The 69,002-nt window shown below is 37.0% G+C and overlaps 4 protein-coding genes and 4 non-coding genes across 9 annotated transcripts in view; 4 read left to right on the forward strand and 4 right to left on the reverse strand.

The window, feature by feature from the left end:
• Positions 1 to 7,088, reverse strand: part of svep1 (sushi, von Willebrand factor type A, EGF and pentraxin domain containing 1) — a 126,305-nt gene extending 119,217 nt beyond the window's left edge. For both annotated transcript variants that reach the window (XM_028473814.1, XM_028473813.1), the window contains exon 1: positions 6,096 to 7,088. In XM_028473814.1, the coding sequence (XP_028329615.1) occupies positions 6,096 to 6,641 (546 nt within the window). In that variant the 5' untranslated portion in view covers positions 6,642 to 7,088. The remainder of the gene's footprint in view (positions 1 to 6,095) is intronic.
• A 7,919-nt stretch (positions 7,089 to 15,007) lies between these two features.
• Positions 15,008 to 26,706, reverse strand: gmpr2 (guanosine monophosphate reductase 2). Its single transcript, XM_028475068.1, has 10 exons — positions 26,414 to 26,706; positions 25,923 to 26,043; positions 23,885 to 24,004; positions 20,101 to 20,184; positions 19,848 to 20,021; positions 19,416 to 19,497; positions 18,890 to 18,996; positions 17,457 to 17,499; positions 15,649 to 15,808; positions 15,008 to 15,569 (listed from the first exon to the last, which is right to left on the reverse strand). Exons 2-10 carry the CDS (start codon positions 26,007 to 26,009, stop codon positions 15,380 to 15,382), a joined length of 1,047 nt encoding a protein of 348 aa, XP_028330869.1. The 5' UTR covers positions 26,010 to 26,043; positions 26,414 to 26,706; the 3' UTR covers positions 15,008 to 15,379.
• trnar-ccu (transfer RNA arginine (anticodon CCU)) lies at positions 19,033 to 19,105 on the forward strand. The gene has a single exon. It is a non-coding gene; the product is annotated as a tRNA-Arg (tRNA).
• On the forward strand, positions 20,384 to 20,456 carry trnar-ccu (transfer RNA arginine (anticodon CCU)). The gene has a single exon. It is a non-coding gene; the product is annotated as a tRNA-Arg (tRNA).
• trnar-ccu (transfer RNA arginine (anticodon CCU)) lies at positions 24,326 to 24,398 on the reverse strand. The gene has a single exon. It is a non-coding gene; the product is annotated as a tRNA-Arg (tRNA).
• Positions 24,490 to 24,562, forward strand: trnar-ccu (transfer RNA arginine (anticodon CCU)). Its single transcript has one exon. It is a non-coding gene; the product is annotated as a tRNA-Arg (tRNA).
• A 67-nt stretch (positions 26,707 to 26,773) lies between the features above and the next one.
• nedd8 (NEDD8 ubiquitin like modifier) lies at positions 26,774 to 31,055 on the forward strand. The gene is made up of 4 exons (XM_028475069.1): positions 26,774 to 26,969; positions 28,908 to 28,955; positions 29,044 to 29,126; positions 30,531 to 31,055. The coding sequence occupies exons 1-4, from the start codon at positions 26,952 to 26,954 to the stop codon at positions 30,646 to 30,648; spliced, it is 267 nt and encodes an 88-aa protein (XP_028330870.1). The 5' UTR covers positions 26,774 to 26,951; the 3' UTR covers positions 30,649 to 31,055.
• Positions 31,056 to 32,601: 1,546 nt separating this feature from the next.
• On the reverse strand, positions 32,602 to 59,464 carry slc7a8a (solute carrier family 7 member 8a). The gene is made up of 11 exons (XM_028474032.1): positions 59,323 to 59,464; positions 50,224 to 50,428; positions 46,256 to 46,407; positions 39,939 to 40,064; positions 37,988 to 38,141; positions 37,789 to 37,912; positions 37,506 to 37,609; positions 36,100 to 36,196; positions 35,854 to 36,003; positions 34,588 to 34,765; positions 32,602 to 34,231 (listed from the first exon to the last, which is right to left on the reverse strand). The coding sequence occupies exons 1-11, from the start codon at positions 59,462 to 59,464 to the stop codon at positions 34,074 to 34,076; spliced, it is 1,590 nt and encodes a 529-aa protein (XP_028329833.1). The 3' UTR covers positions 32,602 to 34,073.
• Positions 59,465 to 69,002: the final 9,538 nt, after the last annotated feature.

Genomic DNA, 69,002 nt, shown 5'->3' on the forward strand with positions numbered 1-69,002 from the left:
ATTCCACCTTTTCCATCATCTTTGGTCAATTTTAACCCATTTTATTTCTGATTAAAACAAGGATTTGCATCTTTAAGATGACTCTATACTAGGCCTCAAATAATGACAAACTTCTTGCCACTTCTCTATCAATTTTCAATGCCTTTTCTTTTTTACACTTTCAAGACTTTTTTTGACACTTGTAAGTTTTCGCATCACTTTTCTGACTTAATGTTGCATATGTTGATCCGTTATTGTCACTTTTAACCATATTTTATGTTTATTTTTGCCAATTTAACCACATTCACCTTTTGTAATGCTCATATTTTGCTTGTTTAAACTAATTTTTTCTTTATTTTTAAATTCCATTGCCCACAATTTGCAACTTTAAAAACCAATTTCTGTGTTTTCTTTTTAATCCCATTTCACCACCTTTTCACCATTTTTGGTCACTTTCAAACTAATTTTATTTCTGATTAAAACAAGGATTTACAACTTTAAGATGACTATATACTATGGGCCAATTAATAGCAAACTTTCTGTATAACAGTGGATAATATTCCGATAAATAAATAAATGTGGTTATCACAGATTCATAGAACAATGGAATTCAACAAAAAATTCATTTCTATCATTTACTTCTGTTCATTTATTTTCTTCCAAACAGAAGAAAAACATATAAAACAATAGGGCTTTGAAGTGATTTTCAGTTGGTGAATAGTTAACTGTTCATAGTGCAGAATTCCCATGGAAACCGCCCTCTTTCAGTCAGCGTGAAGGGCAAAATAACACAGTTAGGCCAATTCTGCCACAGACGGAGCCAAACGTCTTACAACCTCAGTCTGAAGTGAAATCATTTAGTGTGTAATGCGTGAGGCAGAGACAGACAGACAGACAGACAGACAGACAGACAGACAGACGCAGATGAAGAGTGCTGGAGGAGAGCCCTGTCCCTACATGCTTGGCTGGTGGAAAAATGTCTCTCCTAATGGATCCCAGCTTTCTACAGCTGCTAGAAACAGCACAGACTCACCGGGAGAATAAAAAAATCCAGCATTAAGATAATTATCGTACTGCAATTACCAATTATCTTCTCCTCAATGCACACATAAAAATACATACTGTAGATCTACACGTATGTGCACAGCTTTACAGGGAGGCACTAGCTTGAGCAAAATCAAGTAACATCCATTTGTAAGAACAAGTTAAAGTCCCCCACATAACCCCTTCGATAACGGTTAGCAGACTTTCTATTTAATACACAATAATGAAAATAAAAAACATCCTCAGTCTCATTAGATACTTCAAGTACATGCACAGATTTGCAACACTTTCTAATCCCAAGACCAAATGACGCAAATTAATCTCAGCATTTAGAATAATGACTGATCTGAGCATTGATAATGACCTCCGTGATCGTTAAAAACTGGTGGAAATTAAGAAATTCATTTTCAGAAATGACAAATAATTGTATAATCAGGCAGAAATTCCACAATGACAAATTCAATTTTTCAATGTAAATGGGTGGACAAAGAGATGGAAATTTTAAATCTTGCACTAAAATGTAACTACGAAATCCCGCGATGTGGAAGACTTGAAGGTTAAAAAATGACACGGACTAAACTCTCAACTACTACATGTTCTGGGTCAAAATTAAGAATTCAAACAATATTTCTCGCTGTTAAATGGGTAGCCAAAAGTCTAGCAAGCATAAAGCATGCAGTTTTTTGTTGTGTAGGGTATGTTGTGTTGTATTTTGTTTTATTTTTCTGAGTAATGTTGTATTTACTGTTTTTGTTTGTTTTTACATGTTTTTGTTGTTTTGTTTTTTTTCAGTGATTTTGCTCTAATTATTGTATTTTTTGAGTTTTCATGTATTGTGTATTTTTTCATTTAGCATTATTCTGTAATTTGGGATATTTTTGTTGTGGTTTTGTGTATCTCTTGTTGTTGTCTGTGAAATTTAGTTGTCATTTTGTCTGTTTTTCTTGTTGTTTTGTGAGTTTTAGGGTTCGGGCTTAGAATCGTTTTGTGCACTTGTTTGTAATTTTGTGTATTTTCCTTCTGTTTACAGGCATTTTTGTTGTGGTTGCGTGTTTTTGTTATTGTAGTTGTCCTTTGTGAGTTTTTGGAGTCATTTTCTGTATTTGCGATGTGTAATTTTGTGCATTTGTTTGGGGGCCACACTATAAAAGTGGCTGAGGGGCTACCAGTGGCTCATGTCTGATCCAATGGGATGAAACCAGACACTTTTGTGCTGTTTGAAGTCAGATCCAGGCGACAGATAAGCAGACAGGGATAAATGTGCTGGAGTTCAGGTGATAAATGACGCTCGGCCTTTGTTTTTCCTTCAATGTGTGCAGGACACGTGGGGCACATCACTTTGAATCTGTCAGGTGTGGAACGTTACTGGTCCACCGCTTGGTGTGTGTGTGTGTGTGTGTGTGTGTGTGTGTGTGTGTGTGTGTGTGTGTGTGTGTGTGTGCGTGTGTGTGTGTGTGTGTGTGTGTGTGTGTGTGTGTGTGTGTGTGTGTGTGTGTGTGTGTGTGTGTGTGTGTGTGTGTCTGCTAGACTAATCTACAGACATAGCTCAGCACGAGCCAGGATGTCAGATTACCAGCACTCACACAGCAATGGTGATACTGGGTGGGAAGTACCTGGAATGGGCCACAGAACTATTTGTTACAGCTTTGATGGAGGTTCAACCCGTGATTTTTTTAACTGGAGGAACACAGATGTTACATGTTCACATTGCTTGGGGAATTTGGAAACATTTATCACATAAGTTCTTTGAAGATAAGCTTCATTTTCTAGGTTTATGAGCTTTTTTCTAATAAGGAATCCACATTTTCCACTTCTGAGATGACAACGTGTAAAAATGAGTAAAAAAGCTAAAGTCCAAAGTCTAACAAGGCCATAAACATCAGAACTGTATGAATACATGGATTAAATCACTAGTTATTGCTTCACAAGCAATAAAAACACCCAAAAACACTAAGAAGGTCAACTCAGTATAACTAAAAGACTCCAGGGGTTCCATAAGACCACAAAATGGTTTGGAACCAATGATTTAAAGCAGTGTTTCTCAGATGGGGGTACAAACAAAACAAAGCATTAAAAATATGGGGTTTTATTATGTTATTTTTTAGGCAAAAACGATAATCAGACTAAATATTACCAGCAACTCACAAAACAACAAAAACACACAAAATTAGAGAAAAAACATACTGAATAGTAATAAGAACAAAACAATAAAATACACAAAATGACACCAAAAACACACAAAATGATGATAGAAAATGATCTTGATTAGAACATGAACTGAAAATATAAAGGTACCGTAAATGTTAAAAACTATAGAAATAAATCTGTTCAGGAGGCACTAAATACTTTTTCTTTCCACTCATTTACAAAATAAGATTCTTTACAATGTTATCACTCATTCATTCCATCATTACGCTCAATAGCGTTTTTTTTTTCAGAATTCTGAGTAAACTGTAGCCAGGCATGAGGGGGTACTTGGATTAGAAAACAAGAGAAAGGGAGTACTTGAGCCAAAAAAGTTTGAGAACCACTGATTTAAAGCACCACAACACTTCATAAATCACTTCAAACATTTAAAGTGTTCCTGAGCAATAACAAGGACCAACAATCTGCCTGGAAAGCCTTTTTTCTCCGTGACGTGGTGGTCTCTAGGGGCTGGGACGCAGCCAGGAGCCGGTCTTATCAGCACTTAGAGCTGAGAACCTGTCCTGAGGCCTGAGCTAGAGTTGGAGAAAGGACGTTCCGAAGGCTTTTAGCTTCAAAGGGGACGAAGTGAATCGGTAAACCTGACAGATTACCTTTTGTTTTGGTCTGTAGGGCCAAATCTGAGCCACAGAATTGGTTTAAAAGCAAATCAAAGTAAAGGTTTGAATTCACCTCAGCTTTCATTTTTTCCAACTTCAGCACCTGTATCTAAAAGTGACAGACGTCCTTACAGGGAACTAGGTGTTTACACAGGACCAACACTGATCGCGGCTCTTAGAGCTGGATGTTTGGACTGTGCCATATGTCTTCACTGTGTGTGTCTGTTTGTGTGTGGCAGCTCCAATCAACAAGCCATAAACAAACCAACATTTTGACCCCTCATGACCCCACGTGACTCCCCCTACACAAGGTCTCTGTATCTGTGTGTACAATGGACTGAGTTATGTGACCGAATGGACGTTTCCTAACCAATCAGACGTCTTCATTGGAATCATAAACACTCGGTTTACATCTGTTGAAAACAAGACTTTCATTGCGTTAAAAGTCTTTGTGGTAGATGATCCTGACTCAAATGCAAACCCACACGTTGACACGGTTCAAGGGAATGGTGCTTGAGCCCAAAATTGCATTTTCTAAATAACTGTTTTTGTTTATCTTTGTAATGTCTGGGTCAAAAGATCTGCAGAATATTTAAGAGTAATACAAGTTGGACTAAAAGGACATTGAAAGAGTCATTTTGGCGGCTTACTTTACAGTGTCTTCACTAAACGACCTTCCCCAGACAACAATACCGATATTGCACCCTCAGTTGTTGACCAATTCCGATACAGATCCCATATCAACACGATCGAATACTTTTGTTACTTAATTTTTGGTGTGGAATCATAGAAAAGGCCTGATCAAATAGAAAGACAAACAGAGATCAATAGTCAGCAATAGTAGGTCGGATCTTGAATGTAGGCTGATATAATCCGATACTCTTTTTTTTTTCCTGATATCGGTTCGGGACACCTTTACTTCCTGATAGCAGTTTAAAAGTAGTTGAACCTGATTTGAAGGTGTTACTGCTCCACCACAAAGGAGCCATCAATAGTTGGGAAAAATCAAGATATTCCATATCCTTCATTTTCCTCAAGATGATTGGAATTGAAGGTTAAGAACAGTCATAAAACCATCTTGCTGTTCAATGTGTAGGTCTCAGCCTGGCCTGATGAAAAGACTTTGATGTGTGAGAAAGCAGCTGTGGGAAATAAGTGAAATCAAGAGAATCAAGAGAAAACCATGTCTGTGAAGGTTCTCACTCTAAAGACTCTTCTTGAATCTGGTAGCTTAGTCCAGGCGACAGGACTTAAAGTTTAGCTTGAAGACTTTTCACCTCTGATCCAAGAGACTTCCTCAGTTATAAACTGACTAGTTGGGCATCTGGGATTCATTTCATACTGAGGAGTTGATGAATCAAGCTAAAAGAAAATCAAGACAAAGCATACATCTAAAGACATACTTTTTTCAGTTACAAAGACTGAGTCTTGCGAGTCACTATTTCCAAAACTTGGACAAAAAATATTTAGCATTTCTTTCCAATTAAATATCAATTAATTTCAGTCCATGTTTGTGTTTTGTTTATCTGCCAGGTTTTCAGTTTTTCTCGCATTAATCTATTGGTTCTTGATTGCGACACGTCATGCAATGAAATCCTTGTAATAACATCAAACACATTTGATATTATCTTAAGGCCATGACTAGGAAAAGACAGCCCCAAAGTGTCTCAGATTACCCATTTACACTAAACATTAGCTTGAAGCTTAGCATTACCCAAAATCAAGGAAAAAAAACAGTCTCATTTTTCTTTTGTACATGCTTATCCTAGCTCACTTCAGGCTCTAAGTGAGAAACACTGTGAAAAGCACACCAAGTCCATTGGAAGGTGACATGATTATCTCATTGGATCTCAGTTATTGCCCCTCATCCTCTTCCACTGCATTCATCAAACCACCTGTTTTAGAAAAGTGTGTCATTAATAACTTTGAGTGTCTAACACTTCTGTGTTAAATACAGTCAGTATTACAAACTCTCATGTTAAAGGGTTTGTAATTTATTCGTTTTAAGGTCACACCGTCTGGTTTTTACATTTTCTCGATGGAGTTTTTCTTTCAAATCTGCACTGTTTGGGTTAATTCATCAGTGGAAACCCTGAACTATTACCCAGCGAGCAGCTAACCCTGACTGCCTGCTGCTGCTCTGCAATTTAGAGGAAGCAGCAGCAGCGTGACGCGACTCATTAACTTCAACCCGACTGTGCAACCATCGCTCCTGCAGTCTGACACAGGGCGCACACTTTTCCACTTCTAGCACTAGACCAGACTCACCGCGGCTCTCTGGAAGGCTCCTTTGGTGTAGGTGCCCCCTCCTCTGTAGTTGATGGCTGGGATCTCCTTGTTGAAAAGCGAGCACTTGTGGTGGTGAGACTTCGGCGACGAAATGTGGTCCACCCTCGTCACCACGTGGGTCTTCGATGAGAAGGTCACCAAGGCAACTCGCGTGTTCTCCGGCGCTACGGGGAAGTCGGAGAGCATCTTGCGGATGAAGCGCAGCTCGCTCAGGAAGTTGTTGGCGCCGACGCTGGACGACTCATCCACCAGGAAGACCAGGTCCAGGCAGGCGCTTTTCTCACGCAGCTCGCGGACGTTTCTCTTGAACGCCTGGCCGAGGCGTTCCACCTTCCTCTCCGCACTTTCCGACAGGTTTCCGGCTGACGAAGACGACGACTGGGACAACATCTGCCTGGACCGGCGAGACTGCGACTGATGTTGTGACTGTTGCTCCACTGTTTTGGTGACCCATACCTCCAGGATTAGGAGGAGCAGAAGACCAGCAGTCCATGACGAGGTTGAAGAGCACCTTAAACAAATCATAGCGAGAGTCTGTCACAGCACCTTTGATAGACGAGGACTTTAAAGTCAATGAGGTTCTTCTTCGGATAAAACAAGTTCTACACGCGCATCTGTGCAGAGTTCCTTAAACACATCGCTCCACGTGGGTAAAAATCCAACACCTTCAATACCGTCTAGTGTCAACACTGTGGTTTAAACTCCTAAAGTGTGTGTAGAGATATGCTGCACATCCTTTATCTCAATCTCCTCCATTAGGATAAAAAAGCCCAGTCCTACGAAGTAAGTCCCCGCTGCGCTGATCCTCAGGCTCTGGTTTTTCTAGTGAGACGCTACTGCTTTCACCGTCAGCTGAGCCACAGAACGCTCGCTCAGATCTTCTCCCCAAAGGAACGGAGGAGGACGAGGAGGAGGGAAAAGTTAAGATAGAGAGAGGTGGAGAGGGAAAAGGAGGCAGTCCAGTCCAGTCCAGTCGTGGCGTCAAGTCATTTAATCTCTCCTCCTCTTTTTTTCTCACCTCCCCCTTGTCTCTTCTGTCTCCCACCCTCCTTCCTTTCCTCTCCCTCTCTCCGTCTCTCAATCCTTCCAGGTGCCCAGCACAGAGAAGTTCGCTGTCAGTGCTTCGTCGCCTGTCAAGCTGTCAGAGTCGCTGACGAAATGTCGGCAACAGGAGCCGTGATGGACTCCATATGTCTGACATCAGTAGGAGAAGAAGAAATGAAGTGTGAAGACAGGGAGAGACGTGAGGAAAGGACGACAAGATTAGATAAGGACCTGACAAGAGATTCAGGGAATAAATCGGAGGAGTTTGGAAGACCGACTGTGATGGACTGCTGCTTGTTTAGGGTGTCTCTGCCTCACAAACTGAACTTTTGATTCCTGTTTTATTTCTTTGAGGTCTTTAATGGATGCTCTGTTGTTGTTTTGTGGTGGTTTGTGGTCAATTCATCAAGATTGTGTGATAATTAGATATGTTTGAGAGAGTTTTGTACACTAATGCTGCCATAATATAACAGTGAAGTTGGAGTTAGAGCTAAGGTCCAAATATCATAAATGTATTGTGTCATTTAATGCAGCAGTCCACAACCATCACAACTATCGGTCCTTGGACAACTTGGTAATGGGTCGCAGAGAAAGATTAAAGTTTGAAAATGATCTGTATTTTATTAAAAAATTCAAACTTCAGATTTAATGTGCATGCTCATTTAATTTGGTTGCTATTCGGAAGAATGATCTACCAATAAGTGCTCTATCTAAGGAGACTAGACCACTCTGTAGCACTATTTTTGAAGAACACCACATTTTTAGGGTCTCCCATGACAACCAAATTTCAACAAAGTGGTGAAAAATGTAACCTTTATTGGAAAAGGTCAAAATTGTGACTATTCTTCAAACATATTTTAGAAATATAAATAAATAATGAAGTTCTTTAAAGTCTAAAAAAAAAAAAAAAAAACATTCAAGCTCAATATTCGGCAAGGCCATTCTTGCACCCCTCCCCATTATGACATCACGCAGGATATGATACAGACAAAGAAGTCTTTTTTATTTGTTTTAACTAAAACCATTACATTCTTAAAAACATCCAGAGTGCTGTACATCAGAGCTAGCCAAACACTGGGTTTAATGTAGACATTTCTGTTGAAAATCTTCAATCTTCATCAAACTTTACTCGGGTAAATCACATTCATTAAATGTCACTGTTGATAAATACTGGAAAATGAAATAAAATGAGAATTTCATATTTCAAACAGTATACCCGTCTCTGTTTGGAATCTGCTTTCCCTGATTCAATGTTAAACACCCTGAAAATGTGTCCAACACGCTGAATGCTGTTAATGGAGTCACTTCTTTTTATTTTTTTAGATTTTAAGCCTCTGATGTGGAGATGGAACGTTGGAATGAAACGACCCAAGCTGACGCAAGGCACAAGATATGAATTTTGCGTTTGTTTGCGACACTTTAGCCACTCAAAATATTATGAGAAAAACATTTTAAATACAAAAAAATACTGTATTGTGAGATTTTGTGTAAGATTGGAAATTTCCATCGCTTTGTTACAAATTCAACCACTGTTTGTGAGGAAAATAATGTGTAACGGCTCAATATCGTCGCAAAACATGCATGTGAGGGTATATTCTGGGTCCTATTGCCATTTCAGCCTGAATTTGCTTGTGTATTTTATTAAAAATAGATAAAAACAAATATTGTCATTTTAAGTTGCTTTCAGTAGAGCTAAAGTACGGAAATGGATTAGGGACAATTTTGATGGAGGAAATAATTTTGGGCAAATCAAGAATAAAGTTGAAATGTTCGAAAATAAAGTTGAAATATAATGTAGATATTGCATTTTGAGTTAATTTTTTTAAATTTTGACTTTATTCTCGACATTTTCAACTTTAATCTCGAAATTTCAACTTTATACTTGATTTACCCAAAATTATTTTCTCCATCAAAATTGGCCCTAATCTGCTTCCGTACTTACGTTAGGATTCAATGTGAACATTTTTCATTTCAAAATAAAAGCTCTCCTATTTTTTCCCTGACTGGTTTCGACTAAAAGGGAGATTTTTAATCCCTTTATTGTTCGTTTGAGGTTTTTGCTGTTGATTTCAAACTCTGTTTAATAAACTAGTATTTTTGGAGCAGTTTTGCACTTTTCAATCATGTAAAGCACAAATTTTCTTGCCTATGAAATGTGAAATTTTCCTTACCTTGTTCTATTCCAGGAAGTTAATTCCATGATCAGGGAAAATAGGAGGCCCTATTTATGCCTGTAGACAAAAAAAAAAAAGAGTTATTCAGACATTTTCTGCATCAAAACTAAGAAAATTCTAATATATTTATTTGTTTTTAACAATGAAATCATGATCCGAGGTGACAAAAAAGTGAGTATTTTCTGTCTCACTTTTGTTTATGTTGACACTGGGGCTTCAGGTGTGTGTTAATGTGTGTTAATGTGTGTGTGTACTCCTTTTATCTGCCCTGGTCTCAGCAGCCTAAACACAGACAGGCTGAGGCGGAAAAACACACACACACGCACGCACGCACGCACGCACACACACACACACACACACACACACACACACACACACACACACACACACACACACACACACACACACACACACACACACACACACACACACACACACACACACACACACACACACACACACGGTGAAAAAAGGGGGTGTGGGGGGCTGGGGAGGGTGGTCCACACAGCTGGGACTTCCTGCTTCTCCACACTGGGGACCCCACTGTGTGTGTGTGTGTGTGTGTGTGTGTGTGTGTGTGTCAGTAGCTTCTGCAGTTGCTGCATGCGTGGAAACTTAATGACTTTTCTGACACTGGATTCTTTCTTAAAGGGCCCTCAAATGTAGAGTGGGAGAAGTGGGAGAAGTGGGAGAAGTGGGTGAAGTGGGGCGTGCAGACAGCGTTTGAGCAAAGCCAATAAAAGCCTAAAACAAGCAGTGGAAATTGTGATTATTATGAGATTTAAAGTAAGTATAAAAAGAGGCAGCGCGTGCAGAGGCATGCAGCTCATTCAGCTGCCACACATTACATTTAATACCAGCCTTCCTTAAATTCCACACATTTGAAAAAACTAAATAAAAACCTTTTTTTTTTAGGGTGGCAGTGATATTTCTGACATGACAAATCCAGATTGATACATGAAAAAAGCTTGTAAAAGTTGTTAACAGTGTATTGTGTGTTTATCTTGTAGTTTGCTCTACTTTATGGCACTTTTTTGTCTTTTTTGCTGGTAGTTTGGTGTTTTTGTGCATTTTGTTTTCATTCATGGCACTTTTTGGACTTTGTGTGTTTTGATCTGCTTTATGGCACGAATTTGGTTGTTTTTCATGTTTTTCTTGTAGTTGTGTCTACATTGTGGCACTTTGTGGACTTTAATGTGTTTTGATCTGCTTTATGGCACTATTTTGGTTTTTCTTTTGGTTGTTTTGCCTGTTTTTCTTATAGTTTTGTCTACTTTGTGGACTTTAATGTGTGTTTTTCTAGTCCTCTCTGCTTTATGGCACTGTTTTGTCTTTTCTTTTGTTTTACTGTGTGTTTTTCTTGTAGTTTGCAGCAGTTTATGGAACTTTTTTGAATCTTTTTGGTTGTATTGTGGTGGTTTTTGGGCAGTTTGTTTTACGTTATGACACTTTTTGAACTCAATTGTGCATTTTGATCTGCTTTATGGCACTTTTTTAGTTTTTTTTTTGCTTATATTGTGTGTTTATCTTGTAGTTTGCTCTACTTTATGGCACTGTTTTGTCTTTTTTTGCTAGTAGTGTGGTGTTTTATGTGCATTTTGTTTTAATTTATGGCACTTTTTGGACTTTATTGTGTGTTTTGATCTGCTTTATGGCACTATTTTGGTTTTTCCTTGTTTGTTTTGCCAATTTTTCTTGTAGTTTTGTCTACTTTATGGACTTTATTGTGTGTTTTTCTTGTCTTTATTGCACTTTTTTGTGTTTTATTGTGTGTTATTCTTGTAGTATGCGGCAGTTTATGGAACTAATTTTCATCTTTATGTGGTGTTTTTTGTCTGGTTGTTTTACTTTGCGACACTTGTTGGACTTGGTGTGTTTTGCTCTGCCTTATGGCACTGTTTTGGTTTTTCTTCAGTTATATTGTGCATTTTTCTTGTAATTTGCAGCAGTTTATGGCACGTTGTTGTCTTTTTGAGTCATCTTGTGTTTGGTGCAGGTCTTTTTTCCTTGACGGCACTTTTTGTAATTTACTGTGCATTTTTCTCTGTTTCATGACTTTTTTGGTTTTTCTTTGGGTTAATTGTGTGTTTTTCTTGTATTTTGAGGCAGTTTATGACCATTTCTGCTATATTTCCATTCTTGTGTTTATATTTCCTCATTCTGTTCTGACTATATTTCATTGTTGATTTCCTCCTGTAGTAGATTTGATGCTTTGCTTTGTACTAGTTTAAATTGTGTCAGTTTTGCTGTGTTTCTATAACCACATTTCCTTTGATTCTTAGTAGTCTTTTTTATTGTAAGTTTGTATGTATTATACCAGATTATTCTTTATATAAAATATTTTGTGATTTGCTATTCTAAGAATTTTTATTTTTTTATTTTAAATTTATTTTTTCTATTTATATATATTATCAGGAGCAGTTTTAAACTAGAACAGAGTACGAACATAATTCAACGCAAAATTTAAAGCTGAACTATTTTATTAGATTTTTAGATTTTAGTGTAACTGTATTTTACTTGCAAAATATATTATGGCTGTTTTGTGCCTTTTAAATGACATTTTTGCTTTCTCTTAGTGTGATTATGGACTCAATAAACGCATTTTGTATCAGTTTGTACAAGATTTTCCTGACGCTAGTTTAGCTTAAAAACTGACTTTAAAAGCATTTAAATTCAATAAAACCTGACTTTACTATTTATTAAATGTCTTCAACGTTAACAATCACACATAACTAACCAACCAGAGGCAGTTCATATGGAAAAACCGACACTTTTTAGGCTTTTTTTTTTTTTTTTACCGTAAAAACAAAACATAAATGACTCACCTGAAAACACTACTGCTGATTGGATCTAGTGCTGCACTGCCCCCTGTAGGACAGACACAGGTACTACCGTCCCTTTAAGGATTTTATTTCTTTTTATTAAATCTGTTTTAATGTTTTAGATTCTTGTATTATTTTATTTTACTTCATGAACTTTTTCCAAAATGTTGTATTTTTCATTTATGTGAAACACATTTAGTTTCTCTGTGTTAATAAATATAAATAAAAATAAATGTGCCTTTGCTTTCCAGACAAAGTGTATTTACACATGTCAGCCACTAGATGATGGAATAGAGCAATAAAAACCAGATTATCTGTTTTTGACCGTTTCTTCTTCTTTTTTTTTTTTTAAATTATTTTTAGAAAACAAAAAATAAATGAAAATATTTAACCTAAAAATAAATTTATCATAAAATATTAAGTAAAAAATAAACACTAAATATGAATTTATATATATTTAAAGGCTTTGCAATGTTGTATAATTAAATTAATGTAAGATTAACAAATATTACCAACTGTGTGAACAGGCTCATTTAAACCATTACTAGTGTGGCCGTGGGGTGGTCGCCGGGGGCCCTTAGGCTGCCCGCTCTCGCTGCTGGCCTGACTGCTTCTTCGGGCCCGGGGGCGGCTCGTGGGTTTTGCAGTGGCGGTTCTTGGAAATACATTTGTCATGTATGCACTGGCCTTGGGCTGTGGGATAACACTCATACTGGGCTCAACCTTAGACACCTTGTTCCCAAATACCTGTTTTATGGAATTTCCACTCACCTCTTCCTCTGTTCACAGCCACCACTATTATTCCTAAACCGCACACTGGTCACCAAACTGCACAATATACACAACCACAATTTCACATCGCATCACTTGGAACCTAACAACTATTCCCCACTCATTCCATATCCTATCTTGTATCCCTCTTCCCTGTTAACTTCCCCACCCCCCTCCAACCCCTCACCTTGGTGTAAACACTGCCCTCTCTTTTTTTACATCCTCCCTTTAATAAAGTATTTCTTACCCTTCCCTAGGGAGGGCTGGTGATGGTCACAATTATGCAATGAAATAAATAAATTTATTTAATTGCAATAATAAAATATGCATTGCTGTTAAAAGATTGCACTTCTTGTAGTGTTAACCTTCGACAGCATGTGCAGACAAGGTAAAAAAAAAAAAAAAAAAAAAAAAAAAAAAAAAAAAAAAAAAAAAAAAAAAAGAAATGATTGTTTCAGGAACACAGAAGAACAAAACTATATATAAGCTAAGAATATCTAAATATCTTTGTGTTGAAAACAAAAGGACGTTGACATGACGACAACATCAAAGCTAATTGAAGTCCTTCCGAAATGTAACATAACAAACGTTGGTACTGTTGCATCCGTCATTAAAACAAAAATAAAGTGCTTACTATGGAATGATGATGAACATTTCTAACACTCTACAGCAGTTGCATGTAATAACTTTCATATATCATTTATCTTTTTAATCATATGTCATTAGGAGGCGTGCAGTGTGGTACGACACGAGTCTTTCAGTTGCGATTTAAGGAAATATTTCTCGTGAAAAACTTAAACTTTTTTCACTTAAGTCACTCTTTTTTTGTGTGCAAAAAAATCCATTTGTGAAATGTGACAAATTTGAAGCCGTTAATGGGTTTTTTCTCTCACTTCTGTGGAGAACTAGTGCCCTCTAGTGGCCACCGATGAAATGGGATGAACAATGAAGACCAAAATGAGCGAAGATTTCCTTCTCGATGTCATAATTTTTACCACCAGTGCCTGTTGTTTTACTGCATATTTGGACTTTATACTGTCATCATTTTACACTCTGAGCTCGTTTTTTCTTCTTCTTGTCAGTAGCATAAAAGTGTTTAACTTGGTTTATTACAGGGTCTTTATTTACCCTCTATTATGTCAGTAGGCACATTGGGCTTTAAAAGACTATATTTAATGTGTGTAATGTGCTGCTGTTGGGTTGGGAACTAAAAAAAAAGGTCATTTTTAGGGAAAAAAAAAAGAAAAATAAACCCTGTTTTGTTTGTTTTTCTAGCATTAAAACTGGAATGTTAACAGTTTGTTTGCAGAAACACACAAAGACAACATTTAACTATGTTTCCAAACATGTGCTCTACATTTGCATCCAATAAAGTGAGTTTGAATGAAAAGGGACAGAAAGGAATGAATGGCAGCTTTAGGGAGCGTCTGCTAACGTTACACACGTATAGAGGTAGATTTGTGTCTTTATTATTCAATCAGTAATTTAAAAAAATTGTACTTCAATCAAGAAAATGGTTTCAAAGCTTAAAGTGTTCAAATGCAAAAAAATTTAAATATTTGAGACAAAAAATAGCATTAGAAAACTTATTTTTCTTTGATTTAAGTAATCTTTTTTTTTTTAATTTGGGCCATATTATCAATAGTACATTTGTTTTCTTTATTCAATTTTTTTTTTTTTTTTTTTTAAAAGGAAAAAAACACAGCTACAAAACTTTTTTCACTCAAAATTATATTTGAACGCTTTTTCTTTGATTAAAAACTTTTTTTTATTTTATTGAATTAATCATTTTAGTATTTGGGCCATATATCAAAAAAGAAAAGTAAAAAGGGCTTCAAAACTTTGTTCATTTCAATCAAAGTAAAAAATGTTTTTGCAATTTTCTGGATATGATTTTTTTTTTAATTGAATTTATCTTTTTTTTAATTGAATTTCTTTTTTATTATTATTGGAGTATGTTTTATTTATGTACCCTTGACTTCAATAAAAAATAATTTAATTTGATTTAATTTAATTTAATTTAATTTAATACAAAAATAAAACTTTTTGGGTGTGAAATAAAAATAATGGGGGGGTTGGAGTAATTTATTTATTTATTGTACTACCCATGACTCAGTTAAAAAAGTTTTTTTTTTAAATTGTGCTCACATTTTTGCACTTAATTTGGTTCTGAAATTAAAAAAAAACTTTTGAAATTGAAATTTTTTTAGTGATTTATTGAATAATAAAGACACAAATGTACTACCCATGACTTATTTTTTTTACTTTTCAATCAAAGGAAAAAAAAGTGTTCAAAAGCTATCTTTTGGGCTCTCAAAAAAGTTTTTTCATTTGAACACTTTATTCTCTAAAATATGGTTTTGATTGAATAACAGACACTAATCTCCTCCATACACAGGCAGGGTGGTGTCAGACAGGCAGTGACGTACGTTGATGACTGACAGCGCCTCGTTCAGCTGCCGCTACCAAACACGGTGTTGAGCTGCTGAGTCACCCTGATGAAGGTGGTACGGCGACTCAGCTCCTTTAGTTTTCCGGCACCCACGTAGGTGCAGGTGGAGCGAACCCCCCCCAGGATGTCCCGGACGGTTTCATCCACCGGACCTCTGAAGGGCACCTCCACCGTCTTCCCCTCCGACGCTCTGAAACAAACCAACAAGTCGTTAACCAAGTGAGAGGGGCTAGTGATGAACGTCAGATGTCACGTGATTGGATGCCCACCTGTACTCGGCCACACCCCCAGCGTGTTTCTTCATAGCCATGTCGGAGCTCATGCCGTAAAACATCTTGAATTTCTTGCCGTTTTTCTCGATAGTTTCCCCTCCGCTCTCTGAGTGTCCGGCCAACATCCCCCCCAGCATCACAAAGTCTGCACCCGCCCCTAAAAGTGCATCAGCCAATCAGTGACAAGCACACTTCAGCAGATTTTATCATTAGTCTCTCTAACAGGGTTGGAGTTAATTCCATTTTGAAATGACAATTACACTTTCAATTATCAATGTTCAATGACAACGCAATTACAATTACGTTGACCAGCAATTTTTCTAATTAGGGCCCGAGCACAAGACCCTATTGTAATGCACCTCCTTTTTATTATTATTATTATTATTATTATAATTAGAGCCCAAGCACAACAATGCGTAGGACCCTATTGTAATGCACCTTGTTTTTATTATTATTAATATTATTATTATTAATATTATTATTATTATTATTATTAGGGTCCGAGCACAACGGTGCGTAGGACCCTATTGTAATGCAGCGTGTTTTCTAAACACGTTCAAAAACTCATGAAAATCACAACGCATATTAGGACTGGCGAGAAATTTCATATTTTGGCGGAATTGCACATGTGAATGGGAAAATGACTCAATAGTGCCCCCTTGAAAATTGTATTGACTCCCAGCTTGGACTGATGACATCATCACTGTGGAACTTCTATGAAATTCTGTAGAATTCAGTACACGGAGGATTTTCCTGATCTGGGTAAATACTGTTATTTCTTTCTACCACAACATGGTTCTCACCAGGAATTGTTCACAGCATAGGGGGAGCGTGTGGCGCATGAGCGAGCACAAAGTTTATGGCATTTATTAAGAGTTTGCCAAAAAAATTAGTTATGGTTTAACCCAACCGTCATTCATAGTCATAGCGCCACCTATTGGTAAAAGGAAATCATAGGCATTATATTTGCACAGAACATTGCAGGAAAGTTTGTGATATAATCCTTAAAAATGGTAACACACCTCAAAGTGTGCCACGTCCCGACATGTGTGTGGTTGCGAGGGCCTGTTTATCACTGCTTGCAGCTTTAATTACAATTAAAACGACAATTATTACTTTTCCCCTGAAATCAATTACAATTACGCTCTCGATTAATAAAGTTAAATTACAAATAATCACAATTGTTGAGCCATTAATAAATAAGCCCCTTCCTCTTGTGTTAGCATTTCTTATGATAATGGGTCAGTTATTAAAAAACAGAAGAAAACAATATCTATCATCTAATTTGTTTTTAATCTCTTTCTTACCTTGTTAGGCTTCCTAATCAATGACAATATTAAGAATTGATCTTTTTGGTGTGGCCTTTTTTCTGTCAGTACACCCCTAGATTAAAATTTGAAATGACAAGTAAACTTAATATGAAACATATTTTAATAATTGTTAACTACATAAAGTTAGTAAGTCATAGAACTGTAACATGGTTTGTGTTTAATTCATGGTTCCCACACTTTCTTCACAATGATATTTCAAAACTTTTTCAAACAATTTTCCAAAATATTTTACCAAATTCCCATGACGTAGTTCTGAACCACTAAGATATTTTATGACCGTGGGGATCCTGTTAATTAATTTGTAATTTACAGTTTTTATAGAATTTCCACTTACAAAGTCAATTATCTGAACTCAATTACGATTTAATTGATGATTATAACAGCAACAACGATTACAATTATATTTATGCCATATTTGTAATTAATGACCAATTATGTGATTGCAATTATAAATGTCCTGGGTCAAATCCTTACCAAAGGCCTTGGAAACGTCTCCAGGACACGTGCAGCCTCCGTCCTGTGGGAACGAGACAAGGTTAGTTTGAACCAACAGCAGATAACAAACTGAAGGTTTCTACGTCCTTCACCAAAACACAGAGTAAGAGTAGTTTACGCTGTACAAACAGTGTCATCTGACAAGTATTCAGAACCATCGACTGACATTGCGAAATATGTTAAGGTTTTCCTTTATTCAGACAACTTTTTTCAGGAAATGTACTTTGATCTCCTGACATGTTTAGACTTTTCAATTTCCAGTCTTCCTCAGAGGCCTCTGCTGCTCGCTTTGATGTGTCCTTATGAGTTTCTTTTTTCAGACCACTGCAAAGGCGTGGACGTCCTGACAGAACTGTCAAGTTGGCCATACCCAGAAAGAACTCCTAAGGACACATCAAAGCGATCAGCAAACGCCTCTGAAGAAGACTGGCAGTCTGAAATCAAAACATGTCAGGTGATCAAAGTACATTTCTTGAAAAAAACTGTCTGAATAAAGGAAAAACCTTAGCATATTATTCAAAAAAGAAGACAAAATGAACTTGCTGGAATTATGACATCCTGAAACTTTGCTGGCATGTGTTATGGCTCGACTAGTGAACATGTTATCTTGTGATCGTTTCTAGCTGCGCTGCAGATTTTATCATCAGATTTCCTAAAGATCAAAGAAGTTATTTAAATTATAACAATTATTTAATTATTTAAAATGCATTTTTATTTTTATGTGACAGGAGTAGTTCAGATTAACTCATTGAGTGCCATTCACATCTATAGACATTATTTGGTTTAGTAACGTGGAGTGCCATTCACGTCTAAAGACGTGAACTGTGTTTTTCGGCTGGGGTTGCTAGGAGACAGTGTGACGAAGCTCTCCCTTGTACAATGATGTAGTGACCAACTGGTGACAAGTAGGATGAGAGATCACCCATGATGGGTAGCGCTCAGAGGGAAAGGAAAGGAGTTTACAAGACAGAAAATGGCGCTACAAGAGTTGATGCTGAAGTTCACAGCAGCTCACACTCAACCAGAGCATGTGTAGAACTAAGTGGACTATTGTTAGAGAAAACGATCAAAAAATGGGGCAAGTGGTGACACTCAAGGAAGTTGTGTGTGTGGAGACTGACGGGGGGAGAGACTTGGAGGACGGCCAAAATACAGTAAGAAAACCATTAAACTCTGACCCAGATAGCAAAATAATAATAATAATGTTGCCATCAAACGCCCGGTTTCAGTGTTGTTTTTGTAGTAATCACACAATTAAAACACATGACGATTCACAAGTTATAATGGTCACCAGTTGTGCTGATACACCCTACAGAGTAGCTGCTTTGTTGTTGTAGCATGGGGGGCTAGTGTGGTATGTGTGAGGTGTGCCACATCCATGGTCATCCTGTCAGACATAGTTAATCACTCACAGAGATGATGTGACCTCCCAGACCATGAGCAGCGTCTGCACACTCTATCACAGCGCTGAGCTGAGGGTAACCCACGCCTGTCTTCTTACGGGTGGTGCACACAGAGCCTGAACAAAAACACAACACCACATAGTGAAAAATGTGCCCCAGTGGCCTAATGGATAAGGCACTGGCCTCCTAAGCCAGGGATTGTGGGTTCGAGTCCCATCTGGGGTGAATACTTTTGACAAAGTAAATCTTTGTAATGATCACAAGGTATATATACACATCTTTAAACTAAGAAACTGTTAAATGTTACAAAGTGACTATTTTGGAAAATGTATTTAGATTTTATTTTCTTATTTTCTATTTTCTCTTTTTTGCCTTTGATCGCTAAAATGTAAAGTAACAATGATTAATCTTCTTGCTGTAAAATGGTATATTTTAAAGCATTTTATTTAACTTTGTGAACCTACATGAATTGACTTTTTCTTTTCAAAATAAAACAATTTTCTCTGTCTTGTACTGTGTGTGTGTGTGTGATCACCTGGTCCGATGCCTACTTTGATGATGTCAGCACCAGCCAGGATCAGTTCCTCCACCATCTCCCCCGTCACCACGTTTCCTGCCTTTAGACAAACACAACCAATCAGAAACTCTCCTTTAACAACGTGGATCTGCCTCTTAACTTCTCAGCATTATAGTGTGTGTGTGCGTGTGCACGTGTGTGCGTGTGTAGAACCGGACGAGGGGGGTAAAGCTACTGAGTATCCAGGGCCCAATCATATTGTGTATTTGTGTGTGTGTCATTTTGCATTTTTGGGAGTATTTACTTTGGGGGCCACATAAAATTAGACCAAGGGCCGCATGTGGCCCCCGGGCTGCCAGTTGCCTATGTTTGCATGCAATGTTTTCTCACCATTATAGTGTGTGTGGGGACCTTCTCACTATTATTGTGTGTGCATGTGTAACTTCTCACCATTATAGTGTGTGTGGGGAACTTCTCCCTCACGTCTCGGACAAAGTGCACAAAGTGCTCGGAGTAGCCGTTAGCCACGTCCACACAGATGTATTTGACCTGTGGGACGGCGGCTAAGATGGAGGAGAGTTTATCAAAGTCACTGTCTCCGGTGCCGGTGCTGACGGCCACGCTCTGAAGAAAGGACAATGGGACATTAGTAATGTGATGTTAAAACAGGAAGTGGCTGAAGGAGAATGAAAAGAGTGAGTACCTCCACACATTCAGGATGCTTCGCTGCAAACTCCGCCCACTCGTCTGCAGTGTAATGTTTGTGGACTGTAGTGAAGACAGAGAACTGCAACATAAGACAAAGAGACCTTATTATGAAATTAAGTGTCAAAAATAGGAACCAAAAGTCAAACTGCAGGACAATATACAAAATCACAACCAAGAAGATACAAATGTAACCCGAAAAGACACAAGATAACCACAAAAACATGACAGAAAACTATACAAAATGAAAGAAAACAAAAACACAAATGCAGAAAATATGTGCCCCAGTGGCCTAATGGATAAGGCACTGGCCTCCTAAGCCAGGGATTGTGGGTTCGAGTCCCATCTGGGGTGAATACTTGCGACAACTGATGCTGGAGCTACCAGTTCATGATTCAGCTAGACTGAAACTCCCTAATGGTCTATGCTACTGTTCTGCTAAACATTCTGTTCTGAATGAGTTCCTTCTTCCCACTGTTGCTAAATGCTTGTTCTTGTTGGTTTCTTACTTTGAATTCTATGTTGTTAAGCGCTTTGAGATGACTTTGTTGTGTTTTGCGCTGTATAAATAAAGTTGAATTGAATTGAATTATAATACACAATGGGGATGAAAGAAATAGAATAAATCTTGTCATTCTTTAAAAAAAAAAAAAAAAAAAATGGTTCAGCATCAAAAGATACACATTAGAAAGAATATGATTATTATAAGAATACACCAACTAAGTATATATACAAGCTTTTATTCTTTTTGAAGAAAGTGGTTAAATGTAGAAAAGTTACCGGTTTGAAAAAATGTTTACGTTTTACAGGGGGGAAAAAAAAATCATTTTTTAATTGACGATGTAAATTAATTTTCATTGTATTTTTTAAGAAAACATGTCGTGAAAATTCCAAAACAGCATTGGGAAATGATAGAAACAAAATTTGAACTGAAATAATTTCACTAAAATCTTAATAATTCTTACAAAGATTTACTCTGTCATAAGAGCTCACCCCAGATGGGCCTCAAACCCACAATCCCTGGCTTAGGAATCCAGTGCCTTATCCATTAGGCCACTGGGGCACACATAGCCCATTTTGTCAAGCGCTCTTCACGTCACTGAAGAGATAAAGTGATGAAGTTACCAAAAAGCACAACTAATCACGGGTGATTTAATCCACTATAGTCACTGAAGTAGCGTTCAGTGTGCACACACCTTTAGAACAGGCTCATATTCCTCAAACACCGACTTATTTCACCCATCAGGGTGAATAAATCACTCTCTTCCGGGTGGTTACCATGGTAGTTTGTGTAATTGTCGATTCATTGATGATGGCTTTTAATTGCGCGCGTGCACGTAAATAACCCAAGGTTTCCATACTCAGGGTTGATTGACCCACTTCATACCAGCTGTAATAGAATCAAATACCCAGAGTTTCCCATCGCGGGGTATGTTGACCCAGAGTTTATGGATAGACTCAGAGTTTGTTAACCCTCCTTTATGAAATACCCCTCTGGGCTCCAAACTAAAATATAATATTCGAAGCAAATCAAATGAATTTCATCTGCATGTGAAAGGTTTTTAGAGTTTGAATAGGATTTGTGAAATGAGCTTCTGATTTGGGACTGTTTGCACTGAGACCTGTGCAAACACAGAAAACTGATGTCTTCTTACATTCTGGGTTTCACGCCAAAGCTTCAGTGGACTCTGAATATTTGTTGTACTACAGGATGCTTTTTGGACTTTGAACAGGACTTGTTTGTATCCAAGTTTGTTAAAGAAGAGGTTTCCAACACTTTTTAATACTAAACGTGTACTTCAGTCAGGATTACTTTAGTCAAAATGCTTTATTTAGCATACATTTTAGATTTGGCGGTGAAGCTCTATTCTGGGATCTCTGCCCTTTCCAGCAGCTGCGTGGAAAACTCGAAGCAAAGGAGCTCCCATTTGCTTTTCCATGAGATACATGGAGAGGGATAAGCAGAGAGAGCGGTCAGAGTTTTATTAGACAGAAGAAGAGGAACTGGGGTGGGGGAGGTTGCAAGGCGTTTGCAGACAAAGCGTGGGAAAGTAGGCGTGTTGCCGTGGTTTAAATGCAGCGCTGAGACCAACTCTAACCAATGGGAAACATAGAAAATGATCAGGTGGATGATTAACTGATTAAGGGATGGATACTGTCAGTTGTTAACAGATGAAAGGGTGGGACTAGCTTGACTTCAGTGCCTGACTCAATTTTCTCTTTTGCCTGTGTTGCCAGATTGGGCATTTTCGTGCTTTTTATGGTGGTTAAAACTCTAATATAGCAGCAAAAAGTTAACTTCAGAAGTAAATATCTGATATATTTATCTATAGATAACTGAAGAAGGTCCTCCAATTTTCATTGATTGTGGAAAACGAAAAGAAAAAAAATGCAATTCACAGTCTGACCTTTGTTTTTTTTTTTCTCTATTCAAAGTCAGGCCCCAACATGACACAGAAATGCCTCACATGTTTCGGGACTAGGGATGTAACGATTCACTCAACTCCCGATACGATTCGATTCACGATACTGGGTTCACGATACGATTCTCTCAAGATTTATTTTACAAAATGGGACTGTAGACAAATTTTTTTTTTGGGAAAAAAACTAGAAAATACTGTATTATTTTCCTTTTATTTTTCATTGTCAAAAGAATTCCTTGATAAACTATTCAAAACAATGCAATTTAACAAAAAATAAATCTTGAATGAAATAAATAAAGGAATAATACAAATGAAAATGAAGCCTATTAATTTAAATTCTGGTTCTAAAATGAACAATGCAAAACTGCATAATAGTTATTTTTCTTTTAAAAGTGCAACTGAAAATGTATTTTGTGCCTTAACAATTGGACTTTAAAAAAAAAAAAACGTGATTGCACTAATTTACGTCATATTTGTTTGGACCAGCAGAGGGCGCTGGTAACACAGTGGTCGGTTGGCATGCAGATATCTTACAGTGAAGAAGAGAAGCTATGCTAGCAGACAGAGCTAATAGAAAAACGTGACTTTTACAGATATTCAAGTAATATTACAGATATTCTTTCGGTGCTAAAGGGGTAAGGAATCATTTATTAACACATTTAAGAGTAGAAGGCGGCCAGAAAGAAAGTATTAGCAGACTCCGCCCGCCGCCTACACTTGTGGATAGCGCCCTCTGCTGGTTAAAAAAAAGTACTGCGATTCAATTTTCAGAAAATCGATATCAACCGTGATACCATTTAACTGCCTTACGATTAATCGTTACATCCCTATTCAGGACAATGACAGAAAATGACTGAAAAACACAATGTTCACAAAAATAAACCAGACAGAAAAACATACTAATAAAAAAAAGAAAAACACACACAAGGACAACAATAATACACAAAACAAGAACAAAAATATTTTTAAACGACAAGAAAATATATATATAATATATAATGTGACTCCAAAAACACTTAAAATGACAACAAAAACACACAAAATAACAGACAAATATGCCAAACAACTACAAAAACACACAAAAATGACAACAAAAACCCACAAAACAACAAACAAAAACAAATTAAAATGACAGGAAAACATACAAAATCACTCTAAAAACACACAAACCCCTTGCTGTTTCCTGCATTAACGCTCAGAATGGTCAATATTCTAAGTGCTGACATGAATGTTGATCATGTGACCCTCGGATCAGAAAAAAACCTTTTTGTGGCCCCTGCTGTGATAACAGTCAGCGATGTGTGCTCGACATGTTGAGTGTGTGTGTGCGTGCGTGCGTGTGTGTGTCGCAGAGCATACGTTATGCAGAGCCACAGCCATCTCAAAGGTTCCCACTGTGTCCATGTTGGCAGCAATGATGGGAATTCCTCTGTAGCTGCCTTTAGAGTTCCTGAAGGTGAAACTCCTCATCAGATCCACCTGGTTGGAACCAGAACATTATCATTACATTCATTCACTTTAAAAAGGAGCAGGCAGAACATTTACATATTTTATACAAACATTGAACAAAAGAATGGAAACAACTCTTTTTTTTTTTTACAAAAAAAACAATCATTTTAAAATGCATTTTTAAAGATTTTAAACAAACTGAATAAGAAAAATATCCTCATCAAAAATAAATGGTTAGGTTTAAAAAATATACATATAAAAAATTAATACATATTTAAAAATACACAAAAAAAGAAGAAAAAAAGGAGGAAAAAATTAAGAGAAAAAAGCTTACAAAATAAAAAAATCAATCACCCCAGATGGGATTCGAACCCACAATCCCTGGCTTAGGAGGCCAGTGCCTTATCCATTAGGCCACTGGGGCACCTACAATAATCACATTATTAATTATGAATGCTGTTTATGGGCCTCGCAAAAAAAGGGTGCTCTTCAGGATAATGGAACAGGTAGTCAGTGACCCAGTGGCCTAATGGATAAGGCACTGGCCTCCTAAGCCAGGGATTGTGGGTTCAAGTCCCATCTGGGGTGAGTACTTCTGACAAACACGACCTTTGGAATAATAAAAATGTAAAGAAACACATTTAACTAACTTGTTTCAGTGTGTTACTGTAAAGGTCTTTTCAGCAACTAGTCTGTTGAAAAGTGGATTCATTTAAATTGTCATCTCCTCATTTATATTATCTACAGGTTTGTATTCAGTGAACTTTACTACAGACGTCAGTACAGTAGATGTTTTAATGCAGATCAACCTCTCAGTGTCTTTCACTTAATGATCTGTATCCACAATGTTATAAAGAAAATTACCGTTTGCACACAAAAAAAAAAAAAAATGTAAAGCAACACAACATTAGTAATGATGTGAACACGCCTGTGGTGTGTGATGTTACTAATGTGTTTCAGAGAAAAGTGTCAAGGTTCATTAAAGTGTTCAGAAACGGTGTTCAGGTGGGCGGAGCCAGGTAGAAACCCAGGGTTTCTTCGATAAAACCTGCCAGCGACAATCACGGACAATGTTGCCATGGTAACATACTCAGAGAAGAACATACCTCGCGTATAGGAATGAGATACTCAAGGTTTCCGTCGTTTGAGCCTGAACATACTCAGAGTTTGAACATAACCTGCTTTATTGAATAACCCTCTGCTATGTCTGCTTGGAGCCATTTTCTAGTCGAGGTTTTTTTTTCCTGTCATTTCTGATATTAAAATAATTCTCATTAAGACAGTGGAGCCCAGAGTTCACAGTAAACATGGTGATGCTGCTTTTAGTTGTTATGCTGCAAAGAAATGGAACAAACAATGGAACAAGCAGAGCTGAAGTCAGCAACTAATGTGAACATTTTTAAATCAAAGTTAAAGGCACTTTTTTTCTCTACTGCATGAGAGGGAGATTTTTGGTCATGTTGTTGATGTCATGTGTTTGTTGATGATTTTAATTGATTTTAAATGTTCTTATTGATTTTAAGCTGTTGAATGTTTTATCATGTAAAGCACATTGAGTTGCCTTGTGTATGAAATGCGCTATACAAATAAATTTGCCTTGCCTAAATATTTATCTATTTATAGTAGTTGTATTTGGGATTTCTAGGCTTAGGTACAAATAAAAAAAATCAAAGGGAATTCAGGTACAAAGAACCATTTCCAAACATTTGTGAACTTCTTGCCAAAATGGGGTAACTTTAGGACAAGTCCAAAATAGATGGTAATGATTAGCTTACAGAGTACCACAGTCTCCAGCAACTAGTTCCTGGGTAATAAAAAAGTGTACTGCATTACATTTTCCCAACCAAATTCTCGCCAATTAGATGAACAGGTTGTTCAATCTCCACCATCCATTGACACCATTCTTTTAAATAATAATCAGCATGAGTATGAGATGATGGTCACCCACTTCACTCCTGGACTTCAGGGTGCTCCTCTTAGGTCTCAGCAGAACATCCTTAAAGTCCAGCTTGATGTCATTCTCGATGCGAGGCATTGTGGAAAAATAAAGGAATGTTTCAGAGACAAAACTGTGGGTGGAAAAAGACAGAAAAAGGTCAAATTAAACCAGATAAAGGACCATTTCTGCTCCTTTTGTTCAGTCACTCATTAACCCGTGGAAGATAAATGACAGTCTGCACAAACAGGGTGTAGAAGTACGATAGTAGCGCATAAAGCAGTGTAATAACACGTGTTTATTAGTGTAATAATCTCGTTACAGTCAATTTATTCACGCGCACACGTCAGCTAACTGCCAAAGGAAATTCAAGGTTACGCCGGAAAAAAGTGCAAACCTTTACAAAAAGCTAATAAAACATGCCTACAGAGCACCAAATTTAAGCCACACATTCTGTTGTCTTTTCACTTATCGAATTATTGTTTAAAAACACACATATTTACCGTCAGAAAGCTGTTTTTTCTTCCCCCGGTAATTCGCCCCAGTGGTTTTCCGATGCTTTCCGTGTGCACGTGAAGCTTTACGGTGACGCACAACCGTTGAACACCGCCTTGTAGTTTTCTCGGCTTTTGCAATCAGTGACGACAGCTGAGCAAAGAACTACAAATGCACAACCCGCTTTACGTTCCGTTAACCTGCTGTCGCAACAACATAATTTGACGCTTAAACGGCGATATTCAGCTGATTTTAATTGAGATGACATTTAATGTTAGCATACTAACATCTGCACAAAAACACAGCATGTGTTTTGAGAGCTATTGCGTGAAATTAAATATAAACCAAGGCGGAACGTTTTATAGTGTAGCAAGGAGGAAGGGGAGGAGCGTTTAGTGGGTACAACAGGAAGTACTTGGCCGGGCACTTCTGAAATAGACTGAATCATTATTCTTCACCTTTGAAAGTGTTAAAATAACAATCCTACCATCGTTCTTTTGGAAAATTAAAGCAAATATATCGACTTTTTAAAGAGGTGAAGAAAAAATGCTGATTAAAGTGAAGGTATGTTGATTAAAACACTGTAGACGTGTTGCCGGGTGAACCAATGGTTGTTGTTGTTGTTGTTGGGTGATAAATGTATAATTCTATATACTCACTGTGGACACTAGTGTTTATATATTATTTACTAACTCATCATCACTTATTTGTTTTTGGTTTAATATATGTACAGTAGTAGAGCTTTGCACCAACTATTCTGTCATTTAAACATTGCATGGATTGTATCAGAAACGTAAGACATTACAATCTGTTTAACCAAATTCTTGTTATTTTATTAAAGCAATCCTAAAATCAATAAGGATTATTAAGTCAATAGGAAAATTTGATCTATATTATTATGAAATTTAGTCTTGATGTTAAACTAGGGCTGTCGAGGTAAAACTTATCGATGCCTATACCAAGCCGATATATCTGCACAAATTATACATACTTTTTTTTTTTTCAAAAAAAACTTAATATCTGTTGGAAAACTCTTAAATAAGTGATTTTACTCAGATAACAATAGTCAACAACATGAGGTATGAGAGAAACTGACCTATTTATTTAATTAGGTTTTACAGACATTTTACCTAAAACATAAAAAGTATTCTACACTTGATTACAATAAATTAGAAGACCCAGTGAAAAGCATCATGAATTAGGGGATGTAACGATTCACTCAACTCCCGATACGATTCGATTCCCGATACTGGGTTCACGATTCGATTCTCTCACGATTTATTTTAAAAAATGGGATTGTAGACAAATGATGACTGAAAAATATTCCTTTATTTTTTTCGGGAAAAAACTAGAAAATGCTGTACTATTTTCCTTCTATTTTTCATTGTGAAAATAATCCCTTGATAAACTATTCAAAACAATGCAATTTAACTAAAAATAAATTTTGAATGAAATAAATAAAGGAATAATGCAAATGAAGAAGAAGCCTATTAATTTAAATTCTGGTTCTATAGTAAACAATGCAAAACTGCATAATAGTTTTTTTTTCTTTTTAAAAGTGCAACTGAAAATGTATTTTGTGCCTTGACAATTGGACTTTAAAAAAACAAAAAAAAACAGTCATTGCACTGTATTTACATCAGATATTTGTTTGGACCTGCAGAGGGCGCTGGTAACACAGTGGTCGGTTGGCATGCAGATATTCCAGCAGTGAAGAAGAGATGCTACACGCAAGCAGACAGAGCTAATAGCAAAATGTGACTTTTACAGTTATTCACGTAATATTACAGATATTCTCTCGGTGATAAAGGGGTAAGGAATCATTTATGAACATGTTTAAGAGTAGAAGGCGGCCAGAAAGAAAGTAGTAGAAGATTCCGCCCGTCGCCTTTGCTTCTGGACAAGAGAAGGACAAAAAAAAAATAGCGCCCTCTGCTGTTTCAAAAAAAGTACTGCGATTCAATTTTCAGAGTATCGAAATGAATCGTGATACCTATTAATCGATTTTTAACTGCCTTACGATTAATCGTTACATCCCTATCATGAATAGATCAAATATTAACAACAAATTATACTTTACATTTGACTAGAATAAATAAAATACGGTAAATTTGACGATCCTGAAAAATAACCTCAAAACTAATGAAAACAAGTGAAACAACAGAAACAAATCATACTTTTAACGTGCAAAATAAACAATTCAGGTTCACTTCAGAGTCTGGAATAGAGATTTTAGTAGATGCAGGCTGATATAATCCCATCCAATTTAAAAATATATATTTTATGTGCTGATATCGAATCAATATCGAAAAAAAAAAAAAAGTATATATATATATTTGTTTTTTTTACTTTTTCAAATATGCATGTTTACGTCCCTTTATCACTCAGATTAATGCTTATGCTCATGTTTGCATTAGTGTCGGCATGCTTGTTTCATTGTTGATTTTTGAACAAATGAAACAAATATAAACTCTTTATAAACACAAAGACTCACTGTTACAGACGCTCACTGGCAAGGAGATAGAAATCGACATCGAGCCCACAGATAAGGTCAGTGATCGTCTCTTATTAAAATACACTGAATCATTGACACGTGAGAAAAGTGTTTTATGCTTCTTCTTCTCTTTCCTTTTTCTAGGTGGAGCGGATTAAAGAGAGGGTGGAGGAGAAGGAGGGAATCCCCCCCCAACAGCAGAGGCTGATTTACAGCGGGAAACAGATGTAGGTCAGAGAATGTGGGGGTACACGTTGGATACATCACTAGATTAACATTTATGGAAAGAAACACAGCAAAGAGTTACAAACATTGCTAAAATTGTATTTTACTTATATTTATTGTATTTTATTATATATATTTAGAATATTTTATTTGAAGCTGCATTAATGCAATGTTGTGCTTTTAAAGGCATTACATTACATTAAATCCAAGAAAACGTGTCTCATCATAAACTCACTTTTTGATTTGATTTGACAACAGAGATTAAAAAAAACCTTTACTCACATCCAGTTTTAATATTGACTGGAAATTTAAGCTTCTGACCAAAAATAAAATGTGGTTTTAGTGTTTTTTTAATTGGTTACTTTGAACCAGAGATCGGGACCCAAAAGTAGGTTTAATATTTGTCAGAGTGAAGATAAAACCATTACTGCCAACTAGTGCTGATACAGTCATTATAACAAATGTTTATGTCAAATGCTTATTATTATTTTATTGTATTTATATTTATTTTATTTTATTTATTTACATTTATTTATATATATTTAGAACATTTATTTGCTTTGACTGTATTTACTTATTTTAATAAATTATTTCATTTTAATTTATTTTAATTACATGTATTTTTATTTCATTTCATTTTATTTTATTTATATTTATAATATTTTATTTACCTTTACCTATATTTTATTTATTTTATTTATATATATTTAGAATATTTTATTTTCTTGTATTTGCTTTGACTGTATTTCCTTAATATTAATATTTATTTTATTTGTATATTTTCTTCTTTATCTATCTATATATATATATATATATATATGTAGAATTTATAATTTGCTCATATTTGCTTTAACTGTATTTCCTTATTATTAATATTTAATTTATTTATATTTACTTTATTTACAATAATTATTTTTAACTATATATATTTAGAATATTTAGTTTGCCTTAACTGTATTGCCTTATTATGGATATTTATTTTAATGAAATGTATTATATTGATATTGTTTTATTTTATTTTCATTTGTTTATTTTTATTATTTATATATTTAGAATATTTAATTTTCTTGTATTTGTTTTGACTGTATTTCCTTATTAGTATTTATTTATTTTATTGATATTTATATTATTTTATTTAACTTTATATATATATATATATTAATTTGCAATTTACATTATTTATTTACAATTATATATTTTAATTTGATTTATATATTTAGAACATTTTATTTATACAGCCAAGGATGTTTTTTTCTTTTAAACTCTACAAACTAATTTTTTTTCTTATAGTAGTTTTTGTGGGGTTTTTTTGCATCTTTTAATCACCTGTGTTCCCTTTATTTTAAGCATCTGTCAGATGTAAATACTGATGTGAACTCATGCTGTGTGTGCGTGTGTGTTTTCAGGAACGATGAGAAAACTGCTGCCGACTATAAAATCCAGGGTGGTTCAGTCCTCCACCTGGTGCTGGCCCTCAGAGGAGGATGTTTGCTCGTCTCTCAGAGTCTGAGCTGGAGCCGCTAACACAAGCTAACAAGCTAACACTAGCTAACCTGCTTTAGTAGCTGCAACGCCTGCACATGCTCAGAAGACACAAAGGCCTTTAAGGAATCAGAGTCCAGGGAAAGAAATGGTTTTCTCTTGTTATGTTGCACATTAAGACTCGTGATGACTAACTATTATAAACAGTCTATTGTTTTGGGGAAAATGCTTTTTTTTTCCCTTTTGAAAAAGTTGTTGTCACTCCCATTATTTCCCACTAAGGTGGAATTGGTAAATTTGACGTACGTAGTTTAGTAGTGATCGGTCAGAAGTTCACCACTGCACTGATTCTGAAGGTGATGCAAATGTTACTTCTGGTTGTAATGAATTCAGTTCTTTGCATCACTTAACATGTTACTTGTAAAATAAACGGTTCAAAATGAAATAAATAAGTTTTTTTTCTCCTTCATCTTTGACTTTAAGTGTAAACAAAATGCCTTCACACAAATAAAGTAATAATCAATAACCTAAAAAATGTAGCAGACATTAAAAGAGCATTAGGTTATTAGACTGCATTAGATATGCAATCGAGAAACAAAATGTAACGTGGAATTAAATTGCAAAAATAATGATTGAGTTTGGCATTTGAAGTGGAACGGAACAATAAATTAAACAAACTTCCAATAGCTGGCTTAAGAAAATAATTTCCTTTTTTGTTTTTTTTTTACACTTTTTGACACAGATTGCAAACCAATGTTTTGTTGTTTCCTGTATTTTTGCCTACTGCACTTTTACATTTGTTTTTTATGCAGGTATTTGGTTTAATTTAGTCTTCAAGTTTTGATTTATTTCTGAAATATGTGACTAGGTTTAGGATTTATGGCATTATGAAACATAATATCATTTCCCCACTGTAAGTTAATTTAATACGTGCACTGAATTTCCTTTTTGGCACTGATTGCAAACTAATGTTTTGTTATTACCTGCATTTTTAAATTAGTTGTTTTATGCAGGTGATTAATTTAATCCAATTTTTTGTCAAATACAGTATATGTGTTACTGTATTTGTTGGGCAAGGTGGGGCTTGAAAGTTCACCTTTGTTCAAAGTGGGAAATACCCCAAAAAGTTTGAGAACCACTGTCCTAATGAACATTTTGCCCATAAAACCCACAAACTTGTATTTATGTTGACTGGAATCCCGGACAAGCCCCCAAATAGGGGCAAAACATGTTAGTCTGCTTCTGCTCCCCTATGGTGCATCCTCTCTTTCTGTTCCTGAGCCTTATATTTACTTCCCCCTCCCTCTCTACCTGATTACCGATGTGAGTCAGGTGTTCAGCTGTGAGAGGAAGGAGGAAGTCAGGCTGAGAGGAGAGAAGGCAACATACATACCTGTACTTACAGTGTGTTAGGCAGCAGTTACATTTTCTTTTTGTGATATTTTGGCACCACGAGTCAAAAGCCGTTGCTAGGAAATGCAAAGCTCTCCCCATGGCAACAGCAGGTAAGCATGAAATTTAAATATAAGGGTTGGGGGAGGGGAAAGGAGAATGAAAATAGGAAAAAAGAAAACCTGAAAAACACGTGAAAATCTAAGAAACATGAAAATCTGAAAAAAGTGAAAATAAAAACACGTGAAAATCTGAAAAACACGTGAAAATCTAAAAAAACATGTGAAAATCTAAGAAATGTGAAAATCTGAAAAACGTGAAAATCTGAAAAAACAAGTGAAAATAAAAACACGTGAAAATCTAAGAAACGTGAAAATCTGAAAAAATGTGAAAATCTGAAAAAACAAGTGAAAATAAAAACACGTGAAAATCTGAAAAACACGTGTAAATCTAAAAAAAAAATATGTGAAAATCTAAAAAAAAAAAACCACCTGAAAATCTGTAAAATACATGTGAAGATTGTGAATATATTTGTGAGACAAATAGTTTGCAACGTTCCTTTAACTAATCGACAAATGAACGACTCCTTTATTTACAAATCCAAACATTAGTCAGTGGTTTTTATTCACAAATATCATAACATTGGTGTATTTTTGTTTTTTTAATGCATAATAACCAGACAGGCACCAAATCACATTGTTCAACTTTTTTTACAGACATCCCACAGTGATCAATACTGACAAAACTCCAACAATGATTGGTTAGAATTAACTCCACCTGGTGGCTGATGAATTAAGACTCCTGAGGAATAAATATTTCAAAGCACCAGGTCTGACAGAGAGGTTTCTCCAAGCCTGGAGGTGGTCGGCAGTTTTTTCAAGGAGAAGGCAGTATATAATATCATATGAATGTCCACGTGTGCAGCATAAGTATTGTTACAATAATATACATCACAGGTAGGCTACAGGTAAACAACAAAGATGAGATCATTTAAGGGGTGTTTGGTTTATTCGCTGCTGGTGCCTGTAGAAATATTGCACTCAAAATGTCTTATTAGCAACAAATGCTAATCTGAGAATCAATTAAAATACAGCTTTTTTTTTTTTTTAAATCTTATTTCTACGCCTAAATAAAGCTTTGAAAGAATGATTGGAGCACAGCTAAACAATAAGATAGAAAAATACGTTCACCATTATTATTATTAAAAAAAAAAAAGAAAACTCCTTTCACACAGGCATTCACGTGTGTCGGTGTAGGAATAACAAACAAACGCAGCGGTGGTCACACTACGATTAAATCCTCCGCACTACATTTTTAAGTAGTTATTCAGCCCATGTAGTGTCGTCTAATTTGTTGTTTTCGTTTCATTAGAAATGGCATCCTGGTCTACGGTATCAAGACTATCTATCATGTGGCACTAAAATATCAAATTAAGGCATTAAACGCGCACAAAAACAAATACGTGTGCATTCTTGATCAGCATCAAGTCCAGATTTCTGCTTTCACGCGTCTCACACACACACACAAGATTAAAAAAAAAAAAAATCTAATTAAATGAAAAAGTTGGAGACCTGGATGAGTGAAATGTTTGGACAAGAGAAGCATCGACGGCAGCTGAAATCATCGAATCGGTTAAGAAATAGAAAACAAAAACAGATACAGGCGATTACAACAATTCCAATAAAAGAGAAACATTTACAGTCAAAGTGTTCGATATGAAATGAATTGATCAGATATTGAAACGCAGCGTAAGTGACCAAAATAGTGGATTACAAAAACAAAACCCTCCAGCTGTGGGATGGAGAGGATAGCGTTTGGACTGATGATGATGATGAAGATGAAGAAAGGGTGTATCCTGAACTTTTGTCTTTATTGCACTTTTTTTAAGACAAACGATTTGACGTCCATAGCAAATAACGGCAATAAAATCACTTTGATTTGATACAATGACAAACACTGAGTAAAAAAAAAATGTCGGCGACAACAGTGGGGTCGAGTGTGTTGATCAGTGAATCCACTGTACAAGTGTGTGTGTTTGAAAACTTCAAAATAAGAGTCAGCTGCCCCGCCCCCTTTCAGCAGTCTGCAGCCTTGTGGTTGTTATCTCCATCGTCCTCTGATGCTCTGGCCAACTTCATCTCCTCGCCTTCTTCTCCTTCTTCATCGTTCTCGCTTTTGGTCTCAGCAGGATAGACGACCACGCACAACTTCTGACCCACGTAGGTTAGTTTATCTGGAAGTAGTGGAGGAACAATGAGTGTGAGTTTTTCTTTGTTTAAACCCTGCAGTAGCCCCGCACGTATGTAGCTCAATATTTATGGTATTTTAAGATGTATTATTTAATTCCTTAACCATGAAAACCTATAATTCGCCACTGAGATCATGCTTTTATGCCAAATAGAACCAAAGTTGTGACAAAATATCCAAATTGGCGATATGGATGGTGGCCATCTTGGATTTCTTGATTTTGAGTGGAAACCACATGTACAAATGTTCATGCTTTCTTCCATTAGTGAACATCTTTTTGACGTATATGCTGGGCTACAGATATTCCAGAAGAAGAAGAAGAAGAAGAAGAAGTGAACTCACCGACGAAAGCGTCGAAGCACTTAGGCTTGTTTTCCCAGTAGACTCCCAGGAAGTAGACTGGGACGCCGGTCAGCATGATGGCCAGGCCGATGCCGCACACGATGGGCTCAGAGTAGAGCGAGAAGATGAGCAGGAAGGCCCAGAAGATCAGATAAATCACTGGCCAGATTAGGCTAATCTGGAAGATTCAAGATGAAAACATCCTGCGTCACAGTGTGCTTTAAAATCAGAGCTGAAAACACAGATTTATCTTTCAATATTCCATGAAACAAAACTCACTCTAATAATAAACAATAAAATGTCAGCTAAAGAATTATTTTTAGGGACGCTCCTTTTTAAGATGAATGGAATAGCCTAATGTGAGCTAAGTTCAGCTAAAACCAGTAACAGAAACTTTTATTACCAACACATTTCCAGTTTCATGTGGAAAACTGAGGTCCTCGTAAACATTTTTTTTAATTATTTTTTAAAGTTTCATACTTTTTGATTCATTCAAATTTTTTTCCCACATCAATTTTAAGCAGTTTCTCTAGCGCCCTCTGGTGGAAGGGAAATGAAGGAAGTGTTCACGGCCTCTATTTTTACCTTTGCTGACATATGTTGCCGTGACGATGGCATGTGTCCTTTGATGATTTTAGCTTTTTCACTTAGATTTTACCTGTAAATACAGTTTGTCCAGTTCTCACTGCATTATAAATGTACTTATTTTAGTTAAATCTATAATTAACTATGATAATTTCACGAGTCAAACTGAAGGCCCGGGGGCCAAATCTGGCCCTTTAGAAGATCCAATTCGGCAAGCAGGAGAATGTATAAATGACAGAGAAAACGTTGCTTATTGTGTAAATTATAAAATGATTTATGATGATATCTCAGTCCCTCCAAATACAAATTGGGTAAGTCATTTACTGTTTCTATATATATATATATATCTATGGTAGTTTGCCTCCAGGCTAAGCCCCGCCCAACACAATACGTCACAATGTTTACAAACAATCAAAGGGTCTGATTAATCTGCGGCCCACTCGACATGACTGGTCCTTATTTGAGCCCTCAACTATATTGAGTTTGACACCCCTGATATATTCGTTAATCTTGGGTAGCGAGAATAATTATGAGAAACTAATGGAACCTGCACAAGCTTTGAGCATCGCATACAAACACAAGCATTTTCATCTCCATGGATGAGCTGTCGGTGTCATTTATTCAGTGTAAACCAAGGACTTAATAGTAAAACTAAGGCAGAATAAATACAACACAATTCACCTTGATTGGTCGATGCATGTTGGGCTGTTTGATGCGTAGGACGATCTGTCCGGCCACGGTGACGCCGTAGAAGAGGTAGTTGATGAAACCCACGTAGTTGATGAGCGTGTACATGTCACTGGTGCACAGCATGAGCAGCGTGGACAGACACTGTGGAGGGACAGGGTGTGTGTGTGTGTGTGAGGCTGAGGTATAACACACGTGTGTGTTTATGTGTGTATGTGTGTGTGTGTGTGTGTGACTCACAGTGAAGAGCAGAGCGGGGATGGGGGTGCAGCGCTTCACGTGGATCATGGCCAACAGGCTGGGGAGGTGTCCCTCTCTGGCTCCAGCAAAGAACAAACTGCAGCGAGGAAGGAAAAGACAACGTGAGTGAACACACACGCACACACACGCAGGGTTTATAATCACACGGAGGAAAGTATTAATTAATTAATGAGTGACGGATTTCAAATGTCAAGGACGATTATGAGCAAATGATGTTAAGTTAGGGGAAGGTTAATGTTTTGAATTGTTAGCCCGTCTAATGGGTTTAAATGGATTTTGACCCATTTCATGAATTTTATTATTATTATACATCAATTTTATATAGTACTCAAAGTCGCTTTAGAATGAAGGGAGCAGTGTATGGGGTCGGTGCTCATGGGCACTCGGCAATGCTTGAGAAGTGCCTTGCCAGAAGGCACCGTACTGGGACTTGAACCGGCGACCCTCCGGTTCCCGACCCATGTCCCTACGGACTAAGCCACTGCCGCCCATATTAGTGATATGATTTAGATGTATTTTTCAAATTATTCATTTTCGAAAATAAATAATTTGATATTTGATGTTGTTTAATCTTTAACAAACAAAATCTTGTTTGTCTGTTCAAGATTAAAAAAAAAAAACATTTTATTTTTCTCACACTGTTTGAAAGAAAATAAAATTGATTTCACATGATCAAATATTATCACTTATATTATTTATGATGATAATACATCTACTGTATATCATTTTATAATTAAAAGTTGTGAAAAGCTTAAATCTAAATATAAACTATTATGAAATATTGATACAATTTTTTCAAAAAATAGCAAAATATGCGAAATAAATATTTTTTTTAATTACTTTGTAGAAATGTTCATCCCAGTATTCCCACTAATCTGCTCATGCCAACTAAAGTTTGAAGCTTAAAAACCTTAATGTAAATTATTGATTAAAAAAAAATGACAAAATAAATAAACAAATACATAAATGAATGAATAAACATTTTGGGTAACCAATCCACAGGCAACAGTCAGCAATTTTATGTATATATGTATATACTGTATTGTACTGTGTACAGGCCCATAAACGTACATGTTTTATTACGCTGTTTTTATTTATCTGCTGCTAGAACTGTGAAACTGTGCAAATTTTCCCCTTTGTGGGACTAATCATCTCTCTATAAGTATATGTCTATAAGCAACAAAAAACGATAAATAAATAAATAAATATTTTAGCGTATGAACGTTCCTTGTTTATTTTTTATTTTTTAAGATGGTGGAAATGTTCATCCCTGTATTCCCACTAATCTAACTCAAACCAAAGTTGCGCCAGCTTGTGATAATAATACACTAAGCTCCTCCTCCTCCATCAGTGTCCACTGTGGCCAGTTCTCCCCCCACACTAACCGTGAGGAGGTGAAGAGGGAGCCGTTTACTCCTCCGAAGGTAGAGAGAGCCACAGAGATGGGCATGATCCACGCCATGACTCCCAGCAGCTTCTCACCAAACGTCTGAATGGAGGTGACGGATGGATGGATGGATGGATGGAGGTTAGAGGTTGGATGGAGAGGGAGACACACAGGTGGATGGTTAGGTTGATAAACAGCCACTAGGGGGTGGTGGTCATTCAAATGTGCAGTTTTGAATGACCAGCGGGGGTGGGGGGAGGTTTAATCCCACCCATACTCACCACTGCCACGGCGTTGGAGGCCAGCAGCTCCTGAGGACTCATGGCCGTGACGTAGGCGATGTTGGCGAAGACGTAAACGAAGGTGACGAGAGGGATGGAGATGAAGATGGCACGAGGAAGGTTCCTGATGTCAGCAAAAGGACCAGATGTTAACAGTGTGGGCAGCCTACACATAAGAATAAAGAGCTGGGAGTCTTACACGTAGGGGTCCACCAGCTCCTCTGTCACGTAGTTGAGGAAGTTCCAGCCTCCGTAGGCGAAGGATCCTTGTAGAAAAGCTAAAGCTATCAAACCCACATCGTAGTCTTGGAAAGGCTCGAATGCGTTGGCGGGTTCCAGCCAGTAGTACTCGCCTGCATGGGGGGGGGGGACCAAAACAAAGGAGAATGAGTTTGTTTTCACTAAAAATTGTTCTATAAAAAAAACCTGCGTAGGACATAATATATGATTATTCAAATTACACACAAAGAAAAATACACATTTTTATTCAGTCCTCCAAGAAAAATTATTTCATCTTCTATAAATATGAATCTTACTAAAGCAGGGGTCTACAACTACATTAGTCCAAGGGCAAAAATGACACTGACAAAACTCTCAACTGGTCTCCCCTCGTGACCCACATTTTGCCACGGTTAATAAATCGTGACCCACTTTTCCTTTAGAATTCAACCAACCAAATTTAGTTCTTTGGAAATGGCTGTTGAAAACACATATATATATATATATATATATATATATATATATATATGTATAATCCTTTTTAAAACAAATCTATGTATTTTCCTGTGCAACATGCATGAGAGACATTAAGTATATATTTATTTATTTTTGACCAGCAGTCCGCGACCCACCCAGAACATGTCCACGACCCACCAGTTGTGAATCACTGGTCTGGATGAGACGCGTCAAACTCATTGTAGTTCAGGGGCCAGATACGGAGCAGTTTGACCTCAAGTGGGCCACAGATTTAATGAGGGAAAACGACTAATTTCAACTTTTACTGTGCCCTAGTTTACACTAAATATGTAAGAAACAGATGATGTCCAAGCAATAAGTGACAGATATCAGTCCCAAGAAGAATTTCAATTTACTGTAAATTTCCTAGATTTTGTGACCAATTTCTATTTAATTAAGTGAAATATTATGTAATAATTTGAGGGAAAAATTTAAGGATTTTGACAGTTTAATATAGAAAATGACTGCAGACTTACAATATAAGCAACAGGAGAACTGTGAGCACCTGCAAATACTGTTGAGTTTCATTTACACAATGATTCATGTTTTCTATGTCATTTTTACTTTCTCCTGTGGGCCGAACTGGATGCCCCAAAGGGCTGGATTTTGCCCCCGGACCATGAGTTTGACACATGTGGTCTAGATAATGATTATGATGACATTTAAAGCTGCGTGAGACACATTTTTTCATCAGATATAGACATAGTGTAGGCGTCATAGATCAATAAGAAAGGTTGAAATTGACACTTGCAAGTTTCTTTTGATGTCCACTGTAAACACTCGGTATATTGACACTGTTAAAAAAAAATGTTGTGCATTGCATTGTGGGATGTAGAGTCCTGGAGACGGATGCATACAAGTGTTTTTCACTTCATTCTTACTGTGATTAGTCAATGAAAACACCAGAAATGTGTAGGGTAGCCATTTTAGGGGCAAACACAATGCATCACTGTAAGAATGAAGTAAAAACACTTCTACGCACCCGTCTCCAGGACTCTACATCCCACAATGCAATGCAGGAAACTTTTCTGACAATCTAAATGAAGATAAAACAAACTTTTGTGTGCAAATGTCAACCTTTTTTTTTTTAGCAGATCTTTGATTTATTGATCTATGAGGCATATACCAGAACTAGAAAGACCTATTCATAGTCATATTTGCTGACATTGCAGAATCTTTATGAGAATGTCTCCAACATTCCACCCCCAGTTGTCACAGGGTCCTCTTCCCCCCCCCCCCCCCCCCCCCCCCCCCCCGAGGCCTTTCTTGTGCTTTGAACCCCTGCAGACGTGTTGATATTAGCAGTGTGAGTTTAAAACACAAAAAGCCCGCTGCAACTCGCTGACCCGAGCATGTCCACCGTCACAGAACACGTGGCCCGGTACGTGCACAGAGGGTTGTTCACTAGCTCTTACCCTTGCAGACCTGCACTACGCCCATGATGATGATGAGGGCCAAGGCCAGCAGCTTCCCAGCGGTGAAGACGTCCTGCACTCTGGTGGCCCATCGCACACTCGAGCAATTCACCCACGTCAGCAGCACTACAAACACACACGGAATAGGAAAATAGGCTTTATTTCACAATAAAAGCACATTTTGTTCTCATCCTATGGTATGTGTCACTTTGAGCCACTGGTTCTCATCCTTTTTGGAGTCGTGACCCCATTTTTAAATCACAAATTTCTGGCAACCCAGCAGACAAATTTATCTCTAGAATATGTTTTTAATTAGATTTTTTTTATACTGTGTTACAAATACAAAGCAGCCAGGATTAGTGCACAGATATATTTGTACTGCATTTCATTTGAGAAAGTGAAAGTGTAAAATATTTTTGTTTGAGATTGTGTGTGGTAAAAAAAACAATATATGTTTTTTCTTTTTTTTGTCTTTTTTTTCATCCTTTTTTTTTTTTCCCTATTTTTTTCATTTTATTTTCCTTTTTTTCCATTTCTATCTCCACCCCTTTTCATTATTATTCATCAAGAATAGTAATTTTGAAAATAATTCTAAAAAGAACAAAAATACAATTTCAATCAACAATTTTCATCAATTACTAGACATTTCAGGCGACCCTGTTTTGACCCCAAGGTCACAACAAAACAAAATGCTCAATATTTGTATCACTGCTCAGCTCTTTGATTACTGTGTTATTGTCTTTGCATTAAAGCAGACTTGTGAGAATAAAATCTGAATAATATTTATTTCGTCGTTATGTTATTTTATATACGGTCTCCAATTTTCAGTGATCACGGAGGTGACGAAATTCACTTCCTGAAACAGAAACGGCAAATTGCTCATTATTCTAATTATATATATATATATATATTTTTTTATTTTTTTTTATTTTTATTTTTTAAATTTTTAATCAAGCAGAAATTGCAACATGACATGGAATTTACCCTCACACGCATATTTTGATACAATATGACGCATTTACACACGTTTCCCCTAAACGGGTGGGCAAAGAGACAGACGTGTCAAATCTCGCACAAAATCTCTCGATTTGACGGAACTCACTTTCTGAAATAGAAAAGGCTAAATGACGTGGATTAAACCTTTAAATACATGTTAGGACGATGTCACACATTTCCCTCATCATTTTCTGAATCTCTAGCAAATGTAGCAAAAACATGCAAATACGTCAAATGTTGCGCTACGTAATCTCGCAGGATTTCAGGTCACTTCTGCAGCATAGAAATGTGAAAAGAACAACAATGGGTAACTTAATCAACCATATTATGTTACCATAACATAAAAAAAGGAGTAAAATAAAAATGGAATTGAAAAAAATACATTTCTTATCACTAATCTTAAACCTTTCATTGTTTAATTAATACTAATACTAATTTATATAATTAGTGCTGTCAAGAGATTAAAAAATGAATCTAATTCATCTCTTTTCTAATCGCACCTAACAATAAAGCAAACACATCTGTGGCTTTAACTCTTCAACATAACTTCACGTTTCATGTAGACTGCACTTGTTTAACACTCTCTGAACTTAACAGGACGGTACAAGAAAAAACAAAAAGAATTAAATCATAATAATAATAAAATTGCAGCCTTTGCGATTAGAAAATCCCGTTTTATGATATTGCGATAATATCGCAAATGCAATTAATCATCGTGTCATATTGCTGTGTACTTTTGTCAAACTCCAAATAAGACAAAAATACAACTTAATATGTAAATGCTATAAGTTAGCACCTCATAAACGGTGAGAACACTTTTCTGACACTGAACTTGTTGCTTTTTCTCTCTCCTTCAGAAAATAATTATAATTATCCAATGAGTTTGTTCATTTGTCAGTCACGGCGTGCTTGCAGCATGTAGCAGTTAGCACGGCCCGAGTGTCTGCGCTAGCTGTCCATGCTAGCTGCTACATGTTTAGCATTCACGGGGTCGCGGAGGCTACAAAGCTGTGGTGACGAGGCGAACTCTTTCTTGTACAGTTTGCACACAACTAGGCTTTAGTTTTCCATCCGGTGTTTTTTAAAAGCCTAAATTAACGCAAACAAAGCTGAGCAGCTCGGCAGTGTCCCGTCTTGTATTGTAGCCTGTGCATCAGTATTATGGGTAAATCGGGTACTCTTTAATTTATCGCAATTAACGCGTTAAAGTGACAGTCCTACCTATAATTCACTGTTGAAAAAGCTTTTGGAGAACAACTGTTCAGTTATTTCATGCTGTGCTATGATCATAACCAAATAATTTACAACACAGCCTAAGTTTAATTTTGTCACTAATCAATCTTTACTTCTTATGAAATATCCCTCAGCCACTAGCAGGTGTCAGTGGTCATAATGATATGGGTAAATTCCTTAAAGATGGCATCAGGTTCCGATGCACGATGTCCACACACGTGTACGAGGCCATCTGATTGGTCCTTCAGTGAGTGAATGAATGGTCGCAGACACATTCTGGGCTCCGTCCCCGCTCAGCTGTCCGTAAGCTGAGTATACAAAGTCTCTCTTTTTACACCTGCTGAGCTCACCGTGAGCCCACTGGAAAACATGACAGCAGCGACCCCGCACCGGTCCATCTGCAGGAAGAGGCTGAGCCCCTCTCTGCGTGCTTTTTGAAAGGCTACACCTTAAGAAACCTTTGGCTTGGCACCGTGAGGCCACTTAGGCTTGTAACCGGCGGCGTCTGGTCCTACGGTAACACAATCTGCTTACAGACAGATTCCTGGGTAAATTAGGACGACAACATCTTGCAAAATATTGCATAATGTTCTTCAAGAGTTCTTATTTGGGGAATTTAAGAGGCAGAGTTAATCTTGGACTCAAATAATTGAACATAGACTTCTCAAAACAAATAATTACGTAAGAGTTATGAGGAAACGAGGCACGACACAACAAACTTTCTCTGAAAAGAAGCTTGTCCAATGGAATTCAGATTGGCTGAAAGCACAAGTGATCAGAAACAGAAACAAACTTTAGAATTGGAAATACACATAAAATACGCAAGTATTTTCTGAAAAAAAGCTTTAAACATTAGCATTATGACAATATTAGTCAACAACACGTTATTAACCGTCCTCATGGCTCCTTGGAATTGATTTACTTATTGTGAAATGCATTCGTCTGTTTATGGTTTGGAATCATTGAACAAGGTACATGACGTTAAACTGTCCTTTGTGACAAAAGATGGTAGTCAACATGAGGTTTATCATTTGAGAGTGGCATGGGAGCTGTGTCTCAGATATGGGAAGTATGTACATTTTGGGACGCATCATCAGGAGTGTTTCCTTTGAATCAGGGGGTGTTTCAGCCTTTTTAACACTAGACACCCTCATCAAAGGTGGCCAGCAACAGGGCGATCAAGCCTGAGCTTGCGCCCATAACTGTTTCCCACCCTCTTCTATCTGCAGCTTTGGGCCCTTTGATCTTTTTCTCCGTAGGAAGTGTCTGCGCTTTGATCTGAAGTAGGACAGGAAAGTTTGCTCAATGTGTCAGAAAAACCACAAGAGGAGTTTGCGAAAATGCTAATTTTGAAGAAACTGGCTCCATCTAGTGGAATGGTTTTCAACCCAGAACTGTCCTTTAATGACAAGCTTTGATCCAAATTTTAACGCATTATGTTCAAATTATTCAATAAATTTGTGTAAAGATGGAGCGACAATAAAAATTCAAAAAGAGGTTCGTTTTAAAATCAAAACCAGGTGGAATTACTTGCTTTATTAATAAGTTATTCTTAATATAACTGCAACAGGAAATGAGGGATTATCAGTAATATTAAAATGGGGAAGTAAATAGTAAAGCTGTGCAGGGGAAAAAACTGGTGCAGGATTTCAATTGTACAAATTGTGGACCCAACAGCTGAAATGAACCCCCTTCAAAATAAAAGCAAGTGACACCATGACACCACTATAGTTTTCCTGTATTTGAATGCACATGTTGTAGATGGAACGGAGATCTATAGTAAACAGAAGGTGGTGACAACTAGAGAAGCTGATTCAGTGACAGCTATAGTTTTCCCAGTTCAACCAGTTCTACAGTTTTCCAAAGTTCAGCAGAGACTGGAGCAGGCCTGGGCATCTCTGTATCAACATGCAAGCAATGTTGCAAGAATACCAATTATTAATTGCTATTTAATGTGTGCAAGAAAATAATGAATGAAAATAAGTAGTCAATAGTCCTATGTGTCCTAGTAACAACAGGAGCTCCCACCAACACCAGTGCCCTTAGGAGCACTTTGAGAGAAATGAGCATGAGGTGTGAGTTTGACAGGTCAGGCCTTATACAGAGACTCGTCTTGTTTTGTGATCCTCATAACACACAGTATACACTCTTCTCCTGTGTTTGCACCCTGTCTTCCTTCATGTCTAAAACCTGCCTGCAGAATTTAACCACTGTGTGTAAACCTTGTCAAAGCTTCAGGTCAACCTACACTGCTAAGACTCCTCCCCCTCTAACCAGGCCGGAGCTCTAAAGTACAACAAACACAGCTTTCTTTCTACGTGTCGATTAAAAATGAGTAAAAACCCTTAAGGAACTACTGTATTTAATTAGTGTTTTCTTTTTGTCAGAAGCTGCCGCTGGTTAATAAATTACCAAAAATTCTCAGAAGTGATGACTTCAGCTACTTTAAAGCTGAACTTGTTTCTATAAAAGAAAAAAAAAACCCTCACAATGCTGTGAATACTGTAGCCTACTTTATTGTCGTTATCATAAAAGTTTCCACTTGACTTTATTACTATTTGTGAAATGTGTGATATTTACTTTTCTCGTAAAAAAATGTTCAATCTAAATGTTAAAATGTAATTCTTGAATATTAAATGTTAAATCTAAATGTAAATTTTAAATCTAAATGTAAATGGTAAATCTATATGTAAATGGTAAATCGAAATGTAAATAGTAAATCTAAATTTAAATGCTAAATGTAAATGTCACAAGTGAAACTAAATATTAGCTATTATGTAAATTTACCGGAAGTACCAAAATAAAAGCTCATAATATTTAGATTTCATATTTAAGGTTTAGATTTACATTTAGCATTTAGATTTAACATTTACATTTAAATGTAACATTTATATTTAATATTTTAGATTTAGCTTTAACATTTTGATTTAGATAAAGTTTCCATTTAACATTAATCCTAGCTATAATTTACTGGTTCACTGTAAGTTGGACTAAAGTTAGCAAATCACTGTCCAGCTGTTAATATCTTAACATTCGCCTTCATCCAAACAAGTCATAGTGTAAGAATTAGCTAAATTGTCAGCATTGGGATATTTATTCTCAGTAAACAGCATTGGTTGGTTCACTTTAACAAAGCACAAACTGCGTTAGTAGCTGTTACCTAGCATAAATGCTAGGTATAGCCAAAAAAAGAACTATTATTGGTTTATTAAACTCCAATAAACTTTTACTGTAGAAAATAGTCGGCGTCCAGTGTCCAACAAACATCAACAAATGTCTGTTAGAATCCTTGAGCTAGCTTAAATTCTCATTACGATGAGTCATTGTTAGCATTTGTGGTAGCGTTAGCTCAATAATACATGAAAACTCTGTTATTGATCAACTACTCCAGAAGCTACGCAGTCTTATGAAAAACAACAATAAAAGTATTAGTCATGAAGCAGCATTACATTCATGCTAAAGTGCTAGCATTAGCATACAAGTTGTCCTCAGTCAAGTTATCAATACCCAACTCCTGTTATACTCAATCAGCACCAATCCCTAAAACCAACTCACAGAAAAACTTATCAGCATTAGTTCTCAGAACAATGCTAATATGAGCATTAGCGTTATTAGCCATTTGGCGGCTTTCGGGTTTTACGCTGGAATCTGTCTGCATTTCAAGGCAAAGAAACAAAGCTGTTATTAGAATGACCAGCCATTAGGCTATTGATGTTGGAACTTAATCAATCCTCCTGGATGGCTCGCCAGTCTAGCGCGGGAAATGACAGATAAGTTATAGGGTGTCACAAAAATAGTGTAATATTCTGGTTAGAATATTTCGAATAATGATTTACCATGAATATCTAGTAAAGCAACATTTAAAGTTACATTTATTAGTGTAACCTAAATGTATAATGCCGTGACCTCCAGTGATTCCCAGAACATTTGGTGATTAATGAGTTCAACAGTAGACTATTGACTGTTTGATTAGTGAGCTGCTTCTAAGCAGATTACTGTGAGTTTGCAGTCTCAAGAATGGTTGACATCAGCAGTGGTTGCATGGAAACAGACATGTTTGCATTTTGTTCTGCTCTCGTGTTACTCACAGAGACAGACGGCAGCCAGCAGACGCAGACCGTTCTCTGGAGGAAAGCAGGTCGGGAACAAAGGCTGTAGAACATAATTGGAGAACGTGAGCGCGATCACAGCCTGGTTGGTGGGGTAGATGACCAGCACGGCGATCCACAGTCGCAGGAAGCTGGGGAACAAGGAGGGGCGGTGTTAGGGTTACAAGCAGATGCAGAATGAAGGTCATAATTCATGCAAACAATGCCGTGCTATGCTTCTGTTTCCTTGCCTCTTTGGGGGATTTGCTTTTATTTTGATATTTAATAATAAAACAATCAGTAGACCAGCTTTTAAAATGTATTATACATTCCTTTTGTACAGTAAGTTTGTTTGATTCCAGTTTCATGGAGCACCGATTGTAAAGTTGTGCATGCTATAATAAACAGCAATGTTTTGCAACATTTCACAACAAACCACGTTTACTTTTGACCAGATTTACAACAATATCTGTGAAATTTGTGATATTTACTTTTCTCGTAAAAATATGTCAATGTTAAATCTAAATGTTACTTTTAAATATAAATGGTAAATCTAAATGTTAAATTTAAATCTTAAATTTAAAATCTAAATGTTAAATCTAAATGTTAAATCTAAATGTTAAATCTTAATTTTTTAAACGTGAAATCTAACATTTAGATTTAACATTTAACATCAACATTTAGATTTATATGTAACATTTAGCATTTAGATTTAACATTTATGTTTAACATTTACGCTATATTTTTATGAGAAGAGTACATTTTCACAAATATTGCTGTAAATCTTTTTTTTTTTTTTTAAATGGTTTGTTGCAAAAAGTTGTTGTTTATTTCAGCATGCGCAACTTTACAATCTGCCCTCCATACAGTTTTGAATAGGTTCTTTACTATTTATTTATGCTAATATAATACCGGTAATACTTCCTTGTAGCTTATAAAACAACCCATAATCAAACACCTCGCTGATGATTCTTTGAAACTAATTTTGTTTGAGACTTTTAAGTAACGCATACAGTCAAAAGAAAAGCAAACACCTACTTCACTATGAATGTGTGTTACTACAGTATGTGTAGCACAGACAGAGCATGGGATTCTCTGAAGGGATCAGTGCACTCAGCTGCATTCATGACGCCATAACTCATTGGAATGTCAACGTTATGGAGGCCTAAGGTATGCATACTATAGGTTTCCATAACACTATATGAGCAGTAATCCCATTAGCTGGAGGTTCAATGGCTTCATTTCGACCAAAAGCTGTTTTTTTGTATGTTTAGCACATTTCACTTTTGACTTTGATCATACACTTCAAACGTTATTTTTACATGGAGACTAAGTAATGCAATCACATTATAGCCATAGCTATCAGAATAGAATGACATTAGTCTGAGTGAACTAATAGTTTGTATATAATTATAAAGATTTCTTTTCAAATCTAATACTGAAAATGTAACATGCACTGTTAAAAAATAATAATATATAAAATGTAACGACTGAATCTTGTCAAACGTAAGATGGTCTAATTGTAAAACAAAAACAAAAAACAGCTAATATTGATTAAATCAGCTTTATTTCCACTGAAAAACGTTAAATAACTGATCATTGATCTGCTTTATCGCCCTGCGATGGACTGGCGTACCCCCGCCCAGCGCCCAATGAGAGCCGGAAATTGGCACCGGCAGACCCCCGCGACCCTGATAAACGGGAATTAGCGGGTTTGAAGATGGATGAATGGATGGATGATCTGCTTTACTTTTGGTAAATATGAACTTGATATTAATAAGACTGTCCAATATTCTATGTTCTATATTCTATTCTGAAATATGAGTTATGACCAGGTAAAAATCCATCCATCCATCCATCTTTTCCCGCTTAGCCGTTTCCGGGTCGCGGGGGCAGCATCCTCAGTAGGGAGGCCCAGACTTCCCTCTCCCCGGCCACTTCCTCCAGCTCTTCCGGGGGGACCCCGAGACGTTCCCAGGCCAGCCGAGAGACATAGTCTCTCCAGCGTGTCCTGGGTCTTTCCCGGGGCCTCCTTCCGGAGGGACGTGCCCTGAACCAGGTAAAAATAAAAAATAAAAACCTTATTTATTAACAAAAAATAAATAAAAGAAGTTGAGAAACTTAAAAATAAAGTACAGGGGAGAAATATTGTATAAAAATATGGTACTTAATTTAAAAATGTTTGCATTTATTTTATAGATTATTTAATCTTCAAAAATTTGCATGTAAGGTAGAAAACATAACGCTCTAAAACACGTGTCAAACTCAGGGCCCGGGGGCCAAATCTGGCCCTTTAGAGCATCAAGGAGACAGTAAAAATGACAGAGAAAACATGAATTATTGTGCAAATTACCAAATAATCCAGTTTTCACAAATATAATGGAACTCCACAACATTTTTGTTGAATTGCAGTTTTCCTTTGCTTATATCACATGAATGAAGGCATTTTTAATTGCAAATTGTAAAAATAACTACATTTTTCCACAAATCATGCAATTCCACAAAATTCCTTTAAACTACACAAAAATTGGTTATAAAATCAATAATTTTTAAAGTAAAGATGTTGTTTTCCCCAACCTAAAATCTGCATCCTACTTGAGTTACAACTGGTCCGTATTTGGCCCCTGAACTAAAATGTGTTTGACACTCCTGCTCATCTGTCGAGAAATCTAAAGGGTGTGACCTGTAAGAGACTCTTTGTACATGAAACTTGTTTTATTTTGAGCACAGTTTCACGGGCACTTCCTTTTTGTTCTTAAAGCCACATTGAGGTTATAAGATATTAAAGTCATTAAAACATACAAAAACAGCTTCTCCACCCTTCATCAACACAGCAACCAAAAGATCAGGATCGGCACAAGCAAACAATCGTCTGAATAGGGTTTATTTATGCTAGCTGAGGAGGATGCAGGGGGAAAATACGGTAAAAGTAACCCCTTGATGTGCCGAAAGTCTCTGTACAAAAAGAGCGTCTAAAACAACCCTCCACTGTTTAGTCTCCGCTCGTATTTGAATGCAACGCATCCTTGTGATATTATCCCAAAACAATGGTCTAATCTTTGTTTACATTCTGAGCTGAACACCGCGCCAACAAACGAACGTAAACTTTGTGCTGTTCCCAAGCTGTTCCTATAGAAACCTTCGCCCTTTGTGGTTGAAGATCAACAATCAGGCTGGTACAGACATAACTGAATGATGTGGTAAAGTTTAATATATTCAGACACTTTGATCCACTTTAATCTCCTGACATGTTTCGACTGACAACTGCCAGTCTTTGTCAGAGGCGTCTGCCACTTTGATGTTTCCTTCGAAGTTTTCTTGACTTCCGCATAGTAATTCCAGCAAGATTCAACTACTGGAATTACTACGTGGAAGTCAAGGAAACTTCAAAGGAAACATCTAAGAGATTGTCAGGAGATCAAAGTGGATTTCCTGAGGAACATTTGTCGGAATAAATGAAATATTATTCAAAAAGAGGACAAAAAGAATCTTGCTGGAATAGACAAAACTGAATGCGTCCTGTTTAAATCCCTACTGAGGCTTTTATGGGGATTCGACCCAGTTAGAAAAAGGGATAAACTCTCACACCATTACTCCTATAGGAGGCCAGTTTTCTTTAGAAATTAGGTCATATACTTATACTATACTGGTAAATAGGGCTTTTTATGGTCAACTAGGGATTAAACTGTTTTCCCAGGGCTTGAAACTGAGTTTTTTTCATTGAAAATAAGCTTAACCTTAACTGTAAGGGCATCTGTTATTCTTCTAAAAAGGCATTCCTAATGCTGGTCCTTTGTGGCAACTAAACACAAACCGCGAAAAAAAACTGAATCAAGGGGCTTGCAGGAGATAAATTTCACAAAGACTTATCGTCAGTAGGAAAAAAAAACCTGACTTCTTCTATTACTACTTCTTTGAAATTCTAATTTTCAAGCTTTATAAACATCTTCAAAGACATGTTAACATACCCGGCCAAGCCTCCAAAGATGTCCTTTACGTAGGAGTAGTCTCCTCCTGACTTGGGGATGGTTACACCCAGCTCGGCGTAGCACAGCGCTCCGATAGCGGTGATGATGCCAGTGATGATCCAGACAATCAGAGCCACGCCCACAGAGCTGGCGTTCTCCATCACGCCCTTAGGACTGACGAAGATACCCGACCCAATGATGTTACCTGGAGGAAGGACATGTTGGGTTTGAAATTGGCAATAAAACTGTTCATAAAACTTGGGTTTCATAAACTAAACTAAAAGTTGGGTTTGTTGAACTCAGCTATAAGTTACCTTTATTAAACTAAACTTAAAGTTGGGTTTATTAAACTAAACTTAAAGTTAGGTTTTTAAACTAAAATTTATGTTGGATTTATGAAGCTAAACTAAAAGTTGGGTCTGTTCAACTAAACATAAGGTTAGGTTCTACCTTAAAAGTAGGATTTATCAAACAAAACTTAAAACTGCCAAAAAGGATGAAAAACTTGAGCTTGCACATGAGGAAGGTGTTCACGGGGTGTTCGGGTGCGGCTCCGGACAGTGAAAGTGGGAATAAAAAGAGGAAATGGCGTAAGAGTAAATATGACTAGCGGCAGCTGAGACCCTGACAAAGCAGAAAAAGTGTTGAGTCGGCAAGAAGCGAGAGTCGGGTAAACGAGTTCAGAAAGGAAGACAATGCCCTGACACGACACATGACTGTCAGACAGTAGGTGGGCTCGGATCCCACATGAAAGACTTTTCCCTTGCAATGATAAGATGAGGTCAGAGGTCAAGAGCGTCCAATTGTGTTCCAATGACTGATATGAGAACGCCAATAAAAAGGTGTCAAGGGTGTAAGGTCTTAACTCACTGACTCAATGATGAGCTGAGTGGCATTTTACAGTACAAAAGTCAAAGATATGAACGCTGCTGTCACACTGTGTGTGTGTGTGTGCGTGTGTGTGTGTGTGTGTGTGTGCGTGTGCGTGTGTGTGCGTGTGCATGTGTGTGTGTGCGTGTGTGTGCGCGTGTGTGTGGCTCATTTAACTCCTAATGAATGGTATTTTTTATGACCAATAAATTCGGCTACACCATTGAGTTTTTTGCCACATCAGCTTTTTTCCTAACTCAGTGCCATCAAGTAAATTAGTTTATGTGTAATACAAGTAATACAACTCTCGATTTTACCCAGGCCAAAGTCCCTCAATTGACTAATAAATTAATACCATAAGATAATATTTAAATCATCAGATAAGTAGGCTGAGTGGAATTTTACAAATCTGAATGTTTTACTTTTATTCACGTAAAGCACAATGACTTACCCTGTGTATGAAATGTGCTATACGAATAAACTTGCCATGCCTCAGAATGTATATCTACTAAATACAGCCTGACACTGGAATCATCCTCTTAAGTTTATGATTTATTTTGTGTGAAAACTAACAGTTGATAATTATTATAATCTACTATCGACCAAACGTCCTTAACTTTCTATAATTATGTCAAAAATTATTGCCGCAAGTTTCTGTTGCTGAATTAGAACTGGAATTTAGCGCGTTAACAGCTAACAGCATTTAGCCATGTTAAGCTAGCTAAATGCCAGTTTAACATGCTAAACTTGCATTTGGCATGTTAACGGCTAATGCTAATCCTTATTAAGTTTTGAGGTAATTAGTAAGTAATGTATGTGAAAACATTACATTTTCACCTACTATGGCAAAGCCTTGTTGAAACAATGCCTTCTTTTGCTAGCTAACTGATGCTTAAATTAGCAATACAATATATAGGCCTGTAGCTTTTTTACTGTCTTGGTTGCTACTGTTAGCTAAATGCTAACCCTTTAGAAAGGCACAAAGGCCCAACATTAACTAAATATACTACACACATTTGTACTTTAAACAGCAGCTGTGGATAGAATACCAACAATGTAGCAAAATAAATTCATGTTAAAAGAGAAATCTTAAAAACAACATTGTTGATTAGCCATATGCTAGCGGCTACTTGCTAGCATAGCAGTTATATCAGCAGGCAACATAGTGACTCTAGGAAAAGGTAGAAAACCTGTAGATTGTGTTTTAATTTAATGATTAAAACCAGAGAACTGTAAATGAGTTGCTTTTATGGGTACTTCTACTTTTTTTTTAGTATATTTTTAAATTTGTTACATTTCTACACCCAACCGTTACTAAGTAAATTATTATTTTTTGTTTTAAAATGATCAACGGACATTGTGAAAGTACAAAAAAAAAAAGTGAAATTACCAGACAACAATCAAATAACCCATACATTCTTTTTTGATTTTATACAAATGCATTTGTGGAAAATGATGTAATTTCCAATTGTGCAAGATTTGGTTTCTTCCTTTTTAAGTTTATACATGAGATGTTTACTGTCTGCGGGGGAACTGTGGCAAGGTTTATTACCAACAATAAACGTGAGGGGTGAAAGTAACTTTTACTTTGAGTACTATTTAATTGAGCTACTTTTCACTTGTGCTTGAGTACAATTTTAATCAAGTAACAGTACTTCTACTAGGATATATCAGTACTCTTTACACCTCTTACATTTTACATATGCTACGCTCGCGATCTAAGTACAGTAGGTGTTTGTGCTCATGACTGTTTTCTTATAGTGCTGGCACTTTAAAAAAAAAAATGACTCTAATCTCTTTACTCCAAAAGTTGGATTGAATTCACAGTAATAACCTGCAGATCTGTTGGAGATTACCAGCCTCCATATGCATCACGTGCTAACGCCTGCTAGCTTATGTAACTCCAGCTAGAGGCAAAAGGTAGAAAGGAACCTGTAATCTTTGTCCTTTATTCACTATTGACATCTTTACAGCAGAGACGCTTGACCTTTGACGTCTTGGTGAATGAGCTGACTCGTGCAAAAATATTTCTCGAAGAATTCTGCAAGCATTCGTAAAGAAAGCTCTAGATCAGGAATAAGCAACTGGTGGCACACGAGCTGCACACGGTCAAATTTTGTCCGAACCCCCAAACAAATAATCAAATGGCTTAAAAAAAAAAAACGCTAAATGAAAATGAAGCTAAACTACACAAAATGTCAACCAAAATATGCAAAACAAACACACAAAAGGACTCCAAAAGGACAAGAAACCTACATAAAAGAACTCCAGAAATGCCCAAACTTCAGAAACATAAAAAATTACTCACAATATACATACATTATCAACAAAAACACACAGACACAAAAAGACACCAAAACGCCCCCCAAAAAATTACTCAACAAAGTGAAATGTAAACAGAATACACTATGATACTGATTTAAATTGGATTAATCTCCAACTAACCAAACATTCCCTGTCAGACAGGAGCTGTACTACGAACGTCGATCAAAACACACTAATTTAAGCCAAGTGATTTCACCCGCAGTACGTGCGCGTGCACATGAAAGGGGTGGAGACTGCAGCGTCCGACCAATCAATGGAGAGAACTGGCAGACTGAGCGTCTTTACAATGAATGGGGGAACAGCTTATGATCTTAAACAAATATAATGAATATAAATCCATGATGACAGTGAAGAGCAACAGTATTAGTGCAGCGCGCAACAGGAGGTGGAGCTTTTATACTCGCTTAGATCTGATCCACTTCATAACTTGGTCCCGACCAGGTTAGGTTGCTTAAGTTTAAAATGATGAATAATTCAAATCTATAATTCACACCAAAACAACCCAGTTGTTACAGAAAAGTCAGGAAGCTGCTGACACTGTTAATGCGTGAAAGCCTGTAATTATTTATAATATTAATCCATTGGATGATAAACAGACAGCGCTCAGCAGTTAAACTTTATTACAGCACACACGTGTTTCTTTTAAGTACACCTATTTATCACACACACTGGGATGAGAGATAAGAGCACATTGTTTAACTGTAGTATGTCCTGCTGAGGCAGTCAGCGTATAAATGATGAATGAATATATTAATGATTTATTTAACCCGTCCGCGCATATGATCGAGACACAGGCTTTATCAGCAGATTGTAAATCAGTCCATTAGATATAAATCTATATCTTTCCTAAAAGATGTCATTGGTAAATGAAAGGATTGCATTTGTCCATTAATAATCTTCTTTCCTAAACGCAGCTGTCAGATCTGCACTAACCAGGATCTTCTATCAATGGGCAGGTCGTTTTCTAAGAGATCTGATTGGTCAGGAGGCGGAGCTTTAGCACTCGCTAAGATCCAAGCCAGAGGTTTAATTGCCATAGTGATTAAGCTCCAGCGAGGTTCGTAGTCCAGCATACACTGATTAAATCCTGGAAGTTAGCGCGATAAGAGGTAATCTAGCTTCGTAGCATAGGCCCTAAAGGACAACAAAAAATACACATTATTCCCAAAATACACAATTATCCAGACATATAAAATACACAAATATCCAGATATACAAAAAATTACTCCGAATTCCTTTTTCTTTCCTGTATTAATGCTCAGATTAGTTATTATTCTAAATGCTGACATGAACTTTGATAATGTGGCCCTCGGATCAGATTTTTGTTCACTGTGTATTTTCAGTCATTACGTCCTTTGAACCAGCAACATGTACAGAAATGAAAAAGTCCTTTTTTTATTATTTCAAAACTGTGATTTTATTATTACAGTTTATCTAAATTCTTGAATGACCGTCAGATTTGAATCAGAACATGTTTTTAAGTGTTTCATTATTCATAATCTTTTATTATATTAAATCAATACCTTGACCCACACAGTGTGAGTGTGTATGCGTGTGTACGCAGCATCGTGGCCCTTATAAAGCCCTGTATGATTACTACGTATAAATCCTTGTTTAAACAACCATAGAACCTCAACGCCTCCATGGTTATTACTACACCACATATTTCGGTAAACTAAAGAGCTTTACATCGGCATCTTTAATTTTTTCCTGGTTTTTTAGAGCAACCAAAAGCAGTACAAGTTGGCATTTTGACCAAAAAAGCTGCTAAATGACCTAAAAAACAGGCTGAATGTTTCACTCCAATAAGAAACAATGGGATGTTTACAGGCAGTGGGGCCGTGTGACATCATCAATCAGGTCATTTCAAGATGGAGGAACACATGCTTGCCCTGTGATGGACTGGCGCCCTGCCCAGGGTGTACCCCCGCCCAGCGCCCTATGAGAGCCGGAGATGGGCACCGGCAGACCCCCGCGACCCTGTTAAACGGGAATAAGCGGGTATGAAAATGGATGGATGGATGGAACACATGCTCTAAAACAATAAAATAGTCCCATTTTTAAAAGTTAATAAAACAAATATGGTGCAAAAATAATGTGTTTTGCTAGGCATAAATCTTCTAATAAGTCAATTTTAATGGTTTCAGGCCACATTTGTGAAAACAGTGGAAAGTGACGGTAGCTACAATGCTATAATATTACGTTTAAGTTATGGTTTATCGGCCAGCTGCGATTGCGATGTAGTACTTGGTCTTAACTCCTCTCTCTATTCCCACATGGAGACACGTTTTGGTTGTTTTCCTTTACTGGACGTAACATCATGGCGGAACAAAACTGATCTCTGGAAGTGACCAATCGAGGCACAAAAGATGAGAATAGTGTCCCCAACTAAATAGGAAAAACACATTCAAAGCAGATTCAAACCGGCAACCCTCTGGTTACAAGTCACTCCCACCCCTGCCAACAACGTTTAAACTACCACCAATGAAGTGGGCCACTAGCTCAGGGTGTGGCTGCAGTAGACGGACGTCGGCGGGGTTCTTAAGGATCTTTTACACGTCGCTCAATTTGGCCTCCAGCTTCTGCACGGCGGCAGAAATCAGACCTTTGCCTTTCAGCGAAGGTGTCATGTGTTGTGCTCGCACCGCTCCCTGAGAATCCCAATGTGCCGCCACGCACGTTCCCTCTAGCCCGTTTTTTTCCACTGTTACCGTGGAAACGCATGCAGATGAATGACTCATCCCGCCTTTCATCTCTCCATCCTAGTCAAGGTCAACATGGAAGACCTGGGTGTGTATCGATGTGTGTGTGTATGTGCGTGTGTGCGTGGTCTCGTGGGATGATGATGATGATGATGAGACAGCACTACCTGTTTGCTCTGCTCACTGAATAGAAAAGTAACCTCAGTGACAGGTTACATCAGTTCTCTCTCGATATTTCCACAACACACACGACTGATGTGATAATAACTGTATTGGTTGGTTTCATCAGAAAAAGATACAAAAACGGGTCATTTTGTGACTTGTAGAGGTTTGAGGAGCATCTTTAGGAGTTACAAAGAAAATTAAAGCTGTTTTTACACAATTACTGAATAATCTAGTGCAGGGATTGGCAAATGTATCAGTATTCATGTCAGAATTTAGAATAATGACCAAGACTGAGAAATACAAGAAAGAACAAAGGGTTTGGTCTTTGTTGTCTTTTTTCATGGTTTTTAAGTTGTTTTTTTTTAGGATTTTTTTGTTGACAATTTGTATTTGTTGTTTTGCGTGTTTAGAAAATAATTTTGTGCATTTTTTTTACCATTTTGTATTTTTTTTCCTGTCATGTTTTTTTGTAATTTTGTGTTTTGGGAGTCATTATGTGTGTTTGTTATTATTTTGTGTGTTCTCGTTGTCATTTTGTTTAATTTTTTGCAATTAGCAGAATTTTGTTGGTGAGGTAATATTTTTTCATTCGTTTCTGTATTGTTGATTTGTGTATTTTTCTGTCATTTTGTTGACATTTTAGTGTGTCTTTGGCATCACGTGTTGTTGTTTTGTGTTTTTATAGTAATTTTGTGTGTTTAAGTGGTTGTTTTTGTATTTCCTTGTTGTTTTACGAGCAATTTTGAGTGTTTTGGTTGTTATTTTGTGCCTTTATGTTAATATTTTGTGGATTTTTCTGTAATCTTATGTGTTTTTAGTTATTTTATTGCTTTCATATTCTTCCAAATTCCTAAATTATGATTTTTGGGGACTGATCTGCACAGTTAATGTTTGAAAAGCCTTTTAAAGACAATTTAAATTTCTCATAAACCCTGATGTATAAGTGTAAAGTTTGGAAAATGCACTTTTGGTTGATTAAATACATAAAAAAGATGGATGATTTGAAACAAACTCATTAATTTCAAAGGTTAACGTGTACATTTGCCACTAGACACAGTTGAAACTAGCTCACAATTAGACACACTGAGAAGTTTATCAGTGAGAAATGTTCAACGCTTGGCTGATTACCAGCTGGAGGACGGTGAAAGGTGGGGTCGTATCCCAGTAGGTTTTAATAGAGACATGTAGATCCTGTTACAACCAAATCAGTGTGTGTAGCCTTTTGACCTTTAGCACCTGTAAGAAAACACCTTCACTCCGACAAGTGTCGATTCAGCCTCTGGGGCTATTTTTAACCAATTCTTGGTGCTTTATAAGTTTTTCTAGTTACACACTCAGCTGCCTGAGTGTAAAGTGGCTTTTAATTCATTATAAAATGGTGTGTATTACCCATATAACCTGTTCAATTTAGAGATCTGCAACATGACAAATTAATCCATTATTGCGTTTTTTTGTTATTTTACCAAAACATGAATTACATATTTCTGCAATTTTGCTTGTAATCGTTTTAAAATAAATATTTCAAAACGTAATTTTAATCAGTTTTTTTTTTTTTTTAAACCAATTTTTCAGGCGACTCCACATGGGGTCACGACCCCAGGGTTGAAAAACACAAAATTAATGGTTACTAAAGGCTGAAAAGTGATTAATTCAAATTATTCCAGCAAGATCATTTTGACTTCTTTTTGGAAATAATATGTTACGGTTTAATTTATTCAGACAACTTTTCTCTTTGAAATTTACTTTGAAATGTTCTTTGATCTCCTGACATGTATTTCGACTACAAAAATGGTCAGTTTTCCTCAGGGGCATCTAGCTTAAGAGTGGCCAGCCTGAGAGAACTCTCAAGGACACATGAAAGCCATCAGTAGATGCCTCTGAGGAAGACTGACAGTTGGCAGTCGAAACATGTCAGGAGATCAAAGAAAATGTCAAAGTAAATTTCCTGAGAAAAGTTGTCTGAATAAATGAGTGATATTAAATGAGTGATTAATTAATTAATTAATTCCTTTTTTTAAGTTTCTAAACCAAAGTGTTTTTGAAAAATTATTTATTCATAAATTAATTAATTAGTTTTTCTCTTTATCCTTAGACAATAATATGGTTTACACTCAAGCATAAATATTTTTGAATCTTTTTTCCAATAATAAACACAAATAAACACATATTTTTGACTTGCATATTCTGATTTTATTGTTAAAAAAAACATGGTTGTTCAGTTGTTTTTTTTAAATAAAGTTGTTCATGTTTTGTTTTGTTTTTTAAATGTTGTGTTTTTTCAAAATTAAAGTTAATTAATGAATTCCTTTTTTCTCTTTATCCTTAGACAATAAAAAGGTTTACACTTAAGCGAAACCCACATTTACTGACAATTTTTAAAGCTTTTTTCCAGGAATAAACACGAATTAACACATTTTTTACCTGCACATTCTGTTTTTATTGTTTAAAAACTTTCTTTCAAAAAACACCTGAACAAACCATGTTTTTGTCATTTTGAGTGAAAGTTTATTTTTAGTTATTTATTTTAACTTTTACTCATTTTTAAAAAATGTTTTTAATAATTAGTTTTTAAAAATTAAGGTAAATTAATTTGTTGTTTTTTCTCTTTATTCTTAAACAGTAATAATGTTTACTCTTAAGCATATTTACACATATTTTTGACCTGCAAATTTTGCTTTTATTGTTTAAAAACTTTATTTAAAAAAAAACTAAACAAACCAAGTTTTTCATTGTTTTTTTTTTTTGTTTGTTTTTTATCTTAATTTTATTTAAAAATATGTTTAGGTTTAAAAAAATAAGAAATATGGTAAATTCATGAATTAGTGCTTCTCTCTGTCCTTTGACAGTAATGTGGGTTACACATGAGCGTAAATGTTTTTTGAAGCTTTTTTCCAGGAATAAACATGATTTAACACATATTTTGGACCTTCACATTCTGCTTTTTATTGTTGAAAATAACATGATTCCCTGCACTATAATGCTCCGTGTGCACATAAACCCAACAAGAATAAAAAGGGAAATAAAACCAGTGACTCACCTACAATAATACCACAGGCACTAACCAGTCCGATCTCCTTCTTGAGCGCGACCCCTCCTCCGGACCCGGACTCCTTGTCCCCTCCGGCAGCATCCTTAGCTGAGCCCGCTGTGCTGCTCCGTTGTCTGGGACCGTCTGCCATGTTTTCCTCCTCTGTTCTCAACTAAAGTCTGTCTTTAAATCTCTTCTTTAATCGGCACTTGAAGCCAGAACGTGCACAAAAACGTCTCCGTTGCGCACACCAACCACCACGTTCCCGGTAACGTGCCAAGATGTTGCTCTGGTGAATGTCGGACAAAAATTAAAATTAAAAAAAATAATAATAATTATTAAAATAAAATGAAAAGTTTATTGGGAAACCTAAAAGTAATAAAAGTCCTTATTTTCTGGTGAAAACTTCTGGAAATCCAGTCACTTTCTACACAAAGAGGTAATTTGGAGTCCACCTTTTAGGCTAAAACGTGCATGTTTACAGTCGAACTTGGTAAATAATATATAATCTTAATTATGTATGATTTAAACGAAAGATATATCCAGGTTCCAAGTGGTAAAGGTTGGATTAAAACATCCCAGAGGTAGAGAAAGCGCACAGAAGTCCTCTCTGCGCGTACATCCGTGCGCTGCGCCGTGCGTCCTGACTGCGTCCGTTCATTTGACTGTATGTACATGCACATGTACCTCCCTCATATAGTACATTAGCACCGCCCCCTCCACCCACAGCTCGTTTTTCCTCCTTCAAACCTTCACACAGTCCCTCCCATACTAGTTCAAACCTAACAATCAGCAGCTTTTCCACCACTTTCCCCAGTAAAACACCTCCAAAGCTCCACAGTTCCTTCTCCTTTCCTTTGTGCCTGGAGACTGTCACTCCTCTGTTCATATTTAAGATGCAGCACAAGCCTTGGTCTAATTTTAGCTCCACACACACACACACACACACACACACACACACGTCACATAAGGATTTCCTGTTAGGTGGAGTTTGTAAGAAGAACTAAAAGAGCCTCTTGAATAAAACATCAATCAATTTCATGTGGTTTTTTTTTTTTAGGAAACTGGATATTTGATGGGTATATTTTGATCTTGTCTCACCACACCCACATTATTCCCAGGTTGTCCAGGCTGGTATTCATTCACCCTGCAGCTTTAAGACCAAAACAACAGATATTTGTGATGATTTTACCATTATTCTTGTGATTATTCAGACTGTAACCCAACCCAGATATCTGTGATGACCTGTGTTTGTTGTTCATATTTACTATTTAGCTTTAGTTGTGATTAGTTTGCTGTTTATTTTTCATGTTAGAGTTCAGTTGGTTTACAGCAGTGGTTCTCAAATTGGGTTCTTGAGCCATAGCTTTGGGGTCAACGATATATATATATATATATATATATATCAGTCAGGATCACTTCAGTCAATTTGCTACATGAAGAGGCATAAGCAGAGAGAGCGGTCAGCGTAACCCCCTGGAACAGAAGCACAGATATTTAGATGGCAACAAAAGACTGTGTTTAATTAGACAGAAGATAAAGAACTGGGGTGGGGGGTGGGTTGTGAGTCGTTTGCAGACGAATGTGCCTGTAGGCGTGTTGCCATGGTTTAAATGCAGCGCTGAGACCCTCTGATTTGCGTGCGCCGCATGCCGGTGTGGCGGTCTGGCTGGGCCCCTGGGGGTGGGTGGGGACTTTAGCAATAACTCAGGCACATCGCGCTGGCGGTGTCAAAAAATGGTGACCTTGGGCACTCTGGGGGGCTGGGTCGGTGCGCCTGGGGGCTGGCGGTGCGGCGTGCAGCGTCCCCTTGTTGCCCAAGGCGGCCGGGGGTGTGGTCATTGTCCTTGGGCGTGCTGCTCCTGGTGCTGCTTCTATTCCGGGTCCTTCTGGCCTGGGGTACGGTCCCTGCTGGCTCTGGGCCCACGGGCGGGTGCCCGCCGGCTGCCCGTTCATCGCGGCTCTGGCCGTCTGCTGGGCGTGGGCCTTGGGCCCTCTGCTGGGATCTCGGGCGGGGTGCTCTCTGGGCCCTCCCCTCGGGGGATTGGGTGTGGGGGTGGGGGTGGGGCTGGTGGGGTGGATGTCGGTGGGGGGCCTTGGGGTTGGGGGTTGGGGGCGGTGGCGGAGTGCGCTGGCTCCTCGGCTTCAAGGTGCTTTCTCAGGTGTGTATGTGGGGGGGCGGTGGCTGCCTCTCGGCTTGGTGTCTTGGGGGCGTCTGTGGGGCTGGGGGGTTGCCTGGGCTCGCTGGCCCCCGCTCTTTCTGCTATTCTGGCTGCGTCCTCGAGTGCGGGGCAGCGCTTGGGTTTACAGTGGCAGTTTCTTGCACATACATCGGTCTACGATGCACTAGCACGCCTTGGACTGTGGGATAAAACTTGTAGTGGGCTTAACTTTAGACACGTTGATCCAAAATACCTGTTTCAGGTATTACCACTCACTCCTTCCCTCTGCCCACACCCACCACCATTATAGTTAAGCCTCACGCCTACAACTTCACATCTCACTTTACAGTAATCAACTCTTCCCCGCCCTTCCATTTCTCTTCCTTGAATCGCTCCTCCCTGCTCTCTTCCCCCTCCACCCCCCCCCACCCCCTCACCTAGGTGTAACACTGCCCTCTCTTTTTAAATTCTCCCTTTAATAAAGTGTTTCTTACCCTTCCTTAGGGAGGGCTGGTGATGGTCACAATTATGCAATAAAATAATGCAATTTATTTAATTGCAATAATGAAAAAATTTAAAATAAAATGCATTGCTGTCTAAAAAAAGATTACACTTCTTGTAGTGTTGACCTATGACAGCATGTGCAGACAAGTAGAAAAAAAAAAATGCATCGCTGAGACCAACTTGAACCAATGGGAAGCGTAGAACATGATCAGCTGGATGATTAACTGACTAGGGGATGGATGCTGTCAGTTGTTAACAGCTACTGACAGATGAAGGGGCGGGACCAGCTGCCTGAACTAACGCGATGCTCAATTTTTAAAAGCTAATATTTGTGTGGTATTACGACAAAGTGTATAATTTTAGGAAAATCAAGAATAAAGTCGAAATGTCGAGAATTAAGTTAAAATTTCTAGATTAAATTAGGGTACAATATTGTGATACAAGTCTAAGGTTTGATAATAAATCTACGGAAGCTGACGAGGGCCAATTCACCGTATACGAAATTCTGTATATCGATGAATGCTTTAAAACTATACTTTGAATTTGGGTTCAATAACAAAGAGATTATTTCTCTTTTAGCTCCTAAACATTGTGTTGTAATGTCTTTAAGGACTTTGAAGAGATATTGACAAAAAATGTGTCTATTCAGAAGGAAAAACCAGTCAAGTTTAGAAGAGGCGGAGCATTCAGTCCATCTGTGGCTATTGAGGAGCTACGGAAACAGATTAGGGCCAGTTTTAATGGAGACTGTTGTTGTATATGATGAATTGGCCCTTGTCAGCTTCCGTAGATTTGATTTAGCAAATCGCCGACTTTTATCACAATATTGTATTTTGAGTTTATTTTCAATAGTTTGACTTCAATCTCGTCTTTTCAACTTTATTCTCACATTTCGACTTTATTTTTGATTTGCTCAAAAAAAATTTCTCCATCAAAATTGTCCCTAATCCATTCCCGTAGCACACAAACTTAGTCAGTAACTCACTGCTTGGTGACTTCGGTCTATTCTGGTCCGTTATTTTACACTTCCCTACCTCGGTGAAAGGAGGAGCTAGAGGGTCACGTTTGGAGAGGATTTAAAACGCGATGTTGTGTGCTAATGTTTCTGCATATTGGTAGTATTTCCTCCCTTTGATGAAAGTGTTGCAAGTTTTTGAGAGTTTGGGCCGTTTGGGCGCCATGTTTCCTGCAGGCTGCACTGGTGAATGAGTGCGTGACTAAGATGACATTATTCGCGCAGACTTGAATCGATGCAAATTTGGCAAACGATTCCCAAGGAATTGAAATGAACACTGGAAACTGCATTTTCCATTCCCATCTTTATTAAATACCATCTTACACAACAACTGTATTAGCGGTTCTATCCAAGTAGAGACAACAAAGGTGTGTGTGTGTGTGTGTGTGTGTGTGTGTGTGTGTGTGTGTGTGTGTGTGTGTGTGTGTGGTGTGTGTGTGTGTGTGTGTGTGTGTGTGTATATGTGTATGTGTGTGTGTGTGTGTGTGTGTGTGTGTGCTTCAAACAAGGCTGTGACCTACTTTAATCTATAGAAACACACAGTGAGTTCAAGTGTAGACTATGTTGTATAATTGAAGATGAATCATTCAGACTGTGTCAGACGACTGGTTCCTGAGGTGGTTGATGGTTCAGTTTATGGCTCAAGGACCAGAGGAAACCTTGAAGCTGGATTCTTAAGACACGGCACAGATACTGTAGCCCCATTTTAGTGTGAACCTGATGTTTACCTGTAAGAAAGCAGCACTGCTGACCCGTAATAACCTGCAAAAAGGAGGAGTCACACAAATCCTTCTTTTCTTTAGCCTCGCTGAGCAGACACACACAGAAAAACAACAGAAACAATTCCTGAGACACACTGAACGACTCAAATTGCACAAAATCTCTGCACGCGTGCACGGCTGTTTTGGAGAGTTTAGCAGCACCTCTGACTCATGTTCCTTCAGGCTGTTTGTACAGAGACCTCAGCACAGTTTAAAGAGAATGGAGGTTAGAAAACAGGCTGTTAGCTCTGAGTTAGCATGTCGCTAGGTTGATCTGAGGTCAACACTACATACACACATCCAACAATTATTTTATCCAGCCATCCATCCTGACATTTATCCATCCATCCAACAATTATTCTATCCATCCATCCTGACATTTATCCATCCATCCAACAATTATCCCATCATCCTGACATTTGTCCATCCATCCAACCATTTATCCATCCATCCAACCATTATTTCATCCATCCATCCCACCATTTATCCATCCATCCAATCATTATTTCATCCATCCATCCCACCATGTATCCATCCATCCAATCATTATTCCATCCATCCATCATCCCACCATTTATCCATCCATCCAACAATCATTCCATCCATCCATCCATCCCACCATTTATCCATCCATCCCACAATCATTCCATCCATCCATCCATCCCACCATTTATGCATCCATCATCCCACCATTTAGTCATCCATCCAACAATTATTCCATCCATCCATCCTGACATTTATCCATCCATCCAACAATTATTCCATCCATCCATCCCGACATTTATCCATCCGTCCAACAATAATTCCATCCATCCATCCCAACATTTATCCATCCATCAATTATTCCATCCATCCGTCCCACCATTGATCCATCCATCCAACCATTATTCCATCCATCCATCCCAACATTTATCCATCCATCCAACAATAACTCCATCCATCCATCCCAACATTTATCCATCCATCAATTATTCCATCCATCCTGACATTTATCCACCCATCCAACAATTATTCCATCCATCCATCCTGACATTTATCCATCCATCCCACCAGTGATCCATCCATCCATCTAACAATTATTCCATCCATCCATCCCACCATTTATCCATCCATCCAGCAATTATTCCATCCATCCATCCTGACATGTATCCATCCATCCAACAATTATTCTAACCATCCATCCCACCATTTTTCCCTCCATCCAACAATTATTCCATCTATCCATCCCACCATTCATCCATCCATCCAACAATTATTCCACCCATCCATCCAACAGTTATTCCATCCATTCATCCCATCATTTATCCGTCCATCCAACAATTATTCCATCCATCTATCCCACCATTCATCCAACACATATTCTATCCATCCAACTAACAATTATTCCATCCCACCATGTATCACCCATCATCCCACCATTTATCCATTCCTCCAACAATTATTCCATCCATTGTTTCAACAAACTATCCATTTATTCATCCAACAAACCAACCTTTCACACATTTTCTGTCAATCTGTTTATTCATCCATCCATCCATCCATTGATCGATTCCATTTATTGAACATTCCATTCATTGTTCCATCCAACCAACAACATTTCATCTGTCTTTTGTCAATCTCTGCATCCATCCATCCATCCATCCATCCAACCAACCAACCAACCAACCAACCATTTATCCATCTTTTGTCAATTTGTGCATCCATCCAGCTATTCCTTCTTCAATCCATCCATCATCCAATACATTCATCCATCTATTCCGATATGTATTTATCCACCCATCTTTTCATTCAATAACCATCCTTTTTATCTGTTTTTGTCAATCTGTGCATTCGTTTCTGCATCCATCCAACAATTTTTTCATCCATCTTTCAGCAAACCATCCATCCATCATCCATCCATTTACCCATCCATCCTTCCAACCAACCCCACCAACCAACCTTTTATCCAAAATGTATGTGTATAGATCCATCCCCATCCATCCATCCATCCATCCATTCAGTAATTTTTCCTAAAATCTGTCCATCCATCCAACAGTTTTTCCATCTGTCATTTCAACCAACCATCCATCTTCCATCCATCGTTCCAACCAACCATTTGTCAATCTTTGCGTCCATCCAGCCATCCTTTCATCCATCCATTCATGCTTCCATCATCCAATGTATTCATCCATCTATTTATCCTTTCATCCTTTCATCCAATAACCATCATTTTATTCATCTTTTGTCAATCTGTTCATTGATCCATCCATCAATTCATCCAGCATTCCATCCATCATTCCATCCAACCAAACCAACATTTTTATTCATCTTTCGTTTCAACAAACTATACATCATCCAACCAATTAACCATCTAACCATTTACCCATCCATCCATCCATCCATCCATCCATAAACATTCTAAGTGAACAAGACTTGTTTGTTTTCCAAAATAAAAGTATATGGAGAAAAATGTGAACCCTCTGACCCCAGAAACTCTTTTGAGACCAACTTTGGTCCAAAATGTCTGAGGATTCAGACCTCTAAATAATGGCTACTGACATGACAAAATCACTTTTAGCATATTATTGATAGGTTGTTTGTCAAGAGGAAACCAAGAGTGTTTGAGGGAAAAAGTCACAGTGAGAACAGGAAAACTCCCGTCCCTTAACATACAGGTTAATAGTAGTTAAACACTAACGAACCACCCATTCTTTACCTCCCACAACAATGAAAGGATTTCACTAACAGTCTTCATTTAGAGTGATTAGACGCTCCCTAATCCTATCATTGTAATGAAGGCGGAATCAAAAGCTTTGTAATGTCTAATTACATCAAATCATCTCCGGGAAACACAAACAAACAAAGAAATCTGGAGTCACTCATTTAACCTAATCACATAAGATTGTTGGTTTTCAGATAACATTCTGTGTAATAACACACCTGAGAATGTTCCCACATCCAATCCAGCGTCAATTTAAATAAACTGCGCTGACATATTTAGTTACAGAGCTCTAAAAATGAATTCAGTGTGTTTGAAAAGTTGTATAAAGACAATGTTTCCAACTTTATTTACACTTTAGAACACATTATAGACTTGTGATGCTTACCGTCACTTACTGCCAAGGAGGAGTGTTTCATTCTCCTGCTTTCTTGCATCTGCAATTTCAGTTTTGATTTTTTAACCAACTGTGTAGATATTGACAGTATTTCATGGCACAGTGTAAGACAATCACTGAACCATAACTTTACAAATACATAGATATACAGTATACTGTAGGTTAGCGTGTTGTTAACAAGCTCGAGTTGGATTTAATCTACCAACATGTCACAGAGAAAACACATATTACATTTTTCAGTTATAATGACGTTTTCAATTACCCTTATTCAATTACGGCTACATAAATTACAATTATGTTTCTATCCTCAAAGTCAATTATAATTATGTTCTCAATTACTAAATTTCAATTAGAATTAATCACAATTACTGAGCCTGAAATAAATAACCTAATAAACGTGAGGTTATTGTGTTAGCTTTCTGTTAGCATCTCTAATGATAACGGGTCCGAAATCAGCTGCAAAATTCACTAAAAACAAACATCGTCTAATGTATTTCCTATCTATTGATTATCTTGTTAGTCTTCCTAATCAATGATAATAATATCTTATATTTTTGGTGTGGACATGAGCATTTTTTTGTGTCAGTCGATTTAAATTCTTTTTTTAAAAGGTAAAATGTGGGAAAGCTTGATATGAAACATATTTTGAGAATTGTTAATTACATATGTGTGGAACTGTACATAGACGTGTAACACGGTTCCCCAGTTTTGCATTAAATTACAATTACAATTGCAAAGTAAATTATCTAAACTCAATTACAATTTAATTACAATTATGACAGCAACAGATATTAAAAAATTGCAATTATAACTATGCCATAATTGTAATTAATTGTGAATTATGTGATTACAAATATAATTGATCCCAACCCTGAGTATATGTAATTAATATTCAGTTTTTTGCATGTGGAAGTGTTAAAATCAGGGCACAAAATTGTTGAATGCACATAAACTATCATACAAAATTTTCTTTTTGCGTTTTTACATATTTATTTGTTATGGAAACATAAAAATTAGAGGAAACATGTTCTGAAAGTCTTCTTTTTAAACACATTTAAGCAAGAAATAAAGCAATTTCCCTGTTTTACTCTTGCAAACCGATAATTTACACGACTTATCATCACAATCAGTTCTTTTTTAATGGAAATTGGGAGTAAAGTTAGCAACAAAAAAGCTAGCATGCGCTAATATTTAGCACCTTCATAAATGAAGAGCAAAGCTGTTGGCGTTGTAGTTAGATCTATACGTTTTCTTTCATAAACCTACAGCCAACGTTTGTCGTTCAGCTGAAATCTTTACGCTGACAAAGCAAAAATAATGGATAGGTAGCTGTTAGCAAAGGTCAAAGGTCGTTCAATCACTTAATAGCAGTGCGTGCGTGCGTGCGTGTGTGTGTGTGCGTGTTTGATTAGTTTACTGAGCCATTTAAGGGACGTGATGAAACCTTAGAGACATGCTAACGGACGCGGCTAACTAGCTTAAAACAGACAGTTTGTACTTCACAGGAAGTGTCAGAGTATAAACTGTTTATTTATGTAGCGTTTTAGCTTCTATGCTAGTCATAGGTCAGATTTCAAGAGAAAATTTAAAAAAAATAGCAAAATAAATTAAAGTAATTCAATCCTCAACATGGCGCAGAGGTTTGTTTGGCTCTTTATACTTAATCGACATTACGTGAAATGATTTTTGAATTTGAAAAAATTCAAATAGTGACCCAAAACAAGGAAATATACACATATAATGACTTTTGAGCATTTTGAACCTGATAAACAATAATAAATGTATGATCAAATAAAAATGTCTGGGAGGTGAAAATTGTGTTCCACAAAGTAAATACAAATCACAAATGACAGCAATTACACAAAATGACAACAAAAATTCATATGAGAAAATATACAAAATTACAGAAAATACACAAAATGGCAATAAAACTATACGCAATGAAAGAAAAAAACACAAAATAACAAAAGAACTAAACAACTCCCAAATCACGCAAAAAAAGAACAAAGTTACACCAAAATGACCCCAAAAGAACAATAAATGACAAGAAAATCACACAAAATTTCAGAAAATTACACTAAATGACAGAAAATACACAGAATGAAAAGTAAATCACACAAAAACGACAAATGATACACAAAATGACAACTAA

This window comes from Gouania willdenowi, chromosome 18 (genome assembly GCF_900634775.1).
Source record: "Gouania willdenowi chromosome 18, fGouWil2.1, whole genome shotgun sequence".
NCBI classification, from domain to species: domain Eukaryota; kingdom Metazoa; phylum Chordata; class Actinopteri; order Blenniiformes; family Gobiesocidae; genus Gouania; species Gouania willdenowi.

Bases quoted from the DNA above. Each gene is read 5' to 3' on its own strand.
- gmpr2 (XM_028475068.1), bottom strand. From the start codon at position 26,009: ATGCCTCGCATCGAGAATGACATCAAGCTGGACTTTAAGGATGTTCTG. The intron at 19,498-19,847 runs GTGAGAAGTTAC...GTTTGTCTAAAG, and splicing joins TCCCCACACACACTATAATG to GCAGGAAACGTGGTGACGGG. The intron at 18,997-19,415 runs GTGATCACACAC...GTTTTTGTTCAG, and splicing joins CAAAGTAGGCATCGGACCAG to GCTCTGTGTGCACCACCCGT.
- nedd8 (XM_028475069.1), top strand. The intron at 28,956-29,043 runs GTCAGTGATCGT...TCCTTTTTCTAG, and splicing joins ACATCGAGCCCACAGATAAG to GTGGAGCGGATTAAAGAGAG. The intron at 29,127-30,530 runs GTAGGTCAGAGA...GTGTGTTTTCAG, and splicing joins ATTTACAGCGGGAAACAGAT to GAACGATGAGAAAACTGCTG.
- slc7a8a (XM_028474032.1), bottom strand. From the start codon at position 59,464: ATGGCAGACGGTCCCAGACAACGGAGCAGCACAGCGGGCTCAGCTAAG. The intron at 37,913-37,987 runs GTAAGACTCCCA...TGCTGACATCAG, and splicing joins GAGCTGGTGGACCCCTACGT to GAACCTTCCTCGTGCCATCT. The intron at 34,766-35,853 runs GTGAATTGTGTT...TGAATCTTCCAG, and splicing joins ACATGCATCGACCAATCAAG to ATTAGCCTAATCTGGCCAGT.